Below are 71,378 nucleotides of genomic sequence, written 5' to 3' on the forward strand. Positions count from 1 at the left end.
TCATCTTAAAAAGAAAGTAGAGCATGCATTCTATCCAAAGGCCATCAGGGGGTGATAGCTGGAGTTGCAAGAAGATTTCTGCTCCTATAGACGTCTATGAAAAAACAAGTTTCTGTCTTGACATCTTGATAATGAGTTCATGGCCCAGTTCAGTTGTTTTGGGGTATACTGAATAAAAAGCACTGATGATCCTGAATGAATCATTCTCTCTCAATTCATAATCTGAGATGTTCACAAAAGTACCATGACCTTGGAGGATTACATCTTCAATCTTTTTTATTAAACCAGGCTTCTCTCCAAACAAAGCGATAGTTAACTTGTCAGAATGTTCTGTGGAAGCAAAAAACAATAATAATTTTCACAATGATTTATTAGTGGGGATAGGTTAATTGGATAATCCAAATTGCCACTAGGTGTGAATGTGCGAGTGAATGCGAGTGCAAATGGTTGTCGGTCTCTGTGTGTTGGCCCTGCGTCAGACTGGCGACCTGTCCAGGGTGTACCCCGCCTCTTGCCCTATGACAGCTGGGATAGGCTCCACCGCCCCCCGCGACCCTGAAAAGGAGAAGCAGAAGCAAATGGATGGATGGATGGACAATGATTTATTAGTCTTTAAAAAATTAATCTGCTTTATTAGACTCTGGCCAGGTGTAATTCTAGTTCAAAGTCTATAGAGGGTTAATAAGACTGATGTTTTCAAGATTGAAGCTGGCAATGAGGATAGACAGTATTTAACAATACTGATGGTGACCACATGATGCCAAAAACACATTAAAGTCAGCTCAGATTTTTATTTATTTATTAATTTTTTTATAAAATACTATGATTTAAATACTTTTCCTTCCACCACAGCTACATTAGTCATAGTACCCCTTGGTCTATGATTATATACATTTTTAGTTGGTATTTGTACCATCACTTCTCTTATTTTTGCCACAAATTATAATTAAAATGAATTAAAATATGTATCATGACTTCAAACATTGTCACTGTTTGCTCAACTGGTTAGCTAGTTCAGCTAGATTCTTGTGAGGAGCAACTACCAAAAAAGCAACTAGCTGAGATTAACTGATAATCACACAGGCAACCCTTTTTATCTCAACTAAAAATAAATAAATGAAAGAAAACTGTATTGCAAATGTTTTATTGCTGCATATAGAGTCCTGACCCTCTCTATATGCAGTTAAGAAAGTTAAGTTAAGTTAAGAAAACCTTTCATATGATCAAAATCAGAGTTTCAGAATAAAGGATTTTAAGAAGACTCAATTGTTCATGCATTTATAAATATGATGGAACAAAATAAGTTAGAGTTACTCACGCTGAGATTTGGAAGAATTCATTTTGTTAGTTGATTAATAACGAACAGTGTGCAGGTTTCACCAGAAACAGAATCAGCTTTGAAATGTATCAGATACATTCCTGGTGATATAGGCTGAGAGGTTAGCTCCACCCACTGGGCAGAGTCCAGGGAGCTTCTTTGCATAAAAAGAATGGAGAACTGAGTTTCTGTTCATTAGCCAAAAAGAGAAGAATTAAGATGGGCAATGGTGCTGCAATCCCTGATGGTAAAATTGGCTTCTTTATTTATATTTCCTCTTAATACTGCAGTCAGTGTTTTAGGTGCCAATTGTTTCATTTTTATTGCAGCTTAAAATATATTTATTTAAACAGTAATAATGAATATTTCTTTCCATAGGTCCTTCACGAAGGATCGTGATGATTGGGAAAACTGGTGTTGGGAAGAGTGCTGTTGGCAACACCATCCTGGGCGAACCTCAATTTAAATCTTTTTTTTTTTTTTTTTTTTTTTTTTTTTTTTTTTGCCTGTCCCGTTTGGCTCTTTTGCCATCAGAATTATTGTCTAAAGGCGAAGAAAGATGCCCAACGGATTTTCTTTACCAAATTGACCATCCCAGCTTTGCCGTAATGGTCCATTTGATTCACCTTTTATTCTTTATTTTATTTTCACTTGCTGAATACGGGACAGACTTGACTGGGGGAAAGAAAAGGGAGAAAGAAAGAGGGAAAGAAAAACAGTTGAGAAGAGGGACGGGGGAGAAGGGCAAAAAACAAAAACCAACAGAATAAGCAGAAAAAAAAAAATACATATATCGATCACCTGGATCACCTGTTGAGAAAGAAAAAAGAAAACAAGCAGAAGAAAACGAGAGTAATACAATAAACCACATCACAATGATATATGGGAATATGACAGTAAATACTAAATATTAAACATTATTGTGCAGCACGTAAGATCGACAGCACAGTGTGCATTGAGGTAGGAGCCAAAAAGGGTGTAGTTTGTGTGTGTGATCACCCGTGTGTACACCTGTGAGCATGGACGCGCTTGTTTTCTTAAAAGGTTCCCTCATGTAATGATCTGCTAGAGGGTGTGGGGGGCCACTGCCCCGTCCTCCAGGGCATGAAGCAGGTATGGAGGAGATCAAAACTCCAGACATCCAGAGGCCCCCAGAACACAAGAGACCAAGGAAGACCAACAGAGGGGCAGCCGTGCCACCGTCCCAGAAAGAGCTGAGGAGAGTCCCAGATGAGGGGTCACCCAGCAGCCACGGAGCAGAAGCCAGGGGGGGCTGCAGTGACCTGCCCGTGAGCTCCGCCGGCAGCCAGCTGTGCCTGAGTGACCGAGCCCCAGGCCGAGAGGCCGGGGGCACCCCACCTCCGAATTGGCCCAAGCGAGCCCCAGGCTCCAGGCCCCGATAAGCAGCCGCCAAGGAGTGAGCCGGTGTGTACCCGGACGCCCACCCCCGGACACAAAGAACCACCAACGCACCGATGTCTGAGGGAGTCCGCCCCCGGCAGGGGAAGTGGTGGGGGGAGATAGGCCTCCAAACCTTGGAGGGCCTGAGCTGTCCTCAGAGAGGTGGCATCTGATACCCAACCTGACATATAGACACAGACATACAGGCACACACAGATACAAACATCCATTCCCACCCTCATGCTCTCATATGCACTTACTCCACACTCAACCAACGTGGAGACAGACATAAAGAGACGCTGTACACACAATCACACTCCCCAAGCGTACTCTACGAACCGGGTCTAGGTACCCTTGCCCCTGGAGGGGGGAACTGCACCCAGACCCAGGTTGTGTTACCCTTTTCCCTGCGGTGGGGAGAAGCAGACCGCCCCGACTCCGCAGAAGCAGGGAGGCCCCACATTCCAGATCCCAGTCGGACGGCCAACTCCTCCTCCTAGCCCCCCTGCTCCAGCAGAAAGCAGAGAACGAGGGTGAGAGAAGACTCCTAACCTCCCTCCACCCGCTCATTGTAGTGTTGATGTATGTGTGTTCTAAGGTGCATTTAAAACCCAGGAGGGCATGGAGCTACCTGCCAGAGAGCAGCAGGTAAGCGCATAGTCCCTCCTGCTAGCCCTCAATGTCTACGTGTATTTAAAATTGAGAGGTGGGCAACGACGCCGGGGGTGAGGTGTACACCCTGATGGTAATTGGGATTCCGTGTAGCGTGCCCACCCCCAAGATCCTATATGTATGTGTAATGAGAGTGTGAGTAATGTGAATGTCTAAGTTGCGGGATAAAATTGAGGCAGAGGCAGCCAGAAGGGGACAGAGGGGGGGGTTACCTCCTCTGCACCCTGGTGACACACCCCTACTCCAAGGCCCTGCATGTGTGGGTGGTTGTGGTGGAGCGGGAAGAGGGAGGCAGCTGGAGATGGGGAGGGAAGGAAGGGAGGGGCAAGTGACCCCTCCCTGGGGCAAGTGACCCCTCCCTGGGGCCAGCTCCCCCGCTGACCCCAGTAGGCACCCCCATACTCCGCGACCCGCCAGGGAAGGGGGGCCCAGGCCCATCCGAACCGGGGCCCAGTGCAGCGGCGCCGCCCGGCCCCACAGAGCCTGTGGGGCCGGGAGCCACATTAGAGCCACATTAGATTTAACCTCAATTTAAATCTAATGTGAGCTCAGAGTCACAAACCTGTGAGTTTGAAAATGTTCCAAATTGTTTAAGAAAGATCACTGTGGTCGACACACCCGGTCTTCTGGACACGTCTAAAACTGCAGACAGTATAAAAAAAGAAATCGCAAAATGTATTCAGATTACTACTCCGGGCCCTCATGTCTTCCTGCTGGTCCTACAGATTGGTAGGTTTACCAAAGAAAAGCAAAACTGTGTGGATGCCCTGGAAAAACTGTTTGGACCAAAGGCCTCAAACTACATGATTGTCGTGTTTACTGATGTTGACAAACTGACTACACAGGGCATAACAATAGAAAATTATCTTTAAAAGGGCCATGAGAAGGTTAGACAGTTGCTGAACAGATGTGGTAACAGGTATCATGTGTTAGACAACAGTAACATCAAGAACAGAGCTCAAGTTGTTGAGCTGATCAAAAAAAATGATGAGATGGCAGCATCAAATAAAGAAACTTACTACACTGATGAAATGTTTGAGGAGGCAGCAAGAATTCTGGAGCTGAACAAGAAAAAAGAAACAGAACAACAGCTGACTAACAATGTACCCTTCATGTCTAATGTCAGGGAAAAAGTTCTTTTGTTTCAGAAGATCTTGGTAAGGGATTCAATTCAATTCAATTCAATTCAATTCAATTCAATTTTATTTATATAGCGCCAAATCACAACAAATGTCGCCTCAAGGCGCTTCATAGATACAGAGAAAAGCCCAACAATCATATGACCCCCTATGAGCAAGCACTTTGGCGACAGTGGGAAGGAAAAACTCCCTTTTAACAGGAAGAAACCTCCGGCAGAACCAGGCTCAGGGAGGGGCGGCCATCTGCTGCGACCGGTTGGGGTGAGAGAAGGAAGACAGGATAAAGACATGCTGTGGAAGAGAGACAGAGATTAATAACAGATACGATTCAATACAGAGAGGTCTGTTAATACATAGTGAGTGAGAAAGGTGACTGGAAAGGAAAAACTCAATGCATCATGGGAATCCCCCGGCAGCCTACATCTATTGCAGCATAACTAAGGGAGGATTCAGGGTCACCTGGTCCAGCCCTAACTATATGCTTTAGCAAAAAGGGAGGTTTTAAGCCTAATCTTAAAAGTAGAGATAGTGTCTGTCTCCTGAATCCAAACTGGAAGCTGGTTCCACAGAAGAGGGGCCTGAAAACTGAAGGCTCTCCCTCCCATTCTACTTTTAAATACTCTAGGAACAACAAGTAGGCCTGCAGAGCGAGAGCGAAGTGCTCTAATAGGGTGATATGGTACTACAAGGTCATTAAGATAAGATGGGGCCTGATTATTTAAGACCTTGTATGTGAGGAGCAGGATTTTGAATTCAATTCTGGATTTAACAGGAAGCCAATGAAGGGAAGCCAAAACAGGAGAAATATGCTCTCTCTTTCTAGTCCCTGTCAGTACTCTTGCTGCAGCATTTTGGATTAACTGAAGGCTTTTCAGTGAGTTTTTTGGACATCCTGATAATAATGAATTGCAGTAGTCTAGCCTGGAAGTAATAAATGCATGAACTAGTTTTTCAGCGTCACTCTGAGACAGGATATTTCTAATTTTAGAGATGTTGCGCAAATGGAAGAACGCAGTCTTACATATTTGTTTAATATGTGCGTTGAAGGACATATCCTGGTCAAAAATGACTCCAAGGTTCCTCACAGTGTTACTGGAGGCCAAGGTAATGCCATCCAGAGTAAGAATCTGGTTAGATACCATATTTCTAAGCTTTTCAGCGCCGAGTACAATGACCTCAGTTTTATCTGAGTTAAGAAGCAGAAAGTTAGTGGCCATCCAAGTCTTTATGTCTTTAAGACATTCCTGCAGTTTAACTAATTGGTGTGTGTTATCTGGCTTCATGGACAGATAGAGCTGGGTGTCATCTGCATAGCAGTGAAAATGTATGCTATGTCTTCTAATGATGCTGCCTAGGGGAAGCATGTATAATGTAAACAGAATTGGTCCTAGCACCGAACCCTGTGGAACTCCATAATTAACCTCAGTGTGTGAAGAGGACTCTCCATTTACATGCACAAATTGGAGTCTATTAGATAGATATGATACAAACCACTGCAGTGCAATACCTGTAATACCTACAGCATGTTCTAATCGCTCTAATAGAATATTATGGTCAACAGTATCGAATGCTGCACTAAGGTCAAGAAGGACAAGCACAGAGATGAGTCCACTGTCAGAGGCCATAAGAAGATCATTTGTAACCTTCAATAAAGCTGTTTCTGTGCTGTGATGAACTCTGAAACCTGACTGAAACTCTTCAAATAAACCATTCCTCTGCAGATGATCTGTTAGCTGTTTGACAACTACTCTTTCAAGGATTTTTGATATGAAAGGAAGGTTGGAGATTGGCCTATAATTAGCTAAGACTGCTGGGTCTAGAGATGGCTTTTTGAGTAAAGGTTTAACTGCAGCCACCTTGAAGGCCTGTGGTACATAGCCGATTATTAGAGATAGGTTGATCATATATAAGATCGAAGAATTAATCAATGGCAGGACTTCTTTGAGCAGTTTTGTAGGAATGGGGTCTAAAAGACACGTTGATGGTTTGGAGGAAGTAATTATTGAAGTTAACTCAGAAAGATCGATTGGAAAAAAAGAGTCTAACTTAACATCAATGGAACTAAGAGTAGCTGTAGATAATATTACATCTGTGGGATGATTATTGGTAATTTTTTCTCTAATGATAAAAATTTTATTTGTGAAGAAGTTCATGAAGTCATCACTAGTTAACGTTAAAGGGATGGTTGGCTCAAAAGAGCTCTGACTTTTTGTCAGCCTGGCTACAGTGCTGAAGAGAAACCTGGGGTTGTTCTTATTTTCTTCAATCAGTGATGAGTAGTAAGCTGTTCTGGCTTTGCGGAGGGCTTTCTTATAAAGCAACAAACTATTTCTCCAGGCTAAATGATGATCCTCTAAATTTGTGACACGCCATTTCCTCTCCAGATTACGAGTCATCTGCTTTAGGGTACGTGTTTGAGAATTATACCACGGGGTCAGGTACTTCTGATTAGAGACCTTAGTTTTCACTGGAGCTACAGTATCCAGAGTCGTACGTAGTGAGGAGGTGAAATTATTAACAAGATAATCGACCTCTGTTGGGGTAGCGTTCAGATAGCTGCTCTGCTCTGTGTTGGTACAGGGCATTGACGATGATAACAGTGGCTGGATTATATTCTTAAACTTAGTTACAGCGCTTTCAGAAAGACATCTACTTTGATAAAGTCCACTCTCCACTGCTGCGTAATCAATTATTGTAAATGTAAATGTTATCAAGAAATGATCAGACAGGAGAGGGTTTTCAGGAAACACTGTTAAATGTTCAGTTTCTATGCCATATGTTAAAACAAGATCTAGAGTGTGATTAAAGTGGTGGGTGGGTTCTTTTACATTTTGAGAGAAACCAATTGAGTCTAACAACAGATTAAATGCCATGTTGAGGCTGTTATTTTTAGCATCAACATGGATGTTAAAATCACCCACAATAATTATTTTATCTGAGCTCAGAACTAAATTAGATATAAAGTCTGAGAAATCAGACAGAAACTCTGTGTAAGGCCCAGGTGGACGATAGATGATAACAAGTAAGACTGGTTTCTGAGTTTCACAGCTGGGGTGGACAATGTTAAGCATCAGGCTTTCAAATGAATTAAAAGTCTGTCTTGGTCTTTCATTAATTAATAGACTGGTGTGAAAAATTGCTGCCACACCGCCCCCTCGACCTGTGCTTCGAGATTTCTGGTAGTTAGAATGACTCGGGGGTGTTGATTCATTTAAACTAACATAATCATCCTGCTGCAACCAGGTTTCTGTAAGGCAGAGTAAATCAATTTGTTGATCAATTATTAAGTCATGTACTAACAGAGACTTGGAGGAGAGAGACCTAATATTTAATAATCCACATTTCACTGTTTTACTCTTTGGTTCAGATGTGGATACTGTATTGTTCTTTCTTTGTGATTGTTTAAGTTGTTTGTTGCTGGTTTTTAGTTTGTTTTTTGTCTTTTTGGAAGCAGACACAGTCTCTATGGAGATGGGTTTTTGGGGGGGTAGCAGGAGGAGAGAAGCTGCAGAGAGGCGTGTAAGACTGCAACTCTGCTTCCTGGTCCCAACTCTGGATAGTCATATTTTGAGGGGTTTAATAAATTTGTCGATATTTCTAGAAATGAGAGCTGCTCCATCCAAAGTGGGATGGATGCCATCTCTCCTAACAAGACCAGGTTTCCTCCAGAAGGTTTGCCAATTATCTATGAAGCCCACATCGTTTCTGGGACACCACTCAGACAGCCAGCAATTTAAGGAGAACATGCGGCTAAACATGTCACTCCTGGTCTGATTGGGGAGGGGACCAGAGAAAACTACAGAGTCCGACATTGTTTTGGCAAAGTTACACACCGATTCAATATTGATTTTAGTGACCTCCGATTGGCGTAACCGGGTGTCATTACTGCCGACGTGAATTATGATTTTATTGAATTTACGTTTACCCTTAGCCAGCAGTTTTAAATTTCCTTCAATGTCGCCTGCTCTGGCCCCTGGAAGACAATTGACTATGGTTGCCGGTGTCTCTAGCTTCACATGTCTGAGAACAGAATCACCAATTACCAGAGTTTGACCCCCGGCGGGTGTGTCACCGAGTGGGGAAAAACGGTTAGACACATGAAACTGAGTAGGGCCACACTGACCCTACCTACACTCAAACATGGAACTTTAAATAATCCTCACTTATTTAGTTTTTTGTAATTACATTGGGTCATCACAAGAATTAAATAAGACATTAATTATTATTTTCAATATTGTGGTTGTATTTTGAGGAGCTATATGTATGTACATTAATATTTAAGCTTATGTAATAATCCTTTATGTAAATGAATGTTATAAGGCAAATAAGGAAAATTCCTGATCACTATTATTTTATGTGCACATGAAACCCAACTTTGATTGAATAAAAAGCTTTAGAGAAAAACGTTTGATCTTTGGATCTTCATTTTCCAAACCACAATGAAAGTGAACACACACACACACGGTTTAGGCATAATGAATTAACTGAATTAAGATTACACTATCATCACATGTATGAATCGTGTTACATTAACCCTATGCTGGGTAAAATGTTGCTACAGATGTTTAAGGTTTAAGTCCTTCTGAAATCTAGATTTTGCTTAATATATACTAATTCATCATATTCTATGAAATCATCTGTAGAAGCTGTCCTGTGAGGACCATGTTGCTCTAAAAAAACAGCTTTTAATAATCTCGGAAAAACAAGCCTACATCTGGATTTTAAAAAGTAGATTTAAATACATAAATAATCATTTTAAAACTCCAAAGGGGATTTTTAACGTTTGAGCAGAGTATGGCATGGCTAAATTTCAACGTGGTGTGTTGGCGAACGGCTGTTTAGTAATTTCATACATTCATCCAGCTACAGTAAAAGATTTTTCATACATGCTAAGCTGAAAGTGCTGGTGGAGCCATGTCACAGCCATGTCACTGTTGAGCAAGGCTTTCTTTGCCAACACACTAAAGGTTTCTTATGTCACTCATGTTGTTCAAGTTGTTAGCAAGAGAAAACCTATCTGTTAAGATGATAAATCAGTGAAGTTTGTCTACATGCTAATTCTCTGTTTCCACACAATATGCAGAGGGTAACTGATGGTAACTGATCCCAAAGCAGAGAAGGATACTCAGTAGCAGCCTGTGTAGTTCCCCATTAAAAATCAGAGGTTTATCCACAATGGACATAATTTTTTTTAAGAAGCTGTTGACCTCTCACCTTATTGACCCAGGACACTGAGACACCAATAAAATTGAGACCCGCTTCAGATTCCAATAGGATCCGAACGCAGTTAAGCCTGCTTCCAGAGGCAGTAGGCAACTGTAGCCACAAAATGGCAGTAACTTGAGGAACACTGCTTGAGAAGATTTGCTTTCATTTTGGCTTTAATTAATGTCTACTTTTTCCATTTCACTTGCTTGCACATTCCTGAATAAATCCAAGCAAGTGAGTTATTTAAATAAAATCATCCAATGATATCATATCTACCACTACTCTACATAACCCCCACCCCCGAAAGTAAACAAACAAATAAAAAAGCTACAACAACAATGACTTGAAAGCAAACAATGTAACCCAGGCAGTATGATGTGAATATTTCATCCGGTAAAAAAGAGTTTAGATTGTGTTTTTGCTGATGCTTGACTTAAGCTCCAGTATCTGTAATGGTGCTCAATGTCCAAGTATATTTACTAAAGTTTAGATTTCTTTGCATGCTATTATTGATAAATTAATGCCAGTTTATCCACAGAAAAAACACAATATTTATTAATTTTAAAAAATAATGAAAAAGAAAATGTACCAAATAAAAATCTACTCCTCACATTAAACAAACCACAGTCAGCCTCATCGAATTCAAAAGTTCACTCCAGACAAATAACTTTGATAGAATCATATCAGTCACAACATCAAAGAGACCACATAAAACACAGTTTTTGTTCTTTTTTTATATATAGTTTTTATTCTTTCTAGTGGAAGGCTTGATAGCATTTGTTTTATAAGGTGTGACACTTCTTTTTCCTTTCCTGTTGTTCTGTTAATTGTGGCTTAAAAAACAAACTCATTTGTTTTTGTTGTCATTTTGTAGGATCTAATGAAGTTTCTTTCTTCTGATATCACTCTAACCTTTCCTTCTTTCATATTGCCAAACATTGTTCCTGTAGCCTGTGCACATTTAATTAATGCTCTTCTGGTGTATTTTTGCTTTAAAGAATGAACATTGCAGGAATGAGCTCTGCAGATCAGATCGTTTCCTAGACATAGGCTAATCTTAGTCCCAGGGTAAAAGACAACTTGAATGGAGTTCTTCATTTGAAGATTTATTTTTATTTTTATTTTTAGATTTGCACTAGGCTTAATGTGTGAGTCTATGAGTCAGAAGAACTACAGGTTGGGCCATTTATATGGATACACCGTAATAAAATGGGAATGGTTGGTGATGTTAAAGTCCTGTTTGTGTCACATGGCCCTCTTCCTATTGAAAAAACAAAACAAGTCCACAAACAGGACTTATATCACCAACCATTCCCATTTTATTACGGTGTATCCATATAAATGGCCCACCCTATACTTTGAATCCTCTCCTGTGATAGCATTCCCCAAATCTTTGTTCCATTATTTTACCTTATGATGAAAAGTCTCACATGATAATTTTTTATATGATTCCTCTTTTCTTAAACAGTCCTTTGTCATTATTTCAGTATGTGGTGGTCTTATTGTAAAGGTGTAGATTTATTTTGCTTTTTTCCTGTTATTCAAAATCGTGTTTTCATGTTTTCATCAAATTGTGTTTTCTGTCAGTTCCAAATGTTTTTTTGGAAAAAGGTGATTTTAAATGACTTTTATAAAAAGCTTTTTAAAGGATCAGGACAGAAAAAATCTGAATAAATGAGAAGCTTGTTTAAATGGTCCAAATATTTAGTTCTGACAATGTAGACATATAGTTGCATGATTATATATGTACGCTTTTATTTTTATGTGGTGTTTTTTTACTTGGAGAAGAGCCATTGTGAAATATCCTGTTGTACTGTTCTTGCATTTTCTAGAAGTACATGATATTCATTTTGTATATTTAGTACATGAATCATGCAGAAGAATCAGTTCTCCTTTGCAACTTGTCACACACATCTGTTGTTTTATGGGCAATAATCTGTGAGTCATGGTGTTCAGAGCATATGTTCTATTTGAAAACTAGGGTAAATAATGTGTTGGCTGCTAACTTCAAGTTCTTTGTTCAAGCATTCCAGTATGAGTACTAGCAAGAAGCATGTAGCTTTTCAGTCCAACAATTACAACTACCCTTTCATTCAACACCAGATCTTGACAAGCTGTACTTTCAATGTTATGCCTGTCAATGAGATTTGTTTATCTTGAAAAAAAACCCCCAAACATTGCATGACTTTTATTAGGTGGCACCACATGAAGAACAAAAGGACATGTTTTACAGCAGTCAAAAGGAAAATGATTGCACAAACTGCCACAGACTCAATAATAGAACCTGGAAATTCACTCCATACCATGCACCTCTTGACCTAGATAATTTTTTTTGACAGTGTCAAAAAATTATTTCAGTTTTTTTATTTGTGAAGCTGTGATATGAAGTGTATAATTAAAAAACAACAACAACAAAAAAGTTTAAAAAGTACCTTTCAAAAGTGATATCTGCTTTTTCCTACTTTAACCTGGTGAAGCTGTGTCTCTTTCAAAATGAGAAGTATAATTTTGGTAGCAGTCCATTGTTTGGCAACTGGCACTAAAGTAAATGACAGCAAAATATATTTTGGTTTGGTTACAGGACTCTCAGGTAAGAGCCTTTCAGCAAGGAAACTCACTGCAGCAGCTACTTATATTATTTTTACGAATGTCAAACTCAAGATGATGTATATATTTACAATGATATGATGAAAAATGTCCAGTATTATAAAGACAGCTCCAAACAATTTCCCACACTCGATTCCAACTCAAGTTTAGCATTTGATCACCAGGGTGGTCTGAGAGCTCAACATCCTCTATAAAAAGGGCTTTGAGGCAACTGAAGTTTCCACAGAGTCCAAACTCTGCAGAAATAGAGGCAGTGCATTCCACAGTCTGAGTGCAACAGTTTGGAAGAATTGGTCTGCTCAAGTTCTGAAACCTCAAAAAATGGTATGCTTAATGGTGACTCTCCCCTATCACTTCTTCAATCAATTCTTCCTTCTTTAATTTCCACCATTTAATCCTCGCCTCTGTCTTGACTCACTTCCTTTTCTTGATTGTCAAAGTCATCCTACGATGCTGCCCTGCGACATTCTGTCTTGGTTGTCTTACAGTCTCTTTCAGATTGCACCTTCTGCATAAGATAGTCTACCTTTGTGCACATTCATCCATTCTTTTAAGTTACCCTGTGTTCCTCCCTCTTCTTGAGTATGGGTTCACCACAGCCATTTCAATCTTTTTTTGCAAAAAGAATATATAATTCTGCATTTCTCTTGTCAACACACCTTATACTTTGTGGCAGGCTGTTAAGATTATTATTGAAAACCTGATGGTGGTACTAAAAGAATTAAATCACAGGAAATCTACATAGCATTCTATTGTTGACACTTGATGGAAAAGTGTTCATAACACAGCCACTACTGTTGATTCTCTGCACACCATAATGTTGCAGATTTTATGAAAATTTTGAGAAGATTTGCCAGAAATTGGCTAAATGGTGGTGCTAAAGGAAAGGTCAAAAATCAACAAAAGTTAAAAATGAAAATTAGATTCACTGTGGAACTGTGTCATTTGAGTGTGATATTAAACCACATAGGCAGAATGCGCAACATTCTCCAGTCTTTATATCTATAGTAAAGACTAGAGATTTGTAAATGCAGTGGAACAATGCAAGTAAGAGTTACTTACATGGCGATTTTGAAAAATTATTCTTAAGCTGTGAAATTTAACAGATGCACTCCTGGTGATATAGGCTGAGGTCCACCCAATAGGCGGAGTGCAGGGAGCTGCACCACATTAAAACAGTGAAGAGCTGAGTTTATGTTCATTTGCCAATTAGTCAAGAACAAAAATGAGTAACAGTGCTGCAATCCCTGATGGCAAAGTTGGCTCATTTATATAGACTTCTTCTTTATACTACAGTCAGTGTTTATTAGCTGCCTCTTTTTTAATTTCTATTGCAGTTGAAAATATGTTCATTCAAACAGTAATTATAACACTGTGTCTTTCTTTCTTTCTGCAGGTCCTCCAATGAGGATTCTGATGATTGGGAAAACTGGTGTTGGGAAGAGTGCTACTGGCAACACCATCCTGGGTAAAACATATTTTAAGTCTAGTGTTAGCTTGGAGTCAGCAACAAAGACCTGTGAGTTTGGAAATGTTCCAGACTGTGAAAGAAGGATTACTGTGGTCTATACACCTGGCTTTCTAGACAGATCTAAAACGGCAGACAGTATAAAAAAAGAAATCGCAAAATGTATTCAGATTACTACTCCTGGCCCTCATGTCTTCTTGCTGGTCCTGCAGATCGGTAGGTTTACCAAAGAAGAACAAAATTGTGTGGACACCCTGGAAAAACTGTTTGCACCAAAGGTCTCAAACTACAGGATTGTGCTGTTCACTCATGTTGACAAACTGACTAAGAAGGGCATAACAATAGAGCATTATTTCAAATCTAGCCACACCATGATTGGAAAATTAGTTAACAAATGTGGTAACAGCTATCATGTGTTTGACAACACTAACACCATGAACAGAGAACAGATTGCTGAGCTTGTCAATTCGTCAGCGCGGTTAGCGCCGTGCAGCTGCTCGCACAGGGTGAGCCTAACTCGCTAACGGAGATTTGCCGCGTTAATGCGGTTGTGGTGTTAATGACATTTTAGCAAGATTAACGCTGACAGCACTGGGGTAACCATCAAAGCATGAATAAAGTGCCATCAGTGAGAGGCTGCAATATTACCCACCCCCGAGAGCCAGAGACCACATGTCTGCATACCTGCTCCAATAGAAGGAAGAGCAACACCTGAGATGGACAGAACAAAGGGCATGAGCTGATATGTGAACTACCAGTAATAAAGATGTTGTAATAAACATTTATAGTTAATGCTAGTTAGAACAAGACTTTAAATAACTGACACAACATAATTGCTGGATTAAGTTGAGTTTATTATTATCATTATTTTCCATTTTGTTTTGAATAGATATCAAATAAACTGGATGTATAGAAATTGTTATATTTTACTCACCAACATTTTGTCTTATGCACGTTATGCTATACCAAAACTTATAAACTAGCTTTTTTCCTTTTTTTTTTCTGATATACAAAAAAAAAAGAAAAAACTGGAGATATTGCCCACCCACTTCCAACCTGTTTTGATCTCTCAATACTGAACATACTGAACAATAACTATCTATAAACTATACTGAAGTCTTTAATTATCTTTTTATCATATTTGATTATTCATACTTATTTCCCTAAGTTTAAAAGCAAATGTAAATATATTTAAAGGCAAATAAGTATAAGTAATAAGTAACCTTCTAAACTTGAAGATTGGAGTTACTATGACAGAACAGCTATCAAAATAAATACACACAATAATAAATTCATACTGCATCAAAGGATTACACTTGTACCTTCTCCACAAACTGATACATGGAGTTATCAACACATTCTCACTTCCAAAGCATAAAATTTTACACCAGGTGGCAAATCATCAGTATATTGCACTTTTGGCCACCCAACACGTCCTTATATTATGAGTTTGGAAACATGAGAACTGTTTTGAATGAATCTACGCATGTACATTTATTTTACGTAAATCGCTTTGGAAAACACTAACATGATTAAGATGGTGGTTAACGTTAGGGATAAGGTTATGGTTAGGGCTGTAGTACACAGCTGGAACGTGTGTTACCGTGGAAGCGTTATTCTATTCAATTTCATCCACAATTCGGTGCGTTGCATAGGAGCACGGAAGGTCACCTTTCCATGGAACACCTCGGGATGTGACAAATCGTTGGTATATTACGCATCATGAGTGAGAACAGGCTTGGAGTTGATCACTTTTTTGGGACATTCAGTGAACATCAACCAAAGTTAAAGCTAACACAAACAGCACTGTGGAGATGGGTCTTTCTCTGTCAAATTTGGAAACAACTGTTCAACTTTCTTGATGAGTTCCTTGACCTGTTTAGAGTCTTTGGAGGTGTTCTTGAATACATGGTAACGATTGCCACAAGCTTCCAATATTTCCTTGAGGTGACTTCGAGGAACAATGAACTCGTTCAGGTTACATTTAGTATTTTCCCCATGTGTAAACAGGACGATTGTTTTTTCCCTGATTCTCCAGCCAAGAAGTCTCTCCAGGTTCTCTAATATTCCTCTCTCTCCCTCTGTGAACCTGCCGAGCTGTATCACAAGTAACACCACACACTGCCCTGGCTGACAGTACAACTTACACTCATTCAGCTGTGCCTCTTGCATGGATTTGTTTTCATGACAGAAGTCCGGGGTGTCAACCAGTCTAATCTGTTTACCACTCCCAACCTTCATCATTCTGGTCTCACACTTGGTGGTTACTGGTGTTGAGCTTGGATAGGATTTAAATGGGGTTGAATCCTGCTGGCTATTCCCAATTGTCAGGGATGGAAGCATTGGCTGCAGGGAGTTCTCTGCAGCCAGGATTGTGTTTGCTGATGCGCTCTTTCCAGTCCCACCTTTTCCCAGCAGAACTATGTTAAACACAGCATCTAACGAACTGTGGGCACTGCCACCTGGAAGATGTAAAACAGGAATTGAGTTAATTTCTCAGTTCCCAACTGTTCCTCTATGTGGCATCAGGCATTATGTACACTTTGAAGGTAAGACATCTAATCATTGTTTTACCTTTGTTTCTTCAACTGGATGCATTTATTGGGTCATAACTTCTAAGGTATACTAATATTATCCTCAGGTGCAGAAAAGATTCTTTGTGAGTTGAAGGAGCATGGCGAATGGACACCTGAGGAAGCATGTGCAATGAATGCTGTTCATTTTTATACCCTTTCATAATATTTACACTGAGATGTTTGGAGAGTCTGGGATATGGGGTATGTAATAGATAATCTATTTTCATAATTACTTCTCTTCTGAAAACTGTTAAGATTACTATGAAAACACCTGGTTCTACGAAAAACATACAAAAAATAAATATATAAATAAATATATAAATGAATGAATTAAAATTTTTGCCTGACCTGTCTGGCAGTGTAGCAATCAGAATGGATCTACTTTGCCAAGTGAACCATGGCTTTTGCTATAATGGTCCACTAGATAGTCATATTTTATTAGGATTTTTTATTTGGAGTTATTACAGTAACAGTAGACAAGACCAGGAAATGGAAAAGGAACATAAGAAAGACAGCAAAGTTGGGGAGAAAGTTAACAGAAGGAGAGGGATTCTTATATGGAGTGGCATTAATACAACCAGGGAGTGGTGCTGGGGTCACGGTAGAGCTGTTCATCAACGTAGAGTCGGCCCATTGTGATGACAGGACGGGAGCACGTTTGGATGAACCTGCGTCTGAATGAACAAGAAACTGTTCTTGATGTTGTGATGACCTTCTGCCAAGATTAGTAGGAAAAAAGGGAAAACGAAGCAGTGGATGATAACTGATCAAATGTAAAACTCAGTGGACCAGATAGGGATGAAGCTGAAGAGGGCAGAATGAGCCAGGCTGAAGAGTGAAGAGAGAAAAAGCTGATATGATATGATAATATTTAAGGAGTATGATTTGGATAGCTAGCTACTGACACTGTGGATACAACATAGAATTAGTGTACCTGCAAGGCTTTTAACACACAAAGAGCCCTGATCGTCAATTCTCTCCCTGATACACAGGATATCTTTGTAGATCAAATAGCGAAAATGAAAATAGCTGATGGAGGAGACTAAACACTTGATGTCTACAGTGTAGCTTTGCCTGAAAAGGTTTGGCCAGCCAAACCCCAGAAATTTTACCTGAAATTAATAATAATTAAAAAAAAAACACCAACTATAATGGCATAATTATAGTGGTAACCATTTAGCATTTTCTAAGATTATTCTAATATTTAATAAATAAATAAATAAATAACAGAAAAATCTGCATTCTAATATATACTTACCTGTTCTCTGAAGGTCATTGTAAGAATGGAAGTCATTTCTGAAAAGATAACAGTAATCACTATGACTGTACACAAAAATATAAATACCAGCTTATCTCAAAATTAGAGTAGGGAAGTTTTTTTTTTACCTTTTGCGTTCCAACTCATGTTTCCTTCTTTGCACAATTTTGTGGCTGTAGTTTTTGTAGTCAAACTGAAATGACTGATGGTTTGAAGACCAGTTCATAAATACTGAAACCATTTTTTTCAGACTAACCGACTTGACATTGAACACTTCGTTTATATAACTGAGTAAATCATGGTTTTCTTGTTTTTCTAAGATGACAACTAAATTTTCTGTGACATTTTCTTCAAAGATATCTTTAAATGCAATGATTTGATTCCCCACTTTTTCTTTAGATGTGCTTTCTGACTCTATTGCCAGTATGAACAAATGAGGGCCAGGATATGAAAGTGCCATGAAGTCAATAATCTTCTGGTCTGGATTCATACATTCATCATCAAAGAATTTAGGAGCACTGATGATCCTGAATGAATTATCTTCTTTCAATTCACAGTGAGGTGAAGGCTTCCCAAAAGTACAGTGACCTTGGAGGATTGTACTTTCGATCTTGCTCATGAAATCAGGCTTTTCTCCAAACAAAGCGATAGTAAACTTGCCAGGATTTTCTGTGGAAGAAAAAGCAATAATAACTTTCAGAAACAATCTGCTTTATTTTATAATAATTTATAATATAAAATCATTCACATATCTGTGGCATTAAACATAACTAAAAACAAAAAAGCAGTTTCACATTACAAAAAGGTTGGGCAGCTGCTGTGCTAAGACTCTATTTTTGATTGCACTATTATTCTCCAACAGGCTGGCTGCTTTGCAGCATTTCTCTCTATCTCAGTGGTTCCCAAACTGTTTTTGCAAGGCCTCCCTTTGTTTTACAAGAAAAATGTTCGCGCCCCCCCACTGACCGCGCGTGCATGCACACGCACAAACACATCCTCCAACCAAACACAACCATATTTTGCTCCATTGCGGTTTATTTCACAGCTCAAACATTTAGTAAACAATTAAGCAAATACAAGTAATCTGCAATAAATTACAGGTAGTAATAAAATAAACTACTAACTCTTTTACTCTACGTCCGCACCTACACGGGTATTTTTGAAAACACAGCTGTTTCGTCCACACGTAAACGGTGTTTCGAATCACCGAGAACGGAGATTTTTAAAACTCCTTTTTTGCGTTTACGTGTGGACGAGGAATACAGAGTTCGTCACGCAACGTCAAAGGTATGTGCCTTTTTTCACGTCACGCTGTGCGCCACGTTATTATTTACATGAGATGAATTGCAGAATAGCAGATAGTCAGATTAACAGTATTTTGTCTCTATCTTCCAGAGATGGGTACCGGTATCTGGTATTCTGACATAAACGGTAGTAACCAGACCGAAAAGCTGCACACATTTCGGTGCTTTTTTTTTTTTCCTGAGATGTCATACACTTTGGACTCTAGCCAATCATTTTACGTTTCCGAGGATAGTAGGCGGGCCCAGGTATGTACGTTCTTTTAGAGCAGAGCTACAGATTAAAAATGCCCAAGGCAAAGCGGTCAAAAGTCTGGCTGTACTTCACAGCAAAAGATGCAAACTCAGCAGCCTGCAACAGTTGCTTTAAGCTGATACTGTACAAAGGAGGTAACTCCTCGAATCTTATGAAACACCTGGCGACACATAGCATTTTGTTAAAAGCCGAGAAATGCGCCGTATTTGATAGCTTGCTGCGAGACCTCACACCGTGCACATCTACTGCGGGTGTAGTGCCTGTTATCAGACCCGGAGTTAGCAACATCCCCCAAAAACCCGAAGAGTAGAGTCCTGGCCCCTAGCCCTGCCAGTGTAGCAGAAGTGATGATGGATGATGATGGCAGCAGCAGCAGCCGTTCTTCTCTGGGTGAGTAGCTTAATGTTGTTCGTGTGTAATTTACGTTGAGTAGGCGGACCACGTTATTACATTAATGCATGTAAGGTGAACTAGCAAACATCATCATAGCTACATGCGGCTGTCTTCTTGTTGATAGCAGATACTCCCTTCACCCTGGCCAAAAAGACTAAAATGACCAAAGAAAAAGTGGAAAACAGCTAAACATGAGAGGTTTTTGGACAAAGTTTGTGTTTTTTCCATTGATTAAGCACTGCTTCCAGCCAAGAGTGATGCCATAAATCCCCTATAGCTGCAGAAAAGTCTAACATTGTTATCTTTTTACAAAAAAAACAGCTGAACATGAGAGGTTTTTGGACAAAGTGTGTGTTCTCCATTCTTTAAGCACCAGTTCGAGCACCGTTTAAGCACCGGCACCGTTTCAAAAGTACCGGTTTGGTACTGGTATTGGATAAAACCTAAACGATACCCAACCCTGCTATCTTCAGGTTTTACACGTTTACATATACACACACAGTTACTGTCCCTCCATTTACAAAGGCAGAGGCATCACGGGATACTGTTTGTCCGTGATTTGAACAGGGGGAACAAATCGTGGCAGGATCAGCCTGATATTATTTGTATCCCGCTGTAACTTTACTGTATAAAGAGCTAACATCTCCAAAATGTCAGGAGTAGTTAGTCATTACAACAAGTGTTTGTGAACTAAAAATCAAGAATGTGGGATACTGTTTGTCCGTGATTTTGGAGAGCCCAGCGCGTGCTCCCGACGCAGGGAAAACCAATTCTGCAGGGGAGACCTACCTCGGCACTTGTGCAGGTGAAGCCAAAGCAGGGCTCGCAAAATCGCTAGCCCGACGTCCCAGGGCTAGCGATTTTTCCAGTCGGGCTACCAAAACCTATCTCTGCCCTGCCCGTCGGGCTATCGTAGGAAGGAAAAATATGTCAATGCTCTTGCATTCTTTCGGAAATGTAGCTGGGTAATTATGTCATTGGCATCGGTGAGCCACTGTCAATATGTGACATATTGAAATCGCGTTTGAATTTGCGCTTCAATCGCGCAAACTGTGTATAGAGAGTGACAGTACTGATTGGTGAGTGACGATAATTTGCGCACCAATTCCTCTGACATCGTCTTATCAATCGTTAGCTTACTATGCAAACATGACAAGTGAAATCTCCCGCAGCAAGCTTAAACATGTGAGAGGTTGATCGCGCAGAGAATTGCTGAGCGTTATGCGAGTGTCTGTGTAAAAGCAGCAGGATATATATTTTAGTTCTGCTGAGCCAAATAAGACAGGTCAGGGTGAAGAAGTGACCACAAAACGGAAAAGTTATGACAAATCAGACTATAAGGCAAAAAGAAAGTGCAGCTTTATGGTTTCATGGACAAAAGAATTTCTGTGGCTGCAATATGACGAGCTAAATAACCAGGGGTGCACATAAGTGGTCCGCAGGTGCGCATTCGCTGTCAAAATAAAAAAACGCGCACAAGATAAGAAGTTGCAACGCGTGTTTGCGTACATAAGATTTTCTGGAGGAGGACAGACATTTGTTTAGAACTCTTAAAGATGTCGAAGAAGCTCCTTTAAGCAATTACTTTGGTTTTCCTCCACCTCCAAAGAAATGTCAGAAGGAGTCCGAACCACAAAAGAAGCACGTATTCTCGGAAAAGTGGTTGCAGGAGGTGAGCTGGCTTCAAACAAATGATGAACGCACAGAGATGTGGTGCAGAATGTGCCGTGAAACTCTAGCGGACAAAAACAGTGCCTTTTTATATGGACGCAAACGCGCGTTGCAACTTCTTATCTGGTGCGCGTCTTTTATTTTGACAGCGAATGCGCACCTGCGGACCACTTATGTGCACCCGTGTAAATAACATAATGTTCTGCCGGGTGTGTTGTTGGTTTTCCCTCGATTTCTGAGTCGACAAGCACCTTTGTTACTGGGACCAGTCATTTTAAGAAAGGCCCCCATTAGAACCCATGTGAAATGCAAGAAATGCATTATTGCTCAGTCTGCAATATCTTTCCCAGAACAAACACCAATTGCAAATAACATACTAAAAATAAACCTGAAAATCAGTTTAAAACAGCGTACTATGTTGCAAAGAGTGAACTACCACTGGCAAAATTTAGCAGTCTTTGCAAACTTCAAAAAGCAAATGGCCTCGATCTTGGTTCCACTTGCCTCTTACCCGTGACTTCAGTGGAAATGTCAGATTCAGGATCTGACACAGACTGACTCATGTCCTAAACAGTTCTTACAAGTTCATAGAAATTTCTGTTCAATTAGAACCAAGTATTTGAGTTGATGATTGTAATTTTTATACAATGTTGTAATTTGTTTTTCAACAATTTTTTGATTAATATTTTGTTTCCTTTACAATATTATACTTTAATGTATAATATTGTAAAGGAAACAAAACAGGAAACAAAACATCAATCAAAAAATTGTTCTCTTTTTTTATTCGGGCTACTTAAGTTTATTTTGGGCTACCAAAAACTGAAGAGTCCCTGCCCGAAGGGCTACCAGGGATTTTGAAATTTTGCGAGCCCTGCAAAGGGAAGATATGCTTCATCATATTTTCTAGTCTTTGGCTTAGAATGAAGTTGGTTTGGATACATATTCAGCGATGCTTCATCTCCGGCTTTGCGTTTGTGTGGGCGCACCGTGCTAGCAGTGTCCAAGCGTTTTGTTTTGTTTTTATAAAGGAAACAACTGTTTTGTCCAAAGTATGCACTAAAGGCTTATTCCTGTACCAGGTGTGATAGTGTTGCTTGTGTTGCTTTACCTTGTAAGTCAGTCTTTGTATATGTGTGTGGCAACACAACATTGTGTTGTAACTATAGAGAAATTTCACTCCTGTCCATAACTGAAAAATACTCTCTGAATCACTGTGCAGTATTGTGACAAAATCTTTACTGCTCCAAGAAAACGAAATTTTTTAAAGATTTTCTACAGGCCTATTCAATAGCAGTGAGATTGACATTTCAAGGCAGAAACTGGCATGAAATGAGCATAAAGCATTACCTTCATACTGTTAGGATACCTGGGTTGTTGACCCAGAGTTTTGAGTTTATTATATTATTTATCATTTCTAGTCTTTGGTTTCTTTGTTAGAGTTCTGTCTTATGGTTCATGTCTCTGTGTTCTCTAGTTGCTCTGTCTCCCCTGTCAGCTGTATCCGCTTGTCAAGTCCTCTGTGTTATGTTTCCTGTTTTACTTTGAAAGTCCGTGTCTTATACAACACAATACAATACAATTTTATTTATATAGCACATTTAAAAACCACAGGTATGCCAAAGTGCTTCACAGAACGAGTTAGAGCAATAATAAAAACAAACACAAAATACAAATAAAATATACTAACAGGCGGGTGACATAACTAGCCAATAATACACCAGGCATAGTAGGCACAACCTGAAAGGCTGAAGGTCAAAACATTATAAATATTAATAAAGCGAAAAAGATAACTTACAGTACACCAAAAATGCGGGCTCTAGGAGGCGGGGAAAGCAAGGCTAAACAAATAAGTTTTTAATCAAGATTTAAAAGATTGAATTGAATCAGATGCCCGAATAGCTTATGTTAATGTGTCTGGTTTTGCTTCCTTTGTCTCATTAGGCCTGAGTTGCCCCAGCTGTGTTTCCCTCCTGTTACCCATTCCCTGATTGCTCCCTCTGTGTATTTAAGCCCTGTGTTTCCCTGTGTCCATGTTGCGATCTACCCTTATCCACCGTTTACCATGCTGTAACGCCTGCCTGTATTTATTGTTTGTATTTTGGAAGTTTGTTACTTTGAGTTCAGCATTAAAGCTGGTTTTTTGAGGGGGTTTTTTGTTTTATTTTTTTTGAGTTCACGTCTGTTTCCAGAGTCTGCACTTTGGGTCCTTTTCCTGCCTGAACACAGCCCTCACATAACACATACTGTTCATAGGCTTAATGGCAGTTATTCTTCACTAAACATATAAAATTTTATAGGTCCCCAAACTCATAAGTCTCAAACTCACTTAAGACAACATCCACATTGTGGTAAATTTTAAATCACAAATTTATCTAACAAGAATGTTAAAACTCATGCAGACAGGGAAAACACGAAATATTAAAGGAAAAAGAAAAGGTATTTTAAAAGTTGTGAAAATCCTTTTAACAAATTTTCATGCCAAATTCACTGAAAATAGCCTTTATGATATTACAGAGTGTGCACACACTGAGTGAAAGACTTAAAATAACACCAGCTAAATTGTATAATTTTCAGAGGCAGTAACTTTTAGCTGCAATGCCACGAGTGACCACAAGAACACATAACAAACTGAGATTACATTAGCTGATATTTTATATTTTGTTGGCTTTGATTGTTAGGAAGCATGGGTTGTCTTGTTACTGCTCTCTATCACATAAATTACAAATTAAATATAACATGATTTCAAACTATGTAATTGTCGCTAATGAGCAGCTCTAATTCAACTACATTTTACTTTGTGGATTCTTTTAAGGACAATATTCAGCTGCCTACTGAGATTAGAGCAGGGGTGTCCAAACTTTTTTCACTGAGGGCCATATACATAAAAATATAGGAGGGGCTGGGCCACTTACTAGAAATTAGGTGTATAACCTTAACTTTAGTGTATTAAAGTTAGAAAAATCACTTACAAGTGGTTGAATATATTATATTGTTGAATATAATTAAAGACAAAACTGCCTTCATCACAGCTTTCCATAAATGGATCTTTATTGTTTTATTCAGAAAAAGCTTTGGTAGCTCATTCTCACAACAGCAGCCTCAGATTTCTTCTTAGACAGAAGATTTACAGCACAGAGAAAAAACAATAAAGGGGAAAATGGGACGGGCACATTTCAAGTTTGTTATTTAAGTTATTGGGTTTAGCAACACACCTATTAACGTTCGTTTGAAACCGTTATCAACATTAACAGACTGAACTGGACTTAATAACAGGAGTGCATATAATTTTAGTAAATTATTCTGGTGAGTATCAGCTGCGCTGGGTATGTAAATCGGGACATCCAGCCGCGGTGCTGATCGCCACTCGTGCCAAAAATCCAGACAAATGTCACTTGATCAAGGAGCAAATCTGCATCAGATGAGATCAGCTGACTTTGCGTGTACGTGGGCAGTGCACAGCGGTGTGTACTCTGTGTGTTAACAAGAAAAGCGCATATAAGAAAGTGGTGTGCAAAAGCAGGGTAGTGACAGAATTGATGCGCATTATTGATATTTGAAGCATGTGTACCTGCACATTAACACACGGGTACTGTGGAATATATTTTTTACTCACCTAAAGTGCTCGTCCACTCCTCGCAAAAAAATAGCAGCTGTGCGGTGTCTGTGGCATCAGTGCTCTCATCGCATGCGATGGAGTAAAAATCAAAAGCACAGCTTTATCAGACAGTTGCAGTTTAATGTTGGCTGACAAGTCTTCAACAACTGGATTTCTGGACATGCTGACGTTGTTGACGGGCGCATTATTTCAGTGACTTTAACGAGGCCGTGTTTTATGAGGTCTCCATCTGAAAAAGGCTTGCCATGTCTTGCGATGAGTTGGGCGACCTCATAGCTGGCTATTGTAGCCTTTTCCTGGACCTTTTGACCACGAAAAAATTACTGTTGCTGACCCCGCAGGAGACCTACCCTTTGCTTTAATTTCTGCTCTCGCTCAGCACCAGTGTAGGATGCATAGGCCTGATGTTTGGTTTCATAATGACGTCGTACATTATACTCTTTCATAACTGCCATAATTTCAGTGCAGATCAAACAGACACACTTCCCCTTGAATTCGTTGAAGAAATATTCACTCTCCCACCATGTCTGAAATTTTCTGCATTCACTTTCTACCTTTCGCTTCTTTGGTTCTGCCATGTTTAGTAACTAACTTGGGCTAAATTTCTTCTGTGATTGTCCTTTTTGGTGGAGCAACTGCCTCGATCGACAGTAGCTCCCCCTGGTGTTAAAACTAAGAAGTGCAATACACTCAAGCAAAAGTTGAAGTGCGGGCCATATTGACCCTGTGCACGAGAAAATGCTAACTTCCTGGTTTGAGACCGGATGTGGGGTTGTACATTTCCGGTAGCTTTACTTTGCGGTCAATCGCTACTGCGAAGATATACTCCAAAATTGATGTCCAAAACTCGAAAACGGAACGATCGCGTTAAGTTACAAAGAGGAGAAGGTGGGAACACTCACCACTGTTGTGTCATAAAAATCTAATGATCAATTTTGACGTTTAAAGAGTTTAGATCGATCAGTTGTTTACATCACTAAACACAAGCAGAACTGCAGCAGAAGACACATCGTCCACATTCAGAAGCACATCTCTGTATAGTGACTGGTCTTATGATTTAAACAGGCAAATGTTCAGCATTCAAACTACAGGTGAACAATAGTCAAACCAGATGTTTTCCCCGTTATGTCGATATCAGCTAGTCAAGTACACAGCATGTTAACAAACCGTGAAAAAAAGCCACACAAAAAATTAATGATTGCTGGTAACGGTTTCTATACATTAGTATTTACGAAGGGTATGTTGTGACTTACCTTCAAAATTACAGCGGTCCCTCGCTATAACGCGGTTCACCTTTCACCTCGCTGTTTCGCAGATTTTTTTTAGTGCAAGTTTGCATGCTTTTTTACGTCCTGCGTCCTGATCGCTGCAGACGATCTCCTCCGTCTCTCCTGTACAGTACAGAATCGCTGCATCTATCGCTAGCAGTGTGACTCTGAAGTGCAGTGCTGTATGTCCACGATGTACACGAAACGTTTTGCACCGTCAAAAAATAAAATTGGCTACCACCTATCACTGGTTATTTTTAGAACATAACACCCGCGATAAACGAGGGACAGCTGAGAAATATAACATTTGAATCCTTTTCTCTTTTCCCCTGAGGCGCAGGAAAAAATATTGACAAGTCGATGAACATCATTTACAGATATATTGGGTAAATGCCCGAGACATCTATAGAAATGTAAATCGCCGCTTTATTTATTTATTTATTTATTTATTTGCTTAACTTGTTTTGGACCGTAAACAGGGCGCGAATAGGACACCGGAAACAAAGCTCCCCACAGGAGTTTCCGCATAGTCAATTCGATTCTATTTATAAAATTACTTGCGGGCCAATTAAAAATGGATCGCGGGCCGCAGTTGGCCTGCGGGCCGGAGTTTGGACACCCCTGGATTAGAGGATTGACATACAGATTCACCGAAAACAAACACTGCTGGTCTAAAAAATTTTTATAAATGAATAAATTAAAAAGACAGATGATATACTGCAAAATATGGAGTCCTGATCACGAAGTTGATAAAATTGTTCATATTATTAATTTCAGATTTTCTTAGAAATTTTAAGAAGAGTTTCAGTTGTTCATGTTGAATATATTAAACAATCTGCTGTCTTTACAGATATATTGAAGCTGTAGAAGATTTAGAAGTTTTGATGGAATAAAGTATGACAGATTTACTTACCCTGAGTCTTTGAAAAATTCATCTTGTCAGCTGCTTAATAATGAACAGTGTGCAGATTTCACCAGAATCTGAATCAGCTTTGAAATGTGTCAGATGCACTCCTGGTATTATAGGCTGAGAGGTTAGCTCCACCCAGTGGGCGGAGTGCAGGAGCTGCTTTAGATTAAAACAGTGGAGAGCTGGGTTTCTGTTCATTAGCTAACAAGATAAGAATAGAGATGGGCAACGGTGCCGCAATCCCTGATGGTAAAGTTATCTCATGTTTAAACTTATTCTTAATACTGCAGTAAGTGTGTATTAGGTGGAACTTGTTTCAGAGTAAAAGAGTAAAAAGTAAAAACAATAGTCTTTCTTTCTTTCCATAGGTCCTCCAAGGAGGATTGTGATGATCGGTAAAACTGGTGTTGGGAAGAGTGCTGTTGGTAACACCATCCTGGGCAAAATGTATTTTAAATCTAATGTGAGCTCAGAGTCAGTGACGCAAACCTGTGAGTTTGAAAATGTTCCAAACTGTTTGAGAAAGATCACTGTGGTTGACACACCCGGCCTTCTGGATACGTCTAAAACTGCAGACATCATGAAGAAGGAAATCGCAAAATGTATTCAGATTACTACTCCGGGCCCTCATGTCTTCCTGCTGGTCCTACAGATTGGTAGGTTTACCAAAGAAGAGCAGAACTGTGTGGATGCCTTGGAAAAACTGTTTGGACCAAAGGCCTCAAACTACATGATTGTCGTGTTCACTCATGGTAACAAACTGACTACACAGGGCATAACAATAGAACATTATCTGAAAGAGGGCCATAAGAAGGTTAAACAGTTGCTGAACAGATGTGGTAACAGGTATCATGTGTTAGACAACAGTAACATCAAGAACAGAGCTCAAGTTGTCAATCTGATCAAAAAAATTGATGAGATGGTGGCATCAAATAAAGAAACTTACTACACTGATGAAATGTTTGAGGAGGCAGCAAGAATTCTGGAGCTGAAACAGAACAACAGCTGACTAACAATGTACCCTTCATGTCTAATGTCAGGGAAAAAGTTCTTTTGTTTCAGAAGATCTTGGCAAGGGATGAAGCCTAGTAGGGCCACATTGATTAAATCTCGGACTCAAACATGGGACATTACTCTAATTAGTCCTCAGTTCATTTTTTTTATTACCCTGGCTCAATTGGTTGTCATTTGAAGAAAAATTAAATGTTAAGTTATAAAATCCTTTCTGACATGAATGGTTTAGAATTGTATTCAACTGGAAGATTTTCATGTTAATATTTTCCAACTTGTACAGACATTGCTCTTTACATTAGTTGTTTATGTTTATACACTACTCATTCATTTTCATCAATAAATAAGAAATTTCCTGGCCACTATTGTTTTGTTTTTTTATATATATATATATACATAAGATCAATCTTTCATTTAATAAAATGCTTTATACAGGAAACGTTTGATTTTCTTAATCTTATTCTTCAATAACTCTTGAGTTGTTTGAATTAAAACAACATTATACTCATCTCAGAAACAAGCCTCCATCTTGATTTTAGAAAGTAGGTAAAAATATATTTCTTAAAAAATCCAAACATGAATTTTAAAATTTGAGCAGTGTGTAAAAGGGCTAGTGTACTGCATTGGCAAATCTGAAAGTGCTGGTGCAGCTGGCACTTGTTCAACATTATGGTTGAAGAAGGTTTTCCTCGGTAATGTGCTAAAGTTTCTTATATCGCTGTTGGCCAAGAGAAAATCTATGTATAAAGATAAATCACAAAAGCTTGTTTACATCCTAATGCTCTGTTTCCCTTCAACATTGAGCATCAGCAGCTTGTCTACCACACTAGTCTTTGGTTTCCCCTAAAAATGTTTTATCCACAATGCAAAAACAAATACAAAAGCTGCTGATCTCTCAGCTTTTCCATTGACCCAGGATACAGACATGCCCGTGAAACTGAGACCCACTATAGATTCCAGTTGGTTCTGAGCAATGTTCCCTCTAATTTTTTATGTGTCTGAGCGAACACACAAACTCCCTGAGCGGTCACTTGGACCACTGTGAGCAACATTAGATGTGTGCACTGTGGTCACAGCAGCATCGAATCCATCCAAGTTACATGGTTTATTAAAATAATCAAATTACAGCATTTACATTTATGTCGGACTACTTTTAATTAACTACTTTAGCCCACTTACAATGAAAATTAAAAAAAAAAATCTAGTCATTGACCTGTGTAGTATGTTAACACTATTGGAAATAAAAATAACTTGAACTCCAATTTTGAAAACACAACTTTATTTATTTTATTTTATTTTATTTTTTGCTCTGACTTGTATTATGAGTATGAGTCTGTGGTCTGGGAGAGAGTCTGTAACTCTCTCTCTGCAAAATGCAGGATATAATGACCAATGTTGGGCAATTACTTATATAGTTACTTTTTCAAAAAAGTAACAGAGTTTTGCAAACAAAGTTTTTTGCAGCTGTTTACCTAAAAAAGCAGCCAAGGCATTTTTTTAAAATAAACATTTCAAACTATTTACAGAACAATCATCAAATTTGATGCCACACAAATTATTTGTGCCACTCCAAAACATAATTTCTGTCCACTATGAGATAAAGGAGAACAACAGCCTGATATCTGCAGGCCTGACAACAGCAGATGTATCACTCCTGTAACACCTGTAACATTCAACAGTCGCCTCATTGTTCTGACGCACACAAAACTATTAACTACACTACACACTAACTACACAAGATTTGCGCTAAACGTAGCAAATCTCTCACATCTCAAAACACCACTGTCACTCCTAAAACTTCCCCCCTTCCTAAAGAACTAAATGCCATGTTGCCATATAATTTTTTTTTGATTGGTCCACATAGTACATTTTTCCACCAACAGGAAAGGCTGGGGGAGGGGGGTTGTTTTCTTGGTCACAGGTGAAGAGTGCTTTCGAACATTTTCCTTATAAAATGCAGTTTTTACCATTTCTTACCAGAATTCCTGTGTACGAGCCAAGGTTATTATCGTTAACGAAAACTAATGAAATAACGAAAACTAGAAGTGAAAAAAACATTTTCGTTAACGGAAATAAAAAATAAAAACAAAAAAAAGGAAAACTAACTAAAACTATAATGAGTGTTCACAAAACTAACTAAAATTAACTGAATTTATAGCAAAAATGTGTTTAGTTTTCATTGACGTGTGCGTGTCATACAATAGTCAAGGGTGAAAATGAAGTTTAGTTTACAGATTTTTTTTCTTGCTGTCTAATTATGCCAGCAGGTGGCAAATACGTTAGTCGAGTCGTCTGTGTTGCTGCTCCGTCCACACGCAGAATCATGTCAGGAAAAGTCGGGAGCCAGAGTCCAATTTGGGATTACTTCGAATATGACTGTGTTTTGGATAAAGCAAGTGTCTTGTAGTGGAAAGAGACAAATTATGAGGGACATTTCTAAAGGGAAAAAAATCCCACAAACCTTAAAGTGCACTTGAAAAGCTCACACAAGAAGGCTAACCTAGCTTACCTTGAGAAGGTAAGGGAGCACACTCAACCCTCATCCCCAGAAAACAGAAGCTAACCCCAGGCAAGGCAGCGTGATGCATCCCGAGACAACAGGACGGGGATATCTACACAACTGTGTGAGTCAATTACCTTCAAAAAGTTCATCAATTCACTTGAACCAAAATTACGAACACCCGGTGCTGCGAGAGTTAATAGTCTCATTGGGGCCAAGATATACATTTTATAGTTGCCTGGTATTAATGGTTGTTCATCTGCCTTTATTTATTTATTTATTTATTTATTTATTTATTTAAAGAACCCATAGGTGGGAATGTGAATTGTCTGTCTCTGCGTGTTAGCCCTGCGACAGACAGGCGACCTGTCCAGGGTGCAGTATGGTAGCTGGAATAGCAACATACCCAAGGATAAGCAGAAGAGAATGACTGATATGATGAAACTGGGATTTTGTTACACTTAATTATTGCAAACACAACTAAAACTAAACTGAAACTAAGGATTTTCAAAAAAATAAAAACTAAGCTAAACTAGCAAACAATTGGTAAAAACTAATCAACTGATATAAAATTGAAAATCTGAAGTCAAAACTAAATAAAAATAAAAACTAATGAAAACTGCAAAACTATTAAAACCCTGGTACGAGCTTCACAAGCAACAGAGGTGTGCAAAAATACAATAACATAAAACAAGCAAAATATAAGAATGGCTAAATCTGAGAGTAATAAATATATGTACAATATAAGAGTGTATGCATCACTGGATGTGTGTACAAAATAGGTATGCCGTGTGTGTGTGTATACATATATTACTGTGGCGGAGGTGTGGTCCCGGGCGCAGGTGAGGAGTGGTGCAGTGAGCTCAACGGGGCGGTGCTGGAGACGCAGGTGAGAACAGCTGATGGCGTTTGGACTGATGATGGTTTCCTTCCCCTTTTATAGTGAGATGGGAGAGGAGCGGAGGGAGAGCTGGAAATCAGCTGAGACTGGAGCTGTCAGACTGTGGACGGTCATAACAAATGAAAACTAGAAATAAACGTGGCATCTGGCGACAAACAACTGTGTGTGTGTGAAGTGCATTTCACAGTTACAAATTAAATACAGTAAACAATAAAATAAAATAGATAAAATATACAGAGGTTGGTAGTTGGGTCACCACAAGCACAGTGTCCACTGCCTGCAAAAATAAGAACAGCAACAATCAGAATAATAACCAGAATAAAAGACTGTCTGTCATGTCCTGTATTTACTTTCACCAGACCAGACCCCTGTACTGCAGGATTAATGTAACCCATATCAACTACTCCCTGTCACATGACCCACGTCAGCTGATTTGAGGTCCTGGACAGATTCTTCAATAATGAGGACACCAGGCCTGATTTCCGCCTCAGCAGGGGGAGTCCGTGACAGCGCTGCTGAATCTACTGAACCAGGAACGGAGACATGGGTGCGGTGCCCCGATCGAGGCCCGTGTTCTTCTTCTGGCTGGCGAGTGGAGCAGCCTACAGGGTCGTGTCCAGGGTGTTCGCAATACCCCGTTCCACTGTCCACCGCATCGTGCACAGGGTCACAGAGGTGGTGGTGGCCACGCACCACCAGGTCATCCACCTTCCACGGACCCCAGAAGACCTAGATGCCATGTCCAATGGGTTTGCACAGCTGGCAGGCCACAGGGCCTTTGTGAAGGCTGCTGGTGCAATTGACTGCTGCCATGTCCCCATCAAGCCCCCCAGCGGCCCTGACGGTCAGTGCTACAGGAACAGGAAGTTGTTCCCGTCCATCAGGGCCGCGTTGTCGATACACATGTGGGCTGGCCGGGGTCAGTGCATGACTCCAGGGTCCTCCGCCACAGCCCACTGTACCGACAGGCCCGTTACCCTCCCCCAGGGCATTTTATCCTTGCAGATAGAACATCCACTCCCCCTCATCACCCCCTACAAGAGGCCAGTCCACAGTGTGGGAGCCCAGCGCTTTAACGCACATCACTCCAGGGCACGCTCTGTCATAGAGTGTGCCTTTGGAATGATGAAGACAAGGTTCCGTGTCATCTTCCTGCAAGCGCTGGAGGACCAGCGGACCAAGCAGCACTGCCCAAGACTCCCTGCTCAGGCACATGTCAGGCCTGGTTGATGATGTGTGTGCATGCTGGGACACTCAGGTTTATCCTGGACCGCAGTGGGCAGTGCATTTCCCACAATCATGTTGTGTTTTACATTGCACTGCTTTTATTTTCACAATTTGGCACGTGCAATAGGTCAGGCCCCCCGAAATTGTGTCATGTAGTTTGTGACAGACATGCACTCACAGTTGGGATGTTCCCACTGTCTTTATTTACATAACTGAAATCATCTTGTGTGTGCAGAACAAAGGTTGGAACAACAACATAAATAAAGTTCAATTATGTACATTGAGTCGTATTTACGGAAATCTGATCACTGAAATAATATTGTTTGTACAAAACAAAGGTTGGGGTGCCAGCATAAATAAGGTGCAACTGTGTACAGTGGCTGTCTGTGGACACGACTCAGTCCTTTTTCTGCTCCACTAGCTTTTCGAGGACACCTATCAGCCTGTCCATCCTCTCGGCTCCCCGTTCCTCCATTTGGCGTTGCTGAGCCATGTCCTCTTTTATTAGGGCAATGAGCTCATCCTCCCCGTCCCTCCTCCTTTTTGCCACCCGTGCCTCAGGCGGCTCCTCATCCTCCTGTCCCTCCTGGTGTGGGAGTGGGTTGCCCACTGCTGCACTGTGCCCTGGTGCGTCCTCCTGGATGGAGGAGATTAGGACAGGTGGCCTAGCACCTCATCCATGGCATCAAACCAGGGCCATGTTGCGGCAGTGGACTTCCAACTTGCACCCTCGCTCATCGCTGGATACTTGCACTCCTGAGGGGAGAATACATCACAAGTGGTAGTTGGCAACAACAGCAACAGTGCAGGTTTACATAGGTGACTTTTCAGTGTTCCGTGTGGAGTTACATCTGTCACTACCACTGTACATACTTTGTATTTCCTCTTCAGGTTCTCCCATTTGCGTTTGGCCTGCACAGGGGAGATTTTCCCCGCCAGGTCCATGTTCTCCACGATTTCCCTGACAGACGAAATATGAGAGCACATGTATATCAGGTCATTCCGTTTATGGCATCCACAGCAAGATGTACTGGCTTGGGACCACAGGGCAGACAGTTCACTGTCCCCTGTGCGTCAATACTTGTAAATCTCATACTGTTGCTGTACCTCCAACCCACTGCGGCTGAGTGTTTCGCACCCGTGAACAGGTGCTCATTGTCACGGCGGAGTCAGATGAGGTCTGCCGTCTGCCCCTTGGTCCCTGTAATGCAGCGTGACATTGGATTACATTCCCCACCATCCTGCACTTCCGTTTTAGCATTTCTCCGTTTGCCGTCAGTTCAGCATATACAGCTGTGTGGAACATACACACTGCAATGTCAGGCAAAACTGTTTATTGCGGGACAGGGGCAGCAATGACTGGGGCAGAACATTTACTTTATCAGGCCCTAGGTTGTGGTTGGGGGTTCTGTCATATTTTTGATTTCAATTCAATTCAGTTTTATTTAGATAGGGCAGAATCACAACAAAAGTTGCCTCAGGGCGCTTTGAAATATTTGACATGGCAGGTGTGATAACTGTAACAAATGTATGTATATATTACATTTTAGACATTTACATTTTATATATGATGTGCTGCGGACACAGTTACATTCCTGCCTCGTATATGTTGACATTTCTGTTTGCGGCACAGGCAGGGTCATATTAGTACAGTTGATTGCACTTGTAGTGGTGGTACTTCTATTCATACTGCCCTCGGTCTGCTACAGGATTCACAGCTTTGCGGGTCTGTGCATTTACGGTTACGTGGGTCGGACAGGTGTCACATGATTCACCTTGACATTTACTATTAACCTTCCATTAACTTTTACATCTTGGCATTTGTTTCGCTCCTTCACACATATCTTACATTTGCGGGTGTTGCTGTTCTCCGCCGCCGTTTCAACCTCCTCCGCAGCTGCTGACATCATTACGCACTGGCCTGGCTGTGTCGCGCTATGCATTGTGGGATATATGGGACCACAAAGCGTGCACCGGACCACGCTTGATATTTGGGGAAATCGACGGCGCATTCGGAGTACGCATTTGAAGTACACATTGAATTGGGACAGCCGTCGTCGCGTGGCGGTGACGTAATCGCACTTAAAATGCGTACTTCTAGCGTGCAGACCCTGAATTGGGACACAGCCTAAGACATGCGGACTTAAAATGACAAACTGATGAGGAAACCACACACTATAACTACACACAGAGGGAAAAGGGGGCTGGAGAAGAGACATGGACATAACTAAGCAGAAACAGAATGTAATGGCTGGGGGGGGGGGAAACACACATGACAGATGCAACGGGTCATAAGGTAGAAACATGAAAACAAGAGGAGGAGAAGGGAGACAAAGACATAACTGAAACACATGGAAGGTGAGGGAGAATTAAACACAGGGGGTGAAGACACAAGGGGAATCTAATAAACAATGAACTATAACTGGGCAACCTAGCTTAATATAAACAAAGGGACTTAAACATAAACCATCAAAATATATGAAAACTCAAAACGCTGGGTCAAACGACCCAGGATCGTGACAAAATAGGGGAAGTTTGAAGATCAAGAAGATCAAGAAGGATGATCTGATATCCTTGTGTTGGTTTTGTACCCAGACTAAACTATAGTGAGCTTATTTTAGCTGGTTAGGTTGGCTCAAAACTGTTTCAGATTATTTTAAATCTGTAATTTCATCTGTGATTCTATCAATCTTAGCCAGCTGGTCAATTTACCTACACAGCCTAATATCTACCTAAAAGCCCTGAAAGGTTTACCTTGATTGACTTAATTCTGACAAATGTTCCTCACAAATTTTCATCCTTGGGTGTCTTTTGCAATTAAGTGACCACTGTGTTGTTGCTGTTTTTAGAAACACTAAGTTGCCTAAGCCACAACATCATATTATTTTTGAAAGGACTCCAACATTTTAACGAACAAGCATGATTTGTCAGACTATGACTGGAAAAAAATAGGATTGATCGCTGATGTACAATTAGCGTGGACATCTTTTAGGGATGGTTTTATGCAAATTGTGAATAAAAGTGCCCCAATTGACCCTGTGCACGAGAAAATGCTAACTTCCTGGTTTGAGACCGGATGTGGGGTTGTACATTTCCGGTAGCTTTACTTTGCGGTCAATCGCTAGTGCGAAGATATACTCCAAAATTTATGTCAAAAACGGAAAGATCGCGTTAAAGAGGATACAGGGGATCCTCTTTGTAGGATAATACAGAGGATAATACAAAGAAGCAGCTTGTTGCTGCAACAGTTTTAACTGTGCTGGATTATGGAGATATTCTGTATATAAATGCTTCTGCTTATTGTCACCAAATGGTTGATACTGTGTATCATGCTTCTCTGAGGTTTGTCACTGACCTTAAATTTCAGACTTACCACTGTGAGTTATAGGTCATATATCCATATAACTCATATATGAGTTATAGGTTATATATCCTCTCAGGTAGGATGGCCTGCTTTGGCCAGTCGGAGGAACTTTCATTGATATTGTTTTATATTTAAGGCAGTACTCAGATTGCTGCCTTCCTATATATGTTCCCTGAAATATAGTGAAATATGCTGGTCGTTGTTCTCTTCATCTGCAAGGTTACTTGTTGCTTTTTGTTCCATTTGCACGACCTGAACTTGGCAAAAGAGCTTTTGTGCATTTAGCACCCTTTGCTTAGAATGAGCTGCAGAACGACTAGAAAATGACAGAATTAATTTCATTAAGTGCTTTTAAATCAAAACTAAGGACAGTTGAGGCCATTTCCATAACATGCAACTGCTTCAATTAGATTATTTAATTTTTTTTGTGTGTATTGTTGTTGCCTGTGTTTAATTGTGTAAATCTTTTTTAACTGTGAGATACTTGTTGCTACCTATCTTGGCCAGGTTGCCCTTGAAAAATAGGCTTTTCATCTCAATGGGATCTTCCAGGTAAAATAAAGGTTTTTATAAAATATTATAAATTTATAAAATAAAATATTATTTATATAATTTATTTATATTTATAAAATAAATAAAAAAATATTCAGTACACGAAGGATGCAGATGAACCAGTTCTCTCTTCCAAGTTGTTACACAGTAATCATTTACCAGGACCTCTTGTTATCATACTTTTAAAAAAAAAATCCCTTTAGCTTTTTAAAGAGTAGGATATCCAACAGGCTCCAATATCTGTCAAAGCCTAAAAAAGACAGCACGAGAAACAAAAATTAAAAAACAACAACAACAACAACAACAACTACTAAAATGAGTCCTGAATTCCTAGCTAAAGGTCTAATAAGCCTGTGCCACGGTGAGGCATCCCTTTGTCCAAATTAACAAGAGTAACTATTCTTCCTGCAGTATTCTTGTGTTCAGCATCAAAGTCACATTTGTTGTTTTACAAACAAAAAGCTGTAAATTATGGTGTTCAGAGCATATGTTCTATTAAAAAACTTGGGTAAATAATGTGTTGGCTGCTGTTACATCCCCCCACCATGGTGGAGGCAAAGGTAGGAAGGAGACAGCAAAACTGGACAACCACAATCAATGAAGGAGGAAGACCACAGAACAGTTAAGAATCAGGCAGGATTTATTGGTTGCTTGCCTGGATAGTCAAACTTAACAAAAGAAAAGAGGTGGGGGAGGAGGACTGGGCGGTTGATCCAAATCAAAGAAATTAATAAAACAAAAAGAGGTCGATAGCTTCCAGGGCCTAACTGAAACAAAAAATGCAAAACAAAAGGCCTACCTAGCTACTCGACAAAAGGTCAGTGAAAACATACAAGAGTGGCATCAACCGCATAACCTAGTGTGACTAACAGTTTAAAACCTGCAACCAGTGTATAGGGTACCCCAGCTTACCTGTCCAGCCTCCCACCACACACAATACAAAGAAGCCTGTTCGCAAATGTTTGTCATAAAGCAGACGCCAGCAGCCACCATCTGGCCAGGGAGCTGCTCATTTGTAGCGATCCTCGGAGAGTGATTGGCCAACTGTGCCCAGACCAGCCAATAGACACATGCCAATCAACTTTGAACTGGCCAATAGGTGGAGGCTTGACACCTGCAAGATAAAAAGTACACCAAAAGCAAAGCCACATCTCTTGGCACGTAACACCCCCACCCTTTAAGAACCAAACCCAGGGTTTGGTGACATCTCTAAATGGCACGGGAGAGTGTGTCTGCTACAATGTTTTCTGAACCTTTTTTGTGATGGATATTGAGGGGATAATTCTGAATAATCAGTGACCAACGCATAAGCCGCTGGTTGTGATTATACATTCTCGAGAGGAAAACTAAAGGGTTGTGATCTGTGAATACTTGAACTGAACTCTGACCTGACCCTATATAAACTTCAAAATGTTGCTAGGCCCACAACAAAGCAAGTATCTCCTTTTCAGTGGTAGAATACCTGAGCTGATGTTTATCAAACTTACGAGAGAAGAAACTCACAGGATGGTCAATGCCCTGGGTATCCTCCTGGAGAAGCACCGCTCCTGCCCCAACTGCGCTGGCATCTATTTCCAGTTTGAATGGTAAAGAGAAGTTAGGAGCAGACAAAACGGGGGTGCAACAAAGTAAGCCCTTAAGGCTTTCGAAAGCCTGCTGGCAACTCTCAGACCAAATAAACGCTAATTAAGATACCCAACTCGATTAACCCCTCCAACAAAGCCTGCTTAATATCCTTCTTCCCTCCATATTTTGGTACGGAAAGTTTATACTGGGCAGCAATACTTAACAAGTTGTGTTTGCGACACAAGTCAGTTTTTTCAACGCTAGGTTGATTAACAAAATCAAGCAGGTAAAAACTCATCTTCAACCGCAACCATGAAACGTGGCCACCCTAAAGCCACGACCCACTTTCATAAATTTAGGTTGTCCACAGCATTTAAGGGGTGAATGAATGTAGCCGTTTGTAAGTTGATCAAAAATTTGGTATCCTTTTGTTAGAGAATGTGTTCTATTTAAAACCTAGGGGAATGTTCAACTTCAAGTTCTTTGTTCAAGCCTTCCAGTGTGTCTATTTACAAGAAGCTTGTAGCTTTTCAGTCCAGCAATTACAACTACCCTTTCATTCAACACCAGAGCTTGACAAGCTATACTTTTCACGTTCTACCTGTCAACGAGATTTGTTTATCCTGGAAAAAAACAAACATTGCATGACTTTTATGAGGTGGCCCCACATGAAGTACAAAAGGACTTTTCTTTAACAGCAGTCAAAGGGAAAATAATTGCACAAACTGCCACAGACTGAAAATTCACTACATACCTTGTTTGAAGTCCTTAATCTGTTAACCCAGATAATTTTATGTAATTTTGTTTTTTGACAATGTCAAGGTGATGCCTCACATTTTTAAAATCCTTTCAGTTTTCATTTCTGAAGCTTTAATATGAAGTGTGGGATTTTCACAAAAACAAAGGCTGCTTCATAAGAGTCCTGCATCCATATCCAAATGTTTAAAAAGTACCTTTCAAAAGTGATACCTGCTTTTGTCTACTTTGTGTTTGTGTATTGCTTTCTTTCTCGGATGGAATACACTACCACTGAGATGTGGCTCTTTCAAAATGACGGGTATAATTTTGGTAGCTGTTCTTCATTGTTTGGCAAATGGTCCTGAAGTAAATTACAGTGAAATAAATGCTGGTTTATTATTGTTTATTATTATTTTCTCAAAAACTTCAAACTCAAGATGATGTCTTCTAATTTTTTAATTTTAATTTGTATATGATTATTCATATTCAAAAATGTGATAAAAATGTACAGCATTGCAAAGTGTCTTCCAAAAAAATGTCTGCACCTGGCTCCAATTCAAGTTCAAAAGTCAATCAGCAGGGTGGCCTGAGGGCCCTCTATTGGGCCCTGTGCTTACTGCCCGGCACCATGGAGCCCAACTGGCACTTGCCATAGAGAACCAGAATTGGTAGATCCACCACTGGTGCCCTAAGAAGTTCACAGATGAGAGCATACAGAGAGAAATTTGCCTCAAAATGGTTGCAAATACATACAATATGATGTACAAGCATAAACTAAGACTTTTAAATGTGTACAATGATTTGTGTGTGACCTCTGAGGAATCACAAGCGCTCACAATGATGTAGGTTGCATTGAAGTCCCAGTGTAAAATTGGGATATCTGGGCTTCCAGTGTATACCTGTTTCTTTTTCTAAATAAAGAGAACAGCTCATAACCCCTTTTACTAGAAAACACAGATTTACCAATAACAGATGCTACACAGTGGCCTGCTACATCCTGCATTCAGGATTATTATAAAGCCTGTAAAGCCTGCTTTCCTTAGAAAACGGTCAGATTAACATCGAGGTGTTATTCTCATCTATATTCAATATACACAGACATTCGATAGCATATACTCACTTCAGAGGATAATCTGCAGCATATCCATGATGAGGCAAATGGCGATAACTGATTGCTAGCAGTTCCGGGAGGTAGAAATTGATACCATTGACTGCCTGATCTAAATCCAATAGAACACCTCTGGGACATTATGTTTTGGTCCATTTGACGCCTCGCAGTTGCACCTTAGACTGTCCAGGAGCTCAGTGACACCCTGGTCCAGATCTGGGAGGAGATCCCCCAGAACAGTATCCTTTGTCTCATTAGGAGCATGCAAGGATATTGTTAGGAATTGAAATAAGCACGTTGGTGCCATGCAAACTACTGAGTACTGTTTTAAGTTACTAAAATAAAATTTCAGCAAAATGGACTAAGCTGCTGCATATTTTTTCACTTTGATTTAAGGGGTGAATGAATGTAGCCTTTTGTAGGTTGATCAAAAATTTGGCATCCTTTTGTTAGAGAATGTGTTCTATTTAAAACCTAGGGGAATGTTCAACTTCAAGTTCTTTGTTCAAGCCTTTACAGTGTGACTATTTACAAGAAGCATGTAGCTTTTTGGTCCAACAACAAGATCTATCCCTTCATTCAACACTAAATCTTGACAAGCTGTACTTTTCACGTTTTACCTGTCAACGAGATTTGTTGACCTTGGAAAAAAACAAACATTGCGTGACTTTTATGAGGTGGCCCCACATGAAAAACAGGACATTTTTTTTAAAGCAGTCAACGGGAAAATGATTGCAAGATCTGCCACAGACTCAACAAAAGAACCTGAAAATACACTCCATACCATGCTTGAATCTGTTGACGCAGATAATTTTCTGTTGTTTTTTCTTAAGGTTACTCTCCCATCTTTAAAATTCTTTCAGTTTTCATTTGTGATATGAGGTGCATGACTTTCACAGAAATAAAGAGTGCTTCATAAGGATCTTGCATCCATATCCAAATGTTTAAAAAGTACCTTTCAAAAGTTATACCTGCTTTTGCCTACTTTGTGTTTGTGTATTGCTTTTTTTCTCGGATGGAATACACTACCACTGAACTTGGTGAAGCTGTGGCCCTTTCAAAATGACAAGTACAATTTTGGTAGCTGTCCTTCATTGTTTGGTAAATGGCCCTTAAGTAAATGACAGTGAAATATATTTTGGTTTGGTTACCGGACTTTCAGGTAAGAGCCTTTCAGCCAGGAAAATCTCTGCAGAAGCTTCCTATATTTCCACAAAAATGTCAAACTCAAAATGATGTCTTCCAAATATTTTATTTTAATTTTTATATGATTATTCATATGCAAAAATGTGATAAAAAATGTACAGCATTGCAAAGTCTCTTCCCAAAAAATATCTGCACCTGGCTCCAATTCAAGTTAATCAGCAGGGTGGCTGACACATTACCCAGTGCATATCAGTATAGATTTCCAGCTTGACATTTTTTTTCCAGTAAGAACAGGTGTGTTTTAAAAGTGTTTGTAGCAAATTCAAATTCACTTCAATTCAAGAAAAATAATGAAAAACCAACTGATGTGCACTTCTGGACAATAAAACAAAAATAGTTAAAGTTGATCAAAAATAAGATAAAAATATTAGTGGTTAAAAAAAATTGTGAAAGGACAGAAAATATGTTTTAAGAAGAAATTTCAAAGTTGTTATAGACTTGAGGGGCCAAACTTTCAGTCACTGATAGTTGCTTGATGAGGCTTTAGGACCACTAACAAGGCCATACCAGAAGATCTCAGGCTCCTGCCAGGCTCATATGGAGTCAGCATCTAGGAGAAAAAGATGCTGACTCCAGGAGGCAGGCGGCTGACCTTCTAGTGCTTTAAAATCCAGCAGCATAATTTTGAAATCAATTCTAAAACCTTCAAGTATGCAGTGAAGAGGTGGATTGATAGGACTGATAAAATGTGGCTGTTCCTTTTGCTAAGTGTTAAACACCTGGCAGCATTTTGAATTAACTGTAGTCAGTATATGTTATGATAACTGATGGTTAAGTAAAGTCCATTATAGCAATCAAGTCTGGAAGAAATAACAGCATGGATGACTAAGTTTTGATATCTGTCCAATCTGAATTAAACTAAATTGCAGGCATTTTTTCAACATTCAGACTAAAATAAAAATTAATAGTGTTCCTAGTATTGGGGGTGGAAGGTGTATTTATGATTATTTTGGTTTTAGAGTCAGAGAAAGGTTTTGGCCATCCAAATTCTTCTCTCTTTAGACAAGACAACACTTACGTGTAAGACATCAGTCGTGCCAAGTTTTAATGAAACAGAAAGTTGTGTACCATCTGCATACAAGGCAATCTTACCATGTTTCTGACGGATTTGAAGTTAGACTAAATGGGCAGACTTACACTGCTAGAGAATCTATAGGTAAACAATAACTGGTCAAAATTTTAAACGGTGTATGATTTCGTGAGTGTGAGAGAGACAGTCAAATCCATCCTCCAAAAAATGTGAAATATCCTGCTGAGCTCGTCATCAGTCAGTCATTTATCTTTTATTTGTATAGCATCTTGCATGCAGTACGGTTTAACGTTCTTTACAGAGGAGTGACAAGCCAATAATAGAACTGAATACAAACCAGCATTCATCCATAGAATTGTCAGGACCTCTTGTTGTCACACATGTAATGAACCAAAAAGCCTTTTAGCGTAAGCTTTCAACGTGCAAGGTGTAATAAGCAAGAAAGTTTGCATAACATGCCATGAGCGGGCAGATAGAAGCATTGTCCCAGAGAAGACTGTTTTATAATGTAAAAAATAAATAAATATTTGAACGTAAACTAAATCTAACCAAGTAGTCTTCTAAGCCTAAGCCTTACAAAACCATAAAAAACAGAAATAAAAGACAATAAAAAAGTCCAAAAGGGTAGTATATATAGTTATATTACAATTGCTCCTGATCTGCTTAATAAAGTAGCTGAACACATTTGACAATGCAGTGTGTGAGCTGTGAGTTATGTGAGCTCATTAATACAAACCCAATTCTGAAAAAGGAACAATTTGCAACAAATCAGGTTACTTTGCAACAGGTTAGTAACATGACTGAGTTTTTAGAGAAGCAGAGAATTAAGGTTTACCATTCTGCAAAACAGATCTACAAACTGTGAAACAATTTCAGAGAACTATTCCACAGCATACAATTGTGAAGGCTTCAAATATTATCTACAGTACATAATATCATCAAAATATGGAGAATATTGGAGAAATCCAGTGTGCCGCACTGCATTAAAAAAGGTATGATTTTGTCACTGCATGGGCTCAGGAACACTCCTGGAAATCATTGTCTGTGAAGACAGGTTAAAACATAATTATTGCAAAGAATCAACAAAATTTAATTGTTTGCTCACAATCACCAAACCATTTCTAGTTTAAAAATATGAAGATGAAAATACACGTTTTTCATATGACAACCTCAATTCCAAAATTTACAAAATTAAATTGCTGGACAAAATGGAAATGACAGCAGGTTTGCAGTTATTTGAAAACTCATCAATATTTTTTTTATTGTTGACTTTTCAGTTTCTGGAAGAGTACTGGAAGAGGTTAAATGGGTAAAGCTTTTATTTTCAATATTTTACTGCATACATATTTGTGAGTGTGTGTGAGAGACAGTCAAAATATCCTCTGAAATGTCCTGCTGAGCTGCTTGTCAGTCACCAAATAAATCAATCAGGTTTTGTTCGTATGTTTCCATAGCGCCATTCATGCAGGTTAGTACAATTTAACATTCTTTATGGATGAATGAAAGCCAATTATAACAGTCTGTGTTTAGTTTGCAGTCCCAAGAAGGGCGTTCATTGTTAGAAGCATGTAGAACAACCTGTTCACAAGCCCCACTTATGAAAGTGGTACATTTTTGGAACTCCTTAATGTCACATTGTAACAAGCCAAAAAGGCCTTTAGCATAATCTTTCAGCAGCTTTTGTGACAGACTAGACAGATATGAAAAAGATGCCATGACATTACTGGACTATCAGTATGTGCATTGAAACTCAAACTACACCTCACCAAGTAGTTTTGTAGCCCAAACCTAACAAAACTAAGAGAAAAGTAAAAGTCTAAAAAAGAAAAGTCTGAAAGGAAATGGGAGCAAACGGATGAAGTAATATACTGTAATTGGTCATGACCTATTCATTTAAAAGGTTTTAAAGAAAAACAATTTCTGTCTGAGCTTCTTTATTGTTTTTTAGCTGAGCACTTACGTGTGGCAAGTGATAGTCACTGGAAATGTCAACTAACCCACTTTCCCTGCTGTTGATCTCAACTGTGGTATGTTTTACAAATATCTAAAAACAAGCTATTACATAGAGAATTTAGATGCACCTCTGTATGAGTGTGTTTTTTTTAATTTATGTGATCATTCATTCATGTATTTATTTTTTAAATGCACCAGTCACATTGTATAAGAGTTTTAAGTTACACAACCTCCATTTGAAAGGGGTCATATATACATAAATTAGTGTCCCCATTATGGTGTACTGTAATTTATTGAGACAAGACCTTTTATTATTGTACCAATGCATTTTCACATTATATTATCCAGATCTGTACTAGCTTAGTTTAACACTACCTTTTTCTCTTTATTCAAACAGCAAGTAGTTTGGCTACACTCAACTGTCATTTACTGTAAATGTCTTACTAAGCAATGGGAAGGTTGTTGGTAAAATCTACCATTTTTTTGTTGCAGAAAATGAAAGTCACATGTTGTTTAAAGAGATAAGTTATTACTTCTTTTTTTTTTTTTTACATTAGAATAACTTTTAATAGTCTTCTTAAACACCATGTCAAGGAACACCACTGATTTATTGATAACATATTATTTTATGTTCACTGTGGTGCAGTCAGAGTAAAGAAGAGAGAGCGCAAAACCACTCACCTGTTTTCTCTCCCTCATGCTTAAGATTTACATACAGTAAAACAACAAAAGGATAAATAAGAGAACAGGTTGAATTGAATTGAATAATAGTAGTCTTGAATGTTTGAATACAAGGACATTGTATTTTCATCTCTTCTACTGTTCACTTATTGGTGCTTCAAGTTGTTACAAATTTTCCCTGCCGGTGGCGGACTCCCTCAGACATCGGTGCATTGGTGGTTCTTTGTGTCTGGGGATGGGCGTCCAGGTACACACCGGCTCACTCCTTGGTGGCTGCTTATCAGGGCCTGGAGCCTGGGGCTCGCTCGGGCTCCTTCGGGGGTGGGGTGCCCTCAGCCTCTCGGCCTGGGGCTCGGTCACTCTGGCGCAGCTGGCTGCCGGCGGAGCTCACGGGCACGTCACTGACACCCCCCCTGGCTTCTGCTCCGCGGCTGCTGAGTGACCCCTCATCTGGGACTCTCCTCAGCTCTTTCTGGGACAGTGGCACAGCTGCCCCTCTGTTGGTCTTCCTTGGTCTCTTGTGTTTTGAGGGCCTCTGGATGTCTGGAGTTTTGATCTCCTCCATACCTGCTTCATGCCCTGGAGGACGGGGCTATGGCTCCCCACACCCTCTAGCAGATCATTACATGAAGGAACCTTTTAAATACAAGCGCGTTCATGCTCACAGGTGTACACACGGGTGATCACACACACAAACGACACCCTTTTTGGCTCCTACCTCAAAGCACACTATAAATAATATTTAATATTTAGTATTTACTGTTATATTCCCATAGATCATTGTGATGTTGTTTATTATATTGCTCTTTCTTTTTCTTCTGCTTGTTTTCTCTTTTTTCTTTCTCAACAGGTGATCCAGGTGATTGATATGTATTTTTTTGTCTGCTTATTTTGTTGTTTTTTGTTTTTTGCCCTTTATCATCGTTCCTCTTCCCCGCTGTTTTTCTTTCCCTGTTTCTTTCTCCCCTTTCTTTTCCCCAGTCAAGTCTGTCCCGTATTTAGCAAGTGAAAATAAAATTAAATAAACAATAAAAGGTGAATCAAATAGACCATTACGGCAAGGCTGGGACGGTCCATTTGGTAAAGTAAACCCGTTCTTTGCCTTTAGACAATAATTCTGATGGCAAAAGAGCCAAATGGGACAGGCAAAAGAAAAAAAAAGTTGTTACAAATTTTGATGATTTTTTTTTCAAGTTTTGGCAACATTTTTTTTAAACATACAAACTGTGATATGTGATCAGATACCAATAATAACAGGTAATCATAAAATGATGTGGTTTATAGACTAAATACACAACAGGGCAGCAGCTAAATAGAAGCAGACTGACACAGACATTCAATAACTAGACTCCAAGGTATTTTTTTTTTTTATATTTTATTGCTGAGTTTATTATTTAATACATTTGTCTTTTGGTTTATATAGATATAAACATGGCTATAACATCTTATTTTACCCATAAACATTGTGTCTTAAAACACCTCATTCCACAGCAAAACTTAAAAATAAGCTTTTCTTATATTCTCTAGACCGTTTAAAAAAATCTTCTCTTTTTAAAAACTTCCCCAAAAGTTGAAGAGTGAAAGAAGTATCCATAAATCACATAGAGTAGAAGTACTTGAAATTACAAATGCTGTAATTAAAGAGATGTCACATTATGTGTATACAAGAAGTTCACAGAATTTCAGAAGATTACACGCTTACTTGCCATACAAACATGTATGTGTTAGTTGGGCTTGTGATGTAAGTCAGCAAACACTAAAACAAAGAGCACGGTGTAGGCTGTTTTGGTGTGCAATTTGGAACAATTTTAGAAATGCTCATGAAAAGCGAAAGGACTTGCTTAGAGTCCTTAACAGTGTTCTTGAATACATGGCAACGATTACCGCAAGCTCCCACAATGTACTTGAGGTGAGATCGTTCGCCAATAAACTCAGTCAAATCACCGTTGAAATCTTCGCCATGTGTAAACAGGAGGATTGTTTTCTCCCTGATCTTCCTCTGAAGATGTTTCTCCAGGTTATGTAATATTTCATTCTCGCCCTCTGTAAACCTGCCGAGCTGTATCACAAGTAACACAACACACTGTTTTTCCTGACAGTACCTCTTACACTCTTCTATTTGTGCATTGTCTACATCTTCCTCGTTGTTCAAGAAATCTGGAGTGTCAACCACTCTAATCTGTGTTCCAAATATCTGTGCCCTCTTCTCCTCACACTTGTTGGTGACTGGTGTGGAGCTCGGACGAGATTCAAAAGTTGAATCCATCTGGGAGTTTCCAGCAGCTAGGATAGTGTTTCCAGATGCACTCTTTCCAGTTCCACTTTTTCCCAGAAGAACAATGGTGGTTTCAGTTCCTGGGTTAGGGTTAGTGTAATTGTTTATTATATCATAAAATGTAGTTAAAAAAAACTGGCTTAGAAAAACTACACTCATATTTGGATACCAGACTTACCTCTTGCCCCATGGTGATCAGGAGAACATTCATTTCTGAAATAATAATTATAATCACTGCAGATATAAGATATATTTCAACAACAAAACTTCAAATTTCACAAGAATTTTTTTTAATTAGCTTGTGTTTTCAGTGGATTTCCTCAGATAAAAAACATAAACACACATAAACTCTATTTTAAATTATAGCCTCTAACCTTCGAGAGCTTACTCGATACTTTTACAATTTTTACAGACTCAACCCTGCTATACCAGAACTACAACAGTACTGAGCATTTGTATTTATTCACTCTAGTAAAAATCCCCCCTTAAGACATAATTTGAAAAGTTGTTCCCACTGGAGCTGCACAAAAATGTTTAGTTTTCTCAGGATTAAAGACACCTGGTAAGATTAATTGCACCACTGAACCAGCTGAAGTGTATGAAGTGATTGTGGCTGTCTGCCCTTCTTAGGTTACAAAGGTGGTTCCACGTGTTTTAAGCAAAGTGTGTGTGTCTCTCTGCATGCTTTAGGGATATAGCAATACATTTGATTTTAGCATGTTGTGATACAAAAAATGGTTTGATATTGTTGTGGGGCCTTGAAAAAGATATTTAAAATGTAAATCATCTGTATAACTAATTTCGCTCTGTAATCCCCTGGTTGCTAGGGAAGACTATGGAGTATGGAGGGTGCTGGCTGCCATTGCAAAAAGGTATAGAGTACAGCACAGTTCCCTCCTTCTCAAGACAAAATTTGTCTAGTTTGCACATAAGTTGGTATCAGTAGCCTATAACAACTCACGGACTGGGTGATGAATACACATTTTCTCCTAGCAACTGGTGGTTGCACAGGGGTCATTGATTGTTCTAGAGACTGTGTGAATTCACTTTTGTTTATTTAAGTCACTTGGTGGGGAAAAAATAAAAAAAAAAACTTTTTTTTTTAAATAATGTGGGACCAAATTTGTTTTTGTTAGCATTTTTTTTTCCATTTATTACAAGATGCCTAAAACATTTACTGTCTGTGCTCTTAAACTGGATTTTCCTCTTCCTGAGTTATTGTCTTACTTCGACAGGCTGTCTAGTAGATTGCTTGTAGCATTAGGCTACATTAAAAACAATTGTTCTACATGCTGAAGGCGATTGCCGTTACTATATTTTTATTTTAGGAAAAGACTTTTACTGAAGGCTGCACTGGTTTTGTTATTTTAATAAAACTGACATCAGAAGCATTTATCCTATAAGTGTTATTACGTATTGGTATTGCAACTACATGATCGAAACGTTTCTTTTCTCAGAAACAACTTATGAGAAAATAAACAAACACAAGCTAGCTGTAAAGAAAATAGGAATGACTATCCAATCGAAAAAAAAAGCTGAAATTTCGTTTTACCTTGTGCTTTCAAAATATTGTTTCCTTCGTTTCACAGCTTTTTGAATGTAGTTTTCAGTTTTAAACTGGAGTGGCTGATCAGTTAACCATTCCTTACACTGATCAGGCAGGTTTTTATTCACATCTTCCTGGATATAGAATACCTTCTCATGATTCAGGTTGGGTTTATTCTTGTTCTTGCCATTATCTATTATGATGGCTAAGTGTTTTATGACAGTTCCTTGAAAAATATGTTGAAGTTTGTCGATTTGAGCATCTACTTTTTCCACTTGCCCTGTATCCTCTGAATCTATTGCCAACATTAACAGATCAGGGCTAAAATCAGAAAGTGCCATCAAATCAATTATCCTCTGATCTGGATCCAGATATTTGTCATCCAAAACATCTGGAGTACTTATGATTTTGAATGACTTGCTCTCGCTCACAAAAAAGTCATTACATAATTTGGAAACAGTTCTCTGATTTTTGAAGATTTCACTTTTGATTTTCTTATGCAAGCTCTCCTTCTTTCCAAAGAGAATGATTGTAGTCTTGACAGGGTGATCTGTAGAAGCAAAAGGCAAGAGTATTTTTTCAAAATGTTGTATACTTTCCATTTTACAATTTCCAGGTGTGTGATTACAATTAAAATGAAGGATGGAATTAAAGATAAGAGCAATTTGTTCACTGACAATTCAATGGTCATGTCACAGTGTTCCAATAATCCAGCAACAATGCTACAAAGAGGTATTTTTTCTCCCAGTACTGTCCAAAGATCACCTCACACATACCAATGGAACAAGGGAAAAAAATAAAAATTGAATAATTCCAAAGAAATATTTAATCAAGGGTGTGTCTGTAGCTAAAAGAAAACAGCACTGGGAAAGATTTTTTGTTAAGAAGAGCATAATTTGTTCCAACTAACTTTGTATTGGACAAGAGTCGGACAACAACAATCTGCAGATATACTCTCCTATTTAATCTCAGCTACACTGTTCCAAAGTTTCATGTCTCTGTCTCACATAACTTGAGAAAATTGTTAATATTAGTAAATCAATATTTCTTCAGTTAAAGATTTAAGGTAACATTATAGTTTCTCGTGTTCAAGATTAAATAATTTCTCATATCTTTATGGAAATATGAAGGGGGTATATAAATGTGACAAAAGTAATTATGGAAGAGTTGCTTACTTGGAGAACCAGCAGAACTCATCTTGTCAGCTGCTTAAAGATGAACCACGTGCAGGTTTCAACAGAATCTGAATTCAGTTGCAGTCTTGCTGATATAGACTGAGAGTTAGGTCCACCCAGTGGGAGGAGTGCAGGGAACTGCTGAACAACAAATCAAACCACTCAGAGCGGCTTTCTGTTCATTTGCCAAAGAGCCAAGAGCAGAGATGGGTAACAGTTCATCAATCCCTGATGGTAAACTTAGATCTTCTATTTTGATTTCCCGTGTTTTTAAAATATCACGTTGAATTTTTAATACTGTTAAGATTATGCTTGTGATCCACACAATTATAACAGTAGATATTTCTTTCTGTAGGCTGCCCACTGAGGATTGTGATCATTGGGAAAACTGGTGTCGGGAAAAGTGCTGCTGGTAACACCATTATTGGCAAAGAAACGTTTAAGGCTAATGAGAGTTCAGAGTCAGTGACAGTGCACTGTGAGGCAGTTAAACTTGCGTGCACTAGAAATGTCAAGTTGGTAGATACACCTGGCCTTCTGGATACATCTAAGACTGCAGACAGTATAAAGAAAGAAATCGCAAAATGCATCCAGATCTCCACTCCCGGCCCTCACATCTTCCTCCTGGTCCTTCAGATTGGCAGGTTTACCAAAGAAGAAGAAAACTGTGTGGATGCCCTGGAGAAACTCTTTGGACCTGACGCATCAAACTACATGATGATTCTGTTTACTCATGGTGACAAACTAACAAATAAGAAAATAACCATACATAACTATTTGAGAACTGGCCACCAGAAGCTCAGAGAGCTGCTGAACAGGTGCGGTAATAGGTACCATGTATTTGATAACAAAAACATCTGGAACAGAGGTCAGGTTGTTGAGCTGTTCAGAAAAATTGATGACATGGTGGCAGCAAATGGAGAAACACATTACACAGATGAAATGTTTGAGAAGGCACAGCGAATTCTGCAGCAGCATGAAGCCATATATGACAATGAATACCTCGCTAACAACGTGACCTTCATGGCCGAACTGTTGCAGAGAATCATCTTGTTCCAGACCGTCTTGGGTTCAGATAACGATGGTTAGAACCACTCAAGCATGGGGTCTTAATCTGGTGTAAAATTAAGCAGCTGTCATTTAATAAAATGTGTTAATTTTCTAAATGTAAAATCAGTTTAGACATAAATGATTTAGAACTATAATTTTCAAAATTTGATGCCTCATTTATTTTAAATCACTTTCCATTCTGCTGTATAATTTATATTTAAATCAGTGGGAATGTCTTCAAGTGAATATTTCTGTGGCTGATCGTCTAATTTCTAAATGCATACACATTATTAAACTCTGTGTTTCCTATTTCTAGTTTAAAATTTGTTAAAGTATCGTATTTACGATAACTGTTTAAAAAATTAAGCTTAAAAAAGAGTTAAATGCTCTGTAGAAGGTATAGCTATATGATATCCATGCATGAGGTTAATAAATAACATGAGTGGCATCCAATATTGTTTGATGTACATTTATGAAATCAAGACTGCATTCACTGAATAAATAGCTTTAAAAAAGTTTCAGTTTCTGTTCTTTGATTCTCCAGCCAATGTCAAAGTCAATCTCTAACATCTATTTGGGGTATATCGTCTAAAAATATCTATAAAGAAATCATATGAGTGATTAATGATGGTAACATCAGGGAATCATAGCGCTGTACAAATTAGTAGAGAAATATGGACACAGGCTCCTGCATTTCACAGATGTAGCTTAACTCCTTTAAAAAAATAAAAATCACAAACACATCAAGTGTATTGTTTTATAGGTTATATTTAATGTAGCAGAACACACAAAAGCCAGTTCCCAATCACAAGATTTGATTCCCTATTTTGATTCATTTATCTTATATTGCGATCTCTCTGATAAACATAAGCAGATTATGAAATTCTGATATGGTGCCGTTTCTTAAATGGTTCTTATTATTTGATGGTCTGTTTTTGAGGGTCTAGTAAGTGAATTATCCTTTTGTGATTTTTATATGTATCTATTGAAAAAACAACAACAACTTTCTATTAAGACTGAGCCCTAATGATGCTCAGAAGCATCTTTTTTGTACAATAAAATAGCATTTTAAGTCCATTAATTAATGTCCACTACTCCTGTGTTGTGTTTGTAATGCACTTCTGTCTGGTATGTTATGTTATTTTATATGATTTTTTAATATGATTATTTTTTAGGCAGAGTTTGTTATTTTTGGATGAGAGTCAGTGTGAAACGCCCTGGTGAGCTGTTGCGTTATATTCATGAAGCATGCAGATCAACCAGTTCCTCTTGCCAACTTGATGTCTTATTAGGAACCCACATTGCATCCAGATACTTGGTCCAACACCCACTCCTCTTTCACTCAACACCACAAGAAAAAAAACAACCTCAATTTGTTGCCCTTGAGTGCGTCTAGGACAGCAGTAGGATTTTTTTATTAACTTTTTTATTAACAGTTTAAGTGTAAAGACATTTATTTTGTCACAACTGAGCAATAAAGGAATACAAGGCTCTAGAGAGATTTAGCCAGCTACAGTGCTGAAGATATTGATTTGACCTTTAAAGTTTTAGTAACCTTATAATAAGGTAATTCAAGTTATTGTGTTGTGGTTGTGTGAATGGGGAAATGATGTATGTTTGATAAAGTGCTTTGAGTGCTCAGTTAGAGCAGAAAATGACACATAGAGGCTGGCTTAGATTAACATGAAGCTAGGAAAAAAGTTCATCATCTTTGTTTTGGACATTAATCAAAAGCATGTATTTTTCAGTGACCTGTTCTCTAACTGGGATCTATTTTATTTCACAGTAGGTTGCTTGTTGTTCCTTTTTCTTTTTTATTCCCTCAATCATTGCTTCACCTATTCCTTTTGTCCTCACCTCCTTTTTGCTGAGAAACACAGGTAGACGTTACGTGTTTTGTTAAGGAAAGCTATCACCAGGGGGGTCTATTAACCACAATCAAGTATTCTTTTTCTATATTATCACATGTTGGATTCTGCTCTACCAACACATTTTGTAGTTTTTTTTTAAATACTTTTTAAAATTTAAAATACATTTGTGAGTCTGAGACAGGGTTAAAAAATGTCTTTTGAAATATTTGAAATATCCTGCTGAACAGCTGTTGTCAATCACTCAAACTCTGTTTAAACACCATCTCCAATGCTGGTACAGTTTCACATACTTTTAAGGGTACTGACAAGCCAAGGACAATATAGACTGTGTTTAGCTGACAGTAAAACATTCACAGGCATTCACTGTTAATCATCAATGCTGGTTTAACAATGTTCTTACTGTCAGTAATGTCTTTTCAGAACATCTTGTAACATTATAATAAACCAAAAAACATTTGTCTTTCAACAGGTGTGTGACACAAAGAATGTGTTAAAAATAATTCTCTCACAGCCTGAAACAAAGGTTGTGACACTACAGGAGGATGTGGTGTCCTAACTCAGTAGAAGACAGAAGTAAAAGTAAACGTCTGGAAAAGAAATGTCAAAAAGTAATTGTTGGTTGCTCCCAATATTCTCGTTAAAGCTGACTACTGAAGTTCTTCAGCAAAGTGCTGGAAATGTGGCACAGATGTTAATCATTGTTTCATGATAGGATAATTATATTTCTAGGGAAGTGTAATTACAAATATATAAGTTACATGTCAGCATATTAATGCACATGATGGCATGACATTAAAAAAAGAAGAAATTTGCCATATTGAGACTTCATTTCTTTTGCATTGATTACTGTAAAACATTTTTTTGTCTTTCTCTCCATCAACTTATCCAGAATTCTGCCGCTTGCATCATCACCAGTCCAAGCTCAGCTGTCCTTCATCAAATACACAGGCTCCTGAATAGAAAGTACATAATTTTTTTTTTTTTTTTTTTTTGCCTGTCCCGTTTGGCTCTTTTGCCATCAGAATTATTGTCTAAAGGCAAAGAAAGATGCCCAACGGATTTACTTTACCAAATTGACCATCCCAGCTTTGCCGTAATGGTCCATTTGATTCACCTTTTATTGTTTATTTTATTTTCACTTGCTGAATACGGGACAGACTTGACTGGGGGAAAGAAACGGGAGAAAGAAAGAGGGAAAGAAAAACAGTTGAGAAGAGGGACGGGGGAGAAGGGCAAAAAACAAAAACCAACAGAATAAGCAGAAAAAAAATACATATATCGATCACCTGGATCACCTGTTGAGAAAGAAAAAAGAAAACAAGCAGAAGAAAATGAGAGCAATAGAATAAACAACATCACAATGATATATGGGAATGTAAATACTAAATATTAAACATTATTGTGCAGCACGTAATATGGACAGCGCACAGTGTGCTTTGAGGTAGGAGCCAAAAAGGGTGTAGTTTGTGTGTGATCACCCGTGTGTACACCTGTGAGCATGGACGCGCTTGTTTTTTAAAAGGTTCCTTCATGTAATGATCTGCTAGAGGGTGTGGGGGGGCCACTGCCCCGTCCTCCAGGGCATGAAGCAGGTATGGAGGAGATCAAGACTCCAAACATCCAGAGGCCCCCAGAACACAAGAGACCAAGGAAGACCAACAGAGGGGCAGCTGTGCCACTGTCCCAGAAAGAGCTGAGGAGAGTCCCAGATGAGGGGTCACTCAGCAGCCGTGGAGCAGAAGCCAGGGGGGGGGGGGGGTTTGCAGTGACGTGCCCATGAGCTCGTCAGCCAGCTGCGCCTGAGTGACTGAGCCCCAGGCCGAGAGGCCGAGGGCACCCCACCTCCGAAGTGGCCCGAGCGAGCCCCAGGCTCCAGGCCCCGATAAGCAGCCGCCAAGGAGTGAGCCGGTGTGTACCTGGACGCCCCTCCCCGGATACAAAGAACCACCAACGCACCGATGTCTGAGGGAGTCCGCCCCCGGCAGGGGAAGTGGTAGGGGGAGATAGGCCTCCAAACCTTGGAGGGCCTGAGATGTCCCCAGAGAGGTGGCGTCTGATACCCGACCTGACATATAGACACAGACAAACAGGCACACACAGATACAAACATCCATTCCCACCCTCATGCTCTCATATGCAAAAAGTACATAATTCTTAGAAAGTATCTATATCTTATCTATATCTTATAGTGACAACAAAAAAAAGATATTTTTTAAATATATAAATACATTTGTTTATTGTACTCAGGTTTGAAATGCTATCTATTGTATATATATATATATATATATATATGTTTAAAACTTTAAAACTAGTAGTCTAGTATTTTAGACTGTTTAAAAAATTTTAGATATTTTTTTTCAGAGCAGTGATTATCTCATGTTGAATGTTAAACATTAAAGCAACCAGCTAGTTAAATATAGTGAAATTAAAGTTTTGGTTTATAATTTTCATCTAAAAAACAAACAAACAAAGTGTGCAAAGTGGAAATGACTCCATTAAATTAATTGGCAGAACTTAGACACTCTCTGCCCAACACAATATGTTAACGGTTGAAACAAGAAGCATGTCTAATGTTCTGATTAGAAGACTGAAGCTAAGTAGTGAAAATTAAAAGAACAGTGACACCTAGTGGAAAGTAAAAAAGGAAAGTGGTGATTTTTTTCCCCCTTATTGCAGAAGAGAAAAACCCCCCGACTCGTGATACAAAGAGAAGGGGGTCAATATCTAATGTGTTTCTTTTTTTTCTTCTTTCTTGGAAACTAATCTATTGTTTTTGGTGTTTTTATGTCATAGAGAGAGGAGTGACATCAGCATCACTAAACTGAGTATGACATTTATTTCACAGATGAAAGAAAGCAGGTCTACATATTGCTGTTATGTGTTTGATGAAGGGAATAAGATTCCTCACAGTGCTACTGGAGGCCAAGGTAATGCCATTTTTAGGACCTGGTACAGTAGCAGACAGTTTGTCTGATTCTAGAAGTGGACAAAAATTGATGTGTAATTCAAAAAGTATTCACCCAATCACAGAAACCTTTGAAACTTTGGGAACTTATTTTCACATGTCAGGAATATATCAGATAGACATGACTGAAACCATTGCAGTGGATATTCTTTCATGCATATGGTGTGTTCAAATCTCCGTAACACATCACAGGTATGATATGTAATAATATATTGTGATTAACTGTTTCGAAAGTCGCTCTGCGGTCTAGCAGGATAAACACAGAGTTCACTGTCAGAGGCCCTATGAAGACTTGTAACTGATCATATTTAATATCAAAGAATTAATCTATAGTAACACGTCTTTAACCAGTGTTGTAAGCATGGGATCTAAAAGACACATTGATAGTTTAGAGGGGAAAAAGTGAAGTAAATATAACCATTTACAGAAGTTTCTGTATTTTAATGACACCTCTGTGGCATGACTGTGTACCACACAGTGTGTTGTGACACAAAAGTTAATAAAGTCATTACTAGGTAAAGTTGACCCTTCAGTGCTCTTGGTGCAGTTATGGCAAAATCGAGTCTTCCTAAGCTTGTATTGAAAAACGGTTCATTACTGAAGCCTTGCAACACAGTGTACTTTGGTGACATCTGGTGGCCAAAAATATGAAGAGCAGCTTGAATCTACAACTTACAATATACTGCTTCATTATCACTGCCCACTCGACAGAGCTTCTGTTTAATATCATGTGACAATTCTGTGTGAACTGAACTTGCGACCCTCTGCTCCAAAGGCGTGTAGTCTCACACAAACTCACAGACTGACGTAAGAAGGATGGACTCCTGTAGTTGAGAGATGGGCAAGCTATTAAGTAATGTATTATACAACCAGTTTCTGGTCTGGGTTGTTTATTTCTTCTGACAATGCTTGAAGACATGATGATAGACTGACTGTCACACTCACATAGACACAAACATTTCTTTGTCAAGGCCTCTACACTCAGAATCAGTCAATAATGTCTGTTGTACGTTTGGACTTATTATCCTCCGTGTCCTTATGGCTCTTGTGTAGGTTGGAGTCCTCAGAGGGGGAATTTACTGCAGACCTTTTTTTGCCCTACATTTCATGGGTTTCACAAACAATCTATCCTGACCATAGACAATGTCTTCATCACAATTATTCTCACTCGTGGGCTTTTGACGTTTTGTTTATGAGGTGTTCAGTTTGGATGATTTCACAGACTTCAAGCTCAACTTTTGTTGTTGCTGTTGTTGTTTCTGAGACCCGGGGACATCAGGAATGTTATGGACATAGACATTTGGAAGGATCTTCGTGTCTTTTCCCTGTATTGTGAGCAGCTCCTTGTGAATCTTCCTTCGTCGCTGGATGGCAAGAAATTGGAAATTGATGGCTTTTACTTCATTCTCTCCACCAGCTTATCCATGTCTGAGTTTGTCTCTGAGTCCAGTGTCATATTCCTACGCAGAGGAGCATCTAAAGTTTTGGTATGTTTGTCTGTAAAGTGGGCTACAGTACTAGTAGGTGAAACAGGAGACTTAGTTTGTGTTGCCCTAACCCCACACATTGACCTGTTACTTTTGGTATATGCTTGATAGTCCATAGGATGAGACAACTGTTTGACTTTTACATGTTCTTGTCACAAAACCCTCTTTCAGTGATGTTACTGAACTTTCATTTTGCATTGACGGGACTTGCAGCATGCTTTCTCACAATAGTAGTGTCTTGTTCGCATGGTGGTACATTTACATTTTCATGCTCAGTTTTATACTGGTACTTCAACACAACTGATTTGTCTGTGCCACTCGATTGGGGAACACACATTTAAAGTTATTTAAGTGAACAAGAGAGATGTCGTGTGCAGTGTTGGGCAAGTTACTTTGCAAAAGTAATTAATTATAGTTACTAGTTACGTCTTCAAAAAAAGGAACTGAGTAACTGAGTTACAAGATTCTAAAAGTAGTTAATTACTTGCAAAGTAGCTATTGTGTTACTTTAAAAAAAAGTTTTTATCCCTCTGGGCTCCAGGTTATAATTGGCCATTTTTGACTACTTTTGATTTCCCTCTACATTTCACCTTTAAAAATGATTTACTTTGCCTTGTTTGGTATCATTCTTTTCAGCACAACCTCACGTGTCTGAATTTACAATTGTGTTTTCATTTTGACATACTGTATTAACACAATTGATCTAAAATCAGTCAAAAAACAAAATCAGAGTAGAAAAAGTTATTTTTTTTATTGCAACAACCACAAACATGTTTATTGAATCAGATTTCATAACTTTAAATGCAAATATAAATTGTCAGTTTTAAAATCCTATGCACAAGTTTTGTAAACAACAAAGTTATTTGCAGCCATTTACCTTTTACCCTTTTTAATAACCATTTCAAACTGTTTACATAACAATCAGCTGCATTCAATAAGATGCCACAAATTATTTGTGCCAATCCAAAAAAAATATTTCTGTCCACTATAAAGGAGAACATCACAGCCTGATACCTGCAGGTCTGACAGCAGCAGGTGTATCAATCTCCTGTTCTCTACCTGGAGACAGCAGTCGCCTCATTGTTCTGACACACAACACAAAACTATGCACAACACTACACACTAACTACACAAGACGACACACTAACTACACACTCCAAACACGCTAAACGTCACAAATCTCTCACATCTCAAAACTCACTCTCTCTCTTTTTCTTCTGTCTTTCTTTCTCTCTCTCATTGTCACTCCTAAAACGTCCCCCTCTTCCTAAACAACCAAATGTCATGTTGCCATATCATTTTTTTGATTGGTCGACATGGTTCATTTTTCCACCAACAGGAAAGAACTGTTTTTGTTTTGTTTTTTATTTTTTGGTCATAAGCAGAGAGTGCTTGCTAGCGCTGTCCTTAGTTTTGCCACGTTTAACGTCTATTGAGGAAAAAACAAACAAAACAAAACACCGGGTATATATTGTTTATCATGACTCTGGTTTTACGCGGCCTATCAGCACAATTTAAAAACTCACCTTGTTGCTTTGTCTTGAAGTGGTCATGTGATTGGCTTACCACGACAACTTTATTCTTCCTCAGTCAAACAGCAGCACTCATGCGATTGTTTTGCCCCCTTAGCTCCAGGTGTTGTGTCAGAAAGTGATCGTCTGCTTAAAGCTGTAGCGCCCAGATTACTTACATCTACTTCTGTGCAACGGATATACGGTGCAGTAAGCTGAACACAGCTTCAACCGTCTGTTTGTTGAAAAATAGTAACGCGACCGCACCGCATTTTCTTGTTAGTAACGGTAATGTCGTTGTAACGATAGAAATTAGTTAGATTACTAACAGTAAACTAACAGTTTTCGTTACTGGAAAAAAATAACGCAGTTACTTGTAACACCGTTATTCTCATCACTGGTCGTGTGTAATTTTAAACAGAAGAATTATCCAAGTCGTGGAGCTGTATTTATTTGGGTGACCATGGTTCAGGGGTTGGGAAGCTCATCTTGTAACCAGAAGGTTGCCGGTTTGATCCCCAGCTCTCTCTGTCTCGGTCGTTGTGTCCTTGGGCAAGAGACTTCACCTACTGCCTACTGGCAGCCTCACTTCTGGCAGCTGTGGCTACAACTGTAGCTTGCCTCCACCAGTGTGTGAATATGAGAGTGAATGAATAATGGAATTGTAAAGCGCTTTGAGGGCCTCGAAAAGCGCTATGCAGTCCGTTATTTTTATTATTATTTAGGTTTGGATGAATGCATTTGTAAAAGAGTTTTAGGTGTGGTCAGATTGCTTCATATTTCTGTGTGGATTTAAGCACGTGCTTGTGAGTCCTCAACAGTTACACACAAATCATTGTACATTTGTAAAACTTTATTTACACTTGTAGAACATATTATACACATCTGCAACCTTTTGAAAGCAAATTTCTCACCATGTATTTTCTACTCAACCATCTCAGATTTCTTTTTATGACTAAGAATTTCATATAATATACTACACAATATTTCACACACACACACAGTCATTGTTTATTTTTTTGCAAAGTGAAAATGTGAAGCTTGTTTTTTAGCGTGGGCTCAAATATGGGACATTGTAGGAGTGCTGAACTTAAGTAGCCAATACTTAGAATTTTTGACTTGTATGTGTCAGAAATGACAGATTCTCATTATTTTTCAATGCCGAGAATAACCAGTCATAATTCCAGGCTTTTTTGAAACCATCATTCCTTGTTTTAGTGTAGAAATTCTCATCTCACATCATCTCTTTAAGTAAAAAGTAAAGTGAAGTAGATATGTTTATTTCCTTTTTTCGTCAGTGCAGACACGCTGCTGGAATAGACACTAGCAGTGATAGATGCACGGCCATAGGAAAATCAGAATAATTTATGAGAAATGACCAAACAAGATTTTGATGATGCTATCATGCTGAACTTTGATCCTTTAAAATTCATATTATAACAAATAATTATACTAATTGTGGGGCATTTGACAATTTTTTTCCAGCTTCTGTGACCTGCTGCATTAGCAAAGCATTTATTGTTTGTTTACTTGCACTGCTGTAACTGGAGCCTCTATATACACTGTATGTAGTGGAGATGAGAATAAAGTTTACTTTGACTTCAACGCAGCAGCAAGCAGGCGCACCGAGGGCTCTCGCGGTCACTTTTCACATATAGAATTTTGGAAAAAAAAAAAAAAAAACATCGGCGAGAGACCAGGTTTCTTTTGAAATTTGAATTTGAAATTTCAATAATGACAAACTTCAGATCTGAAGTTTTGACGGTTTAGCATTTGATGCAAGCTTCTCTAGTTCAGGTAGAGCAATTGGCTGAAAAGAAATAAGCAAACTTGAACCAGGAACATGCACAGCCAGATCAACAGAACCTTATCCACAAAGAAGGTAAGACATGTATTACACATTGCAGCCTCAAAAGACAGGCAAGGGAACATGATCTTCCGCATTTAACAAAAAATGTATGGTGTTATACAAAACAGGAGGGTTATGTGAATTTACAGCAATAAGCTGAGAAAAATAACTGCTTAAATGCAAAGTGTGCTTTAAAAACAACAGCTAACAGACAGATTCACAAGCAGACAGCGTGACACCATGGACAGACAGAGAGAACACAGAGAAGTGGGAGCAGGCAGACATAGAACAAAACCCTAACAAATGGCAAACCTTAACAAAAGATATAACAGAATAAACATCACTTCCAGGTAGATGGTGGTGGTTATATGGGATGTGAGCATGATAGTATTGCTTCCTGTTACGACCCGGCTCAAAAGCCGCAACATAAAAAAGGAGATGAATACCAGATTGTAGGTGAGAAGAGGTTTTAATCCTAAAATGCATAGCAGGCTGACTGAACATGGCTGGTACCACCAAGGCACGGCTAGTGTGGCTCTCTGGGAAGCTTGCCTCAGGTATGCTTTTATCCACACCTGACTAGGTGTGGTCAATTAGCACCAGCTAATTACACTTCCAGATAAGGAGGTGGAGAATCCTGGATACCTTTACCAAGCCGAGCTAAAACTTTGGTAGTTGAATCAATTTTGAATAATGTCTGGTGATCATTAGACAGTGTGAAACTCACATGTTACACAACATTGGCTAAAAACAATAAAATGGCGCCAACCACATAGGCGCCATTTTGACTCAGCAAGACCCATTGTTAAAGTGGATAAAGGTTTTACAGCTAACTGTGTAAAATATAAAGAATTGACAATAATGGGAACACTGGCTGTTTCAAGCAAAATTGTGAGCTATTCTTTCAGGATGGCAAGTAATTACACCTAGTAACAAGAGCACTCAGGGAGTGCAAAGGCTATACTAAAACTCTGAGTTTTCATGATGTTTTTATTACAATTTGATGATGTCAGCTTGTTAAGTTGCTGTGTCATAAGACGGTGTACCGAATAAACAAAATGTGTGTTGATAAAGAAACTTTTATAGGTCCAAAAGTGCCATAAACTCATTGTTTGAGTAATTGTAGTGATCATAAGAGTATTTGTTATCCCATAATTTAAAAAAAAAAAAATACACGGAATTAAAAATATATGTTTGTATATAGTTTCTTGTCTCCTGATTATGTAAGATTTTCCAATAAGTTTCCAAATAAAGACAGGCTTTGTATATTACAGTAAGACTCCATAAGCAGGACAATGTAAAAGAACATAAACATGAAATAAATCATGGTGAACTGATTCATAATGAGTTTTTGTAAAAACCACTGCAGAAGTTTTTAAACTGGATTTCACTAGCTGGCTCCGTGTCCTGAAATTCTGATATTGAATATATATATATATATATATATATACATATATATATATGAAAATCTCAGATTAAAGGTGGTTAAAATTATCTGATTGTCAAGATGAGCATTACATGAAGTTCCAGCCTTCAGTCTTCTATAAAAAAAAGTCAATTATTCCTGCATTTATGTCCATGTTTATGTAGTTGAAAAAGTTGAGTGAGGCTAATAACATTCTGTCCTGACCAAATTAGTGCTTGATCAAAACAATTTGTCAGAAAAGTCCTAATTTTAATAACTGTAAAAATCACAAACATGAAGTGCTCTTTATTCTAATTTCAAAATCAGCTTTCTTTTACTGATTTAGACTTTTACCTGAAAGTTGAAATATGTACTTTATGAATAACATTAGTTGTATCACATGATAATCACTTCATTTTTTTGCTGTAAAAATGCAAGTGCAAGAACAACCTAATCATCATGGGTTTATTGTTTACATTAAAGTGTGATGATTGTTATAGACTATGCATTTTTTCTTCTATGTGTGTTTCTACAGAATTAACCAGGACTGGGCAAATCGTATGGTTTCTAAAGTGGTAGGATACAAAGGGGTGCAAAGGAAAATTAAGCCACCTGAGGCTCAGATAGACAACAATATCTGGAAGAGCAAACAGCCCCAGCTTCCTCGTATTCTTCCTCATGTCACATGCTCAGGTCCACTCAGCAGACCAAGAAGCCACAGCAAAGGCCTCTCTACTGCAGTTCCCAACCTTAAAGACAAAAGGGGTCAGGACAAAAAAATAAATAGGCTGCAATTACTCATGTTCATAACTCAAACTCAACCTTCCACTTTGGTGTGGGGGAAGTCATGGAAGTACAACAAATCCTTGCGATCACCAACAGAGAGTGCCATAGACTGGGGCCAGTGCTGGATGTTTGCGACCCAGCAACCTTGCTCTGAAACTGGGAAACCTTGGTCAAATGAGCCAAATGTGATGAATCCACAGAACCTTAATGTCTGGATAAAACCTGACAATAGGAAGATGGATTCACAGCAGCTAAATTTGAGTCTTCCCATTGAAGATTGGCAGATGTCCTGGAAAAAATCTGATCCATGCAGCAAAGAAGATACAAATGGAGAGAATATCCCCAAATCTGGATTTTTTACATTGCTGCTTGAGACTGAGCACCAAGATGAAGTCTTGCACTCATCAGAATGGAGCGAGTCATGGAGATCAACCAAGTCAGCAATTCAGCAGGATCCAATCAGTGTTCCAGGTTATGGTATATTGAATGAGTGTGTTGCTAGGAAGCAAGACAACAATCAAGAGATAAGCTCCAAGTGGCAAGAATGTTGGAGGCTTGTAAACCACCATAGCTACAACAAATCTGAGGTGCCTCAACACAAAAAATCTCAGAGTCCAGAGTGGGCAAACTCATGGCGAGTAGCTATGGTGGTTAACAAGTCTCAGAATTCAAATCCTATTTTGAAAAAAGATGATGACTTTAATGACCACAACCAACAGAAAGAGCCCTGTTTCCACAAAATCATGCCTATGTCACATGAGCATGAAGACAACCATCTATACTTGCAGCATTGCAAAGAATTTAATGGAGTCTCTGAGTGGAGCAAGTCATGGCAGGTGACCAAAAACAACTCAGAACCATGTGAGGAAATAAAGAAAGTCCTCAAGACTTTGCCACCAAGGGCAGAAACTGCTTTGGAGTCTCAGTTGTTGGACAACAACCCTAAGGTGTATTTTTCAACTCCAGAAGAAGCAGATTTACAGTATGAGCAACTGAAACACAACATAATATATCAGCCAAAGAGCGAATTCAGCCAGTCTAGGTTATTTCTTCTGAAATATTTAGAAAAAAATTTGCCTTGCTCAGAACTGAGGGACTCTTGGAGGACAATAAAGCATAGAATGAGGTTGGAGAGAAGAATACTGAGGATAAACCTACCCAGCTCTTTCAAAGATTCACAAAAGGGGGGTTATATGAAGCCAGCTGCTGCAGAGTGGAATGACTCATGGAAGTTTACATGCCAGCCCTTGTACCAAGTGCTTGACCTGTGGCAGCAGGGTTGGTCCACCCCAGCTCAAAACCGTGTAGCTCGAGCAAAGTACCAGAGCCACATTGTACTTGTGGAATTCCCTAGTAGTGAGGGAACTAGGGAGTGGAGCTTGAAGGAATCGTGGAAGTTCTCAAGACACCAGAATCGATCAGAACCTGGACAGGAAAAGGTGCAAATCCACCAAGGAAATTGTACTTCTCACAATCCTGACAAATCATGGACACAAGGGAGACATGTCACTGCAATTTCAGACTGGGAGACATCCTGGATGGTCTCAGAGACTCAGTTGCATCATGATAAACCCTCCTTAACTCAGTGGAGAGAAGCCTGGAAGTGGTCGATGTACCACACGCACTGGACTGAATCAATGCGTAGAGAGAACTGGGTGAATGAATCATTGGAAATCGAACCCCTAAAGGGGAAGACTTCCATGCAGAGAATCAAAGCAAAAATGAGCTGGTCTTTTGACAGCCAGATTTTCAGGGAAAGATACCATGAGAAAGATTGGAGCCCTTCATGGAAAGCTGCATCTCTTTTCAGTCATCAGCCAAGTCATTTTGAAGAAATAAGTAGGCAAAGCATAAGCAACACTATTCAACAGCAACATGCCAGTGCAAGTGAGCATGGATGCAAGTGGGGAAAGTCATTCAGACTTGCCAACCCAATGCCACAAGTGGAAAAATCCTGGTGGGAGTCCCCTTCTAACCATTGTCAGTATACAGTCGAATGGTCAAGAGAAAAGAAAATACAAAATGACATCAGAAACATGTGTGACAACAATACACCAAACTACAGCCTTTGGAGAAACTCCCATGAGTTCCTGCAGAGTGCCAAGGTGCATAGCAAAGAGAAAAGAAAGCTTAAGGGAACAAATGACCCAAGGGTCATCGTAACGAAAACAGCCAAAACAAGAAGGCATTTGTACTCCAACAATGACAAAGACAAACAATTAGAAAAGAAGTGGGCAGGATGCCACCTCTTGCGCAAAACCCAACCATGTTCAAGGAAAGTTAGCTCAGGAAAAAAGCTAAATCCTGAGGATAAAACCAATGAACAGATCCCTGAAGAGTGGGAAGAATCTTGGAGATTCTTGGTTAGGCCTGATAGTTTGAAAAAGCAAATGTCCTTCAAGTCGCTGTCAGGTTGGAATGATTCCTGGAAGTTCCTAGTTCCACCATACAAACCTCTCAATGGCCCAAAAGCAAAATAGGTAGAACATGACTATGTAGTTCATCAGATTTGTGAATCTCTGTCTTTCAGATTCAAGGGTGTAGATTTGGTTTTGGCATTGGCAGTGGATGATTCAACCACCGAACCCTGTCCTGTTTCTTTTTTTTCCTTTTCGTCTTTGCTTCTTGATAAAAAAGGAGAAATATACTTGCCTACATATGCTATTCTACATGCTTTTAAACCATTTAAAATTACAATTCATAGTTTTATATGTGAATTATATAATGTTAAGTTACTATAAAACAAATGACTGATTAAGTATTTTATACTTTAGTTTACTTCAACCATATTCCATATAAATCAGGTATCATACAAAAATAAAAATAGCTTAAAATACAGTCATGAGAATAAAAGAATATGACTTTAAGGACTTAACAACATTACTTCAGTTATACTACACCAACATCTCTGACACATTAGCACTAAGGGAACACTGAATGACCTGGTGGTTTTTGTCCATAAAACTATTCATCTAAGATTACCACAAAGTAAAAGATCTCTTGGCAAAATTATGCAACATTTAAGGCACACCATTGCCCCTATCAAGTCAGTGAGCTGGGATGTTTTACTCTAAACATGAACTACTGTTACAGCAACAGACATGGACTATGGTTGGGCGACCGTAGCTCAGGGGATGGGAACCGGAAGGTCACCGGTTCGATCCCCAGCCTCTCTGTCCTGGTCATTGTGTCCTTGGGCAAGACCGTAGCTCAGGGGATGGGAAGCGCATCTGTAACTGGAAGGTCACCGGTTCGATTCCCGGCCTCTCTGTCCTGGTCGTTATGTCCTTGGGCAAGACACTTTACCCTACCGCCTACTGGTGTTGGCCAGAGGGGCTGATGGCGCAATATGGCAGCCTCACTTCTATCAGTCTGCCCCAGGGCAGCTGGGTTACAACCGTAGCTTGCCTCCACCAGTGAGTGAATGAATAGTGGCATTGTAAAGCGCTTTGGGTTCCTTGAAAAGCGCTATATAAATCCAATCCATTATTATTACTACTACTGGTGTCCCACACAACAACTCAATGTCCACTATGTGAAGCAGCCAAACACATGCCTTCTCCTCTCATTAACTGAGATAAACTGCTGGCATATTTGTTTTGCATCTATACTCTCCAGTCTCTCCTGGTGGACATGGCAACACGTTATTCATGGTTACATACAATTTTAGACTGATGTGGGCCAAAGCCTAAAATGATGTGCCGGGAGTTTGCTGTTCTCCCAGGTTCGGATATTTGAAGTTTGCACAGCTACATTCTCGCCTGAAATCTTTTTTAAAAGTTTATTTTGCAACCCAGAAAGAGTAATAAGAGGGGCACTAAAATTCGGGATTTTCCGAGAAAAAACGGGAGGGTTGGCATGTACTGCCTTGCATAGCCTGTAACGTTATTATGATGGACAGGTTTTATGAGTGAACTTGACTTTAAGTCACTTACAGGTTTCTTTGAAAAATACTTTCTTATATCCAGGTTCTTTTTGCTGCCATCCTCCTCTCCTCCTTGCGGGTCCTCGCAGTGCAGGCTTGCCGCTGCTAAAACTAAACAGAGCTCCCTGAAAGGCACAGCCAATCACATTGGCAATATTTGTCACATGGTATAGGACTCCAGTAGAGAACGTAATTTAACTCTTTCTGCACCGCTTGCTGAATGAGACGTTGACAGATCGCTTTAAAAAAAAATAATTCTATCGGTTTTGTTTTTCTTTACTCGAAGAGATCAAATTATTGGTGGGGACAATTCAATAATCGCTGGATATTGGTGGGGACATGTCCCTTCCGTCCATGCCAAATCTACGCCCTTGTTCAGATTATATGCAAAACCTTTACTAACAAGCTAATGGCTAGCTAATCTTTGGTAACCTAATTTTTTAAATTGGCCTCTAGAAAGAAATGTTCACATTTTTCCCTTTTTGTATAATGAGCTTCACAACAAAAATACTAAAAATAAATTATGAGTTATAGTATTGTCAGTTTCACAACGAGAGGAAGGGACTCTGGGTCTTTTTCACAACCAGCTTAAAAGGGCTGGACAAAATGTTTGATTGGCATAGCACATTTTTTCCAATCAACCAACCAATTAGGACACAAAGACAAAGGTTAATTTTAGCATTTGCAAGGATGTGCCTTTTTTAAAAAAAAAAAATTAAGTCAACGGCTAAAAGTCTTGTTAAAGTGTGCTAAAGCATTCCCCTAACATATTCAGGCTACTGTAAGAGCTGAACCAATTAATTTCTGGTATGCACAATCAAAACTAGTATTTATGATTGAGGAAGAACAGAGTAAGTGAAGTTGTACGTGAGGTTTGAATTGTTAAGGAAAGAATTGTAGTGGCTGGACAAAGTTACATGAAAGTGCTTGGTAGTGTTTATGAAAGTGAATATTATGTCAAACAATGTATTTCAACTGAAGGAGTAAAAAATTAGTCTCATGAATTTCTGCGCAGTGGTACAAAAACTACTATAATTATGAATATCATGTTCACTTGTACGTTAGTAGCTAAAAGGAACTTCAAATCTGGTTTCAGACATTAAATGTTTGTGCATCACAGTTTCATATTTCCTTCACTAAATTCCCTGCATTCATTGTTGTTATAGGACATAACATTTACATTTAATACTGATATTGGTGCACATTAAATAAAAGAATGTTTGTTTTAGGGCTGGGTATCATCACTGATTTCTAGAATCGATTCGATTCCGATTCACAAGGTCCTGAATCGATTCGATTCAATTCAAATCTGGGAAATTTTGCCTCAGACAGTCAGAAATACTATAATTCAGATCACTACATTTACATATTTTTGTATCTATAAAAAGGAAGCTGACGCACGCAAGACTTTATCAAAGGTGTGAGCATCACAGCAGATGCCTTTGTGTCAAAGTAGCTGAAGATAAAACACAGAAAAACATCAAGGTGATTTTCCTGGCCTGGGATTTTATAAAAATATTCTGCAGTAGATCAAAAACGAAAGAAACCCATTAATTAACATATGAACATTACCTCTGAAGTTACAGCAGTTTTATTAGAGACACGGCTAAGCATTTTGCATTTTGTATAATTTTAAGTTTAAATTTGTTCAGTATTGAATGGCAGAAATTAAGTTTTCTTTTCGGAAGTATGTAAAAGGAAAAAAACAGCGGCCGACAGCGTTGTAAATAACAGTAGATTTGTGCGTAACAAGCAGAATAATGCAGAAAACAGATTTTTAGACGGGAAACTGTTCTTGAAGTACAGAGAGAGAGAGAGAGAGCAGTGCATGAAGTGTGATTTTATTGTGGTGGAAGCAAAACAGCAAAAGTAAGAGGGAATCCATGACGATGTTTATGTGAAGCTTAGTTTGGATCTTCTTTTGCTGCTGGTTCAGTCAATATTGTTTGGAGAGAGATCAAACTAACAGCTTTAGAATCAGCGCAAAAAGGGCGTGAACACAAAGCGCGGACCCGCCGAAACATCGGAATCAGCGAGCTGTCGGCTTTCAGCCCCGACCATGTCCGTGCCGTCGGGGGAGAAAGGCGACATCTCACTGATTCTGATCCGTCCGCGCTTTGTCTTTACGTCTTTGTGCAGAAGCCGTGTACCTGCTCTCATTTACTGTTTTAAATGTTTGGTGGTTGTCGAAATTTTTTGACGTTTCACCTGAGATTCTGGCATTTTGGGAAAAATACATTTATATAAAAAAATCGATTCAGGATTTTAATGAATCGATATCACGTTATCCAAGCCAGAATCGATTTTAATCGATGAATCCATTATTAAAACCCACCCCTAGTTTGTTTTTATTACAATCCTGTATCTTGGCTGGAAGGGCAGTGCTAAATATATGGTCAGTTTTAAAATGCATAGTCTTCACACTTTGGTCCAAGTTGAAACAATCAGAAAAAGCCATACCATAAAATTGGACCCTTAAGTCACTCTTGTATCTGTATTTCAACTCATTTGGTTCAAACCAAGGGAAAAAATGATTTACTGTTTCTTTACACATTTTGCCTATTGTTTTCTTAATAGAAATTGATATTTGAGAAGTAAAGCTTTGTAGTTAAAATTAAGAGCGACACTGTTGCTATTTTAAAAATAACCTGCTTTAAATAATAGGTCAGATGCATAAGTCACTCATGTGAGACCTCTTGAGTCCCAAGGAGACAGAAAATCTGGATGTTTAGGAAATACATGTTTTGGAAATATATAAGCTGATAATAGCATCTGCTGAGGCAGGTCACTTATAAGACTGCCATGCTTATAAAAGAAATAGGCTCACTGAGAACACCTAGTGGACAGGATCAACATGACTTGAGTTTTAATGCTGTCAGACACATTTGTTGTTTCCCCTGATTAAAAATATATAAGCATGAAAATATAAACTTGTTGCTATTATTACATTGAGGGTATTATGTTCTTTGTTTTGAGGGTTTTTGTGTTGTTTTTGAATTATGTACCTGTACTACAATAAAGATCATACAGCAATAAATAAAGTTATGATTGTTCTTGCTAGTGGTTGTCTTGATATATTTCTTGAGGATAATGAGATTATAGTCAGAATTAGTAATTTCATAATAATATCTCAATGGCAACATGAAAATGGTTAAACTAGACAAAATTATCTGAAGCACAATCAACACTAGCAGCTAATTTTCTTGCTCTCTCACCAACAAACAGTTCACTGTCACAGTTTATATTGTAATCTTTTTCGTTATTGGTAAAAACAGGTAGCTGTTTGCAGAGAGTACATTTCTAAAATCCCCTTTTATTACCTGCTAAAAACTTGGGTATGTACTTCACAAGTTGGTAAAATCACAGAGAGACAGAAAAGAGAGATAATGGGACTAAACTGTGATGGTGTCACTGTCAATATGTGAGATGGAGGCTGAAGAACACATAAAGAGACACCGGGTTACACTACAGTGACATTGTACCTTTTTTGAAATGACTGAAATGGTGTCATTAAGTGATGACTTGATTGAACTGGTCTCTACATGTTAATCTTGTCTAGTCCAAACACAACCAGTTACTGATGGGGTGAGTGTTTTTCCAATACAGAACCATGACAGATTCGGCCTGCATTCCGTATATGCATGAAAGGTGCAATCATTAAATGATTGAAATGGTTACACTTCTGAATGCACCACAGAAATAACAGTTGACCCAGAAAACTGAGACACAAGACTGGATTATGCGCCTAAACAGGTCAGGTGGAAGAGGTACCGTTTGGACCCTTGTCATAATAAATGTGCATATTTCAGCAGGAAGAAGATTTAGAAGCCATTTGGTTCAGGATTGGTTCACACTTGCACACAGCTGTTATGTTTGTGTGCGTATCTGACCTGTTTAGGTAACTGCTGTCAGCTGTACAGATTTATTTTCTGCTTTATTACAGTTTGTGGAAACATTACTGTTCTCTGTATGCTGCTGGTAAGTAACATATTTCTATGTCTTCAGACTTTCTTATTGGTCTACTACACTGGCAATCCACTCATCTGCCTTGACAAACATATGAACTTAAGTGACATCTCATTTTCAATCCATAGGCTTTAATATGATGTTGGTCGAAGGCTCCACAAGGTTTAGTGTTTATGGGAATTTGGGATTATTTTTCCAGAAGTGAGCTGAGGTCTGACACTGATATTGGATGTAAAGGCCTGGAATGGCTTGGAGTCTCTGCTCTGTCTACCTCTGTCTCTGCCCCCCTCCACCAAACATTTACATTTGGCACAAAAGCCATAAAGTGCCCATTCCATGAAGCTCTCTACACACCATTATTGTGATAATCTGAAGGCCACATGGGGTTTGGATCTGTAGTGATTGACTGCAGAAAGTAGTGACCTCTGTGCTATCCCCATCAGCATCTGTGGTATTACGTGTCCTCATTCTTACACAGATGTTTGTAGAAACAGTCTGCATACCTAGCTGCTTAATTCTGTTCACCTGTACTGAAGTGATTTGAACATCTCAATTCAATAATTTGAACAGGTGAGTGAATACTTTTGACAATATAGAGTAAAACATGTTTAAAGAATTTGTTGCATTTGTTTCCAGGTCAGAATTGAAAGGATATTTTTAGTAACAAG

General features: G+C 39.0%; 6 protein-coding genes and 2 pseudogenes across 8 annotated transcripts in view; 5 read left to right on the forward strand and 3 right to left on the reverse strand.

Moving 5' to 3' along the window:
* LOC146514731 (GTPase IMAP family member 8-like) overlaps positions 1 to 1,340 on the reverse strand; it is a 2,455-nt gene extending 1,115 nt beyond the window's left edge. The window contains exons 1-2 of the mRNA XM_085167816.1: positions 1,319 to 1,340; positions 107 to 330 (exon numbers count right to left, since the gene is read on the reverse strand). Coding sequence (XP_085023942.1) covers positions 107 to 330; positions 1,319 to 1,340 — 246 coding nt within the window. The remainder of the gene's footprint in view (positions 1 to 106; positions 331 to 1,318) is intronic.
* A 2,587-nt stretch (positions 1,341 to 3,927) lies between these two features.
* LOC146514732 (GTPase IMAP family member 9-like) lies at positions 3,928 to 4,605 on the forward strand (annotated as a pseudogene).
* Positions 4,606 to 13,423: 8,818 nt separating this feature from the next.
* On the forward strand, positions 13,424 to 14,590 carry LOC146514733 (GTPase IMAP family member 7-like). The gene has a single exon (XM_085167763.1). The coding sequence runs from the start codon at positions 13,750 to 13,752 to the stop codon at positions 14,335 to 14,337; it is 588 nt and encodes a 195-aa protein (XP_085023889.1). The 5' UTR covers positions 13,424 to 13,749; the 3' UTR covers positions 14,338 to 14,590.
* LOC146514734 (uncharacterized) lies at positions 14,551 to 27,153 on the reverse strand. The gene is made up of 5 exons (XM_085167758.1): positions 27,066 to 27,153; positions 17,776 to 18,316; positions 17,648 to 17,685; positions 16,968 to 17,063; positions 14,551 to 16,275 (listed from the first exon to the last, which is right to left on the reverse strand). The coding sequence occupies exons 1-5, from the start codon at positions 27,085 to 27,087 to the stop codon at positions 15,605 to 15,607; spliced, it is 1,368 nt and encodes a 455-aa protein (XP_085023884.1). The 5' UTR covers positions 27,088 to 27,153; the 3' UTR covers positions 14,551 to 15,604.
* A 163-nt stretch (positions 27,154 to 27,316) lies between these two features.
* LOC146514735 (GTPase IMAP family member 7-like) lies at positions 27,317 to 28,503 on the forward strand (annotated as a pseudogene).
* Positions 28,504 to 45,056: 16,553 nt separating this feature from the next.
* On the reverse strand, positions 45,057 to 49,962 carry LOC146514736 (uncharacterized). Of its 3 annotated transcripts, XM_085167760.1 has the most exons (4): positions 49,896 to 49,962; positions 48,727 to 49,270; positions 47,353 to 47,387; positions 45,058 to 47,254 (listed from the first exon to the last, which is right to left on the reverse strand). In XM_085167760.1, exons 1-4 carry the CDS (start codon positions 49,915 to 49,917, stop codon positions 46,656 to 46,658), a joined length of 1,200 nt encoding a protein of 399 aa, XP_085023886.1. In that variant the 5' UTR covers positions 49,918 to 49,962; the 3' UTR covers positions 45,058 to 46,655. The 3 variants fall into 3 exon arrangements, 2 of the variants coding, with proteins under 2 accessions (XP_085023885.1, XP_085023886.1); XM_085167759.1 differs by lacking the exon at positions 49,896 to 49,962 and having other exon boundaries at positions 45,057 to 47,254; positions 48,727 to 49,505; XR_014875236.1 differs by lacking the exons at positions 48,727 to 49,270; positions 49,896 to 49,962 and adding an exon at positions 47,549 to 48,594 and having other exon boundaries at positions 47,174 to 47,254.
* Positions 49,963 to 50,032: 70 nt separating this feature from the next.
* On the forward strand, positions 50,033 to 51,779 carry LOC146514737 (GTPase IMAP family member 7-like). Its single transcript, XM_085167761.1, has 2 exons — positions 50,033 to 50,129; positions 50,251 to 51,779. Exons 1-2 carry the CDS (start codon positions 50,102 to 50,104, stop codon positions 50,982 to 50,984), a joined length of 762 nt encoding a protein of 253 aa, XP_085023887.1. The 5' UTR covers positions 50,033 to 50,101; the 3' UTR covers positions 50,985 to 51,779.
* Positions 51,780 to 62,160: 10,381 nt separating this feature from the next.
* LOC146514738 (uncharacterized) lies at positions 62,161 to 65,694 on the forward strand. The gene has a single exon (XM_085167772.1). The coding sequence runs from the start codon at positions 62,537 to 62,539 to the stop codon at positions 65,297 to 65,299; it is 2,763 nt and encodes a 920-aa protein (XP_085023898.1). The 5' UTR covers positions 62,161 to 62,536; the 3' UTR covers positions 65,300 to 65,694.
* Positions 65,695 to 71,378: the final 5,684 nt, after the last annotated feature.

This window comes from Neolamprologus multifasciatus, chromosome 7 (genome assembly GCF_963576455.1).
Source record: "Neolamprologus multifasciatus chromosome 7, fNeoMul1.2, whole genome shotgun sequence".
Taxonomy (NCBI): Eukaryota; Metazoa; Chordata; class Actinopteri; order Cichliformes; family Cichlidae; genus Neolamprologus; species Neolamprologus multifasciatus.

Excerpts from the sequence above, each read along its gene's own strand:
- LOC146514733 (XM_085167763.1), top strand. The coding sequence starts at position 13,750 with ATGAGGATTCTGATGATTGGGAAAACTGGTGTTGGGAAGAGTGCTACT.
- LOC146514734 (XM_085167758.1), bottom strand. The coding sequence starts at position 27,087 with ATGAATTTTTCAAAGACTCAGG. Across the intron at positions 17,064-17,647 it reads CAATGACCTTCAGAGAACAG|ACGCAGGTTCATCCAAACGT; the intron begins GTAAGTATATAT and ends TTGTTCATTCAG. Across the intron at positions 16,276-16,967 it reads GACCCCAGCACCACTCCCTG|GTGGCAGTGCCCACAGTTCG; the intron begins GTTGTATTAATG and ends TACATCTTCCAG.
- LOC146514736 (XM_085167759.1), bottom strand. The coding sequence starts at position 49,322 with ATGGAAAGTATACAACATTTTGAAAAAATACTCTTGCCTTTTGCTTCT. Across the intron at positions 47,388-48,726 it reads CAATATTTTGAAAGCACAAG|AAATGAATGTTCTCCTGATC; the intron begins GTAAAACGAAAT and ends TTATTATTTCAG. Across the intron at positions 47,255-47,352 it reads TGATCACCATGGGGCAAGAG|GAACTGAAACCACCATTGTT; the intron begins GTAAGTCTGGTA and ends ACCCTAACCCAG.
- LOC146514737 (XM_085167761.1), top strand. The coding sequence starts at position 50,102 with ATGGGTAACAGTTCATCAATCCCTGATG. Across the intron at positions 50,130-50,250 it reads CAGTTCATCAATCCCTGATG|GCTGCCCACTGAGGATTGTG; the intron begins GTAAACTTAGAT and ends TTCTTTCTGTAG.
- LOC146514738 (XM_085167772.1), top strand. The coding sequence starts at position 62,537 with ATGCATTTTTTCTTCTATGTGTGTTTCTACAGAATTAACCAGGACTGG.